Raw genomic sequence first — 60,948 nt, 5'->3', positions numbered from 1 at the left:
ATAGTATATAGAAGTTGTAACATTTTGTACAAATATTATATTTGTTATGCTGAAATTATATATTTTCTTAACGAACCATCACTACTTATTCTTTCATTTATGATGTTTCCTATACATGGTTGTTTCAACTAATTTTTGTTGTGTTGGATTTCTTACTTTCGAAATTTCAATTTAGACACTTGTAACATGCCATTTAGAGTTTAAAGCTACTTTCAATAAATCAACACCTCCTCCAGAGACTTGTCACTTTCTTGTATATAGGAGTTGTAACATTTGTAACATTTTTAACATTTTTAAAAAATATTATATTTATTCTGTTGAAATTATATATTTTCTTACCCTAACCTGTACTTATTTCTTTGATATATAATTTTTTTTATATATGGTTGTTTCAGCTAATTTTTATTGTGTTGGATTCCTTACTTTCGAAACTTCAATTTAAACACTTGTAACATGACATTTGGAGTTTAGTGCTAGTTTGAATATATCAAAAAAAGTTTTAACAAAAAACTAGTTTTGTAGTTAAGATTGCTTCTTAATTTAGGCCTATTATTTTTTTCTTAAGAATATTATAAATATAGTTAAACTGAATAGACAAGTCTACAAGAGGTAGTCATGTTATAGTTAGAAATGTTTTCAATATTATACTTTTGATTTTTACAGTTTTCTATTTTTGGCTTTTGAAATTCTTTACACTTTTCTCTTAATCGATTTGTTTCTCCTCCTTATTCTTCTGTGCTTTTTTTTTTTTGTTTTCAATTCTTGGTAAAAAAACAATCGAGTAGAATTCTAACAAATATGATTGAATTCTTAAAGTGAAAAACATAAAGTAAAAAAGTGTGTTAACTAATTGGTTTATCCAACTTTGTGTTCCCATCTTGATTTTTTAAGATTTCAGTTTTTAATTAAGAATTGATATATATATATATATATATATATATATATATATATATATATTTATCAACAATAGTCTACGTGTATATAATTCAATTGAATTTTTTTTATCAGCAACATAAAATAAAATAAATAAATAAGAATTATTTAAAGAATAATCAAATTCTCGTACAAAATCGCACAGAAATGAACAACACTTTTTTCTCTATAGACTTGTCACTAAATTTCTATTAGGACAAAAATTAGAATAAAAGTAGAGACCTTCATAAATCAAAAATAACATCTCATCCTAACCTTCAAAAAGTTCGATTGAAATGTGTTTTCATAGTTAATCAATAAATTCAAAATGATTATTTGTATTTTTTTATTAAAGATCTAAGGAAACTTTATCACAAATATTCTATGATGTTTAAATATTTCTAGAGTGATATTGTTTTTCTCAATACTATTTCCATTCATGCATAGTTCAATTCAATTTCAATTTACATTCATTTCAATTTAGTTTATGGAGTTTTGTACTCTATCTTCAGTGTATAAGGTTAATCTAGTTAATACTATTAATTCTGTTTTTCAATTCTTGAGTTTTGATTTAGTGTATTGTTTTTACTGTTTTCAATTTCTGTGTATGTTAACTTTTTTAATTCAATCTCGTTATACTCCATTTCAATACTAATTTACAATTTCAGTTTTGTGGTTAATTAAGTTTTACCATTTTCAGTTTTTTCTAGTTAAAATTATTTACGGGTTTAATCCATTTCTGATTTGCATGGTTCTACCTTATTCAATTTTAATCAATTGTTCATGTTCATTACAAGTAGTTAATTTTGTTTTTTTTTTTACCGTTAAACTGTTACTGTTGCTTTGAGTTAATTCTATTTTTATGGTTACTGTATTTCTGATTTGATAGAATGTTCAACAATTTAATTCTACAAATTCTTGTTGCTTTAAAATTCAATTTTCTATATTGAATTTCGGTTCATGGATTCATTTATCATTGATGGAATGGTGCATGAAGCAACTGGTAGGACTCCGGTCACATCGCACCACCTTCCTCTTGCGGTGTTGGTGGTTTATAAAAATAATAAAATTTTTAAAAATATGCATTAAAATTTTAGAAAAAAAAAGTGATTTTCTTGTCATTTAAGATTTTATTTTATATTAATTTTAAATTAAATATATTGATGGTATGTAACAGTTAAGTATTTATTTATACCTACATGTATGTCACTTTTTCTTTCAATCCATATTTTAAATTATGCTGATATAACCCTAATTAACTATAAAGTATTTGAAAATGTTAAAAAGGATAGAGAGAGCGGCTTTCACACTCTAAAAAGTAATTATACATGCTTAACAACTCAATAAATTAATATTTGAATTATATTTATTTAATATTTTAATTTAAAATATTAATATATATTATTAGGGTTAATGTTTTGAATGTGAAAATATATTTTTTGGAAGATAAAGGAGAAAAAGAGTTTAAGAAAAGGACGAGACTGAACCTCTCGGCGTGAAAAGTGTTGGAAGGGTTTACGGAACTCTTTTGCGATGAATCAATGTTGTCATTTTCTACTGTAACCATAAATCCCATTTTCAAAATAAGAAGGGTTAGTTAAAATCAAGAACCACACCAGGCCGATAAATTAGACCATCAATTATACAATCATATAATAAACAGTGATAATTTTGAAAAATTATTTTAATTTGAATATCAAATTGAAGGCTTATTATTGGTGGTCAATTATTATACCATCCTATCCCGTAAACTCCAAAGTCATGCATTGGTATTCCGTGACATCCAATTGTGCCCTAATTGGTGCAATGAAATGGGAAGAAAAAGAGATATTTTTGTTTTTAACCGACGCAGAAAAATGCGGTGGTCGCAACTGTAAGTTTCCTACACACGTAATTGTGTTGTATTGTGTGTGGCGTGGGACAAAGCCAGCGGGGAGGCAGAAACGTACAGAACAAGAATGTGGGCTCTGTGGGCCTTCCCTTACGAACCCAACTCCATTACTACCACACAATAAAAGAAACCCACTTTTCTTCCCACCACCAAATTTTCCCATTTTACCCTAAAAAAAGCCCACATATATTGACCCTAGCTGTCAAATTTTAATTTGCCTCCCTGCTGCAAAGGTCAAACTTACACAAGTGGGAAATTTTGTAATGACGCTTCAACCAATGCCACGCCGCCATGTATGTACCTCTACCGCCATGGAATCTATGTCATCATATCATCCCATCCCATTTCACTTCTTTTTAAATTTTAAACCTTTTTTTTATTGTTTTTCATCTTTCATAATGCTCGCCCTTTTTAAACTTGTAAATAACAACAATGCTATAGTAGCCCTTCAAATTTCAAATACATCAAAACAAACACTCAACACAACTCCAGTTATTACAGTACCTTCATTTTTTTTCCCCAACAAGCTTTCACCAAGGTTGTTTTTTTTTCTCTTGCCCCCACCCTCAACTGTTTCCCACCTGTAACTTCTCTCAAACCGATGCTGCAAATCTCTACTTCACCGGAAACCCCTCTTGCGAATCCGGAGGGAGACGCCGCGCCGGTCTCCGAGGGCCTGAAACCGGAGCACGGCGAAGACGGTGACCGGAATTCCGCCGCGAGCCGGTGGCCTAAAGAGGAGACAATGGCTTTGCTCAATATAAGGTCTGACATGGACGTTGCTTTCAGAGACACAAACCCCAAAGCCCCTCTCTGGGAACAAGTCTCAAGGTAAGTTCCTCTTTCCGTTTTCCCTCCAATTCCCATTATTCTCAAGCTTGTTCCTTAATTAGTAATACTAATGTTACACATAAATGTACGATGTAGTATACATTCTTGGTAGACATAGTTAAGTTGAACAATTTGTTTTTGTCTTAGCTATAAGAATGTGGTGAATGAATAATTAGAAGGTTTTGTATATTCAGGAAATTAGCTGAGCTAGGATATATCAGGAGTGCGAAGAAGTGCAGGGAGAAATTCGAGAACATTTACAAGTACCATAGGAGAATCAAGGAAGGTCGTAGTGGCAAATCCAACGGTAGCAAGACTTATAGATTTTTCGGGCAATTGGAAGCTTTAGAAGGACACCACTCACTTCTCCCTCCTTCTGTAAGCGACCCAGAAACCACTACGACAACAACAACCCACGTGCCCCACAACAAAATCAACCCCAGCAACAACTTTGATGTTATTTTAGATGCGGTTCCGTGTTCCGTAAGTGCTTACGCGGGGGAGCATTCTAGTTCGACGACTTCGTGTTCGGGGAAGGAGTTTAGGAAGAAGAAGCTGACGCGGTTTCTGGAGGGGTTGATGAGGGAAGTGATAGAGAAGCAAGAGACGCTGCAGAGGAAGTTCATGGAGGTGTTGGAGAAGTGCGAGAAGGATCGAGTGGCGAGGGAGGAGGCTTGGAAGAAGGAGGAGCTGGCCCTGATTAAGAAAGAGCGGGAGCTTCTGGCTCAGGAACGCTCAATCGCGGCGGCTAAAGATGAAGTCGTCCTTGCTTTTCTAAGAAAGTTCGCCCAAGCTGAAGGCACGGTGCAGTTGCTGGAGAAAATTCAGGTTCAAAACGACAAGCACAGGAACATGCAACAAAGTGGGAATATTAATTTTAGTGCTAATGGAGGTGGTGATGTGAGTGATGTGGATAAGCGAGAGTGTGGAAATAATTTGAGTGTTAGGAATTTCGTGCATATGAGTAGTTCGCGGTGGCCGAAGGATGAAGTGGAGGCTTTGATAAGGCTGAGGACTCAACTTGATGTGCAGTCCCAAGGGAACAGTAACAGTAGTAACGGTGTGTCAAAGGGGCCTCTTTGGGAGGAAATATCTTTGGCCATGAAGGGCCTTGGCTACAATCGCAGTGCGAAGAGGTGCAAAGAGAAATGGGAGAACATAAACAAGTATTTCAAGAGGATGAAGGAGAAGAACAAGAGGAAGCCCGAGGATTCCAAAACATGTCCCTATTATCACCACCTGGAGGTTTTGTACAGCAAGAAGCCCAAGAGGGTGGATGTAAATGATTTTGGGAAGCAGTTGAAGCCCGAGGAGCTCTTGATGCATATCATGGAAAGTCAAAGTCAAGAAGAGAGACAAGCGCAGGAACAACAACAGCTACAGAGTCAGTCATCATCTGAACATGACGAGAGAGAGAATAGGGATAAGCATGAGGAAGATGATGAAGATCAAAATGGGTTTCAGGATGTGATGGTTGAAGATAGTCCTTCCATAACAATTATGAGTTAAAAGATTAGTAATATCCAGAGATTCTTTATTGCTAAAATTAAACTTCTCTGACAACCAACGTGGGTTCCTTTGACTTTCCAATCATTTATCGAACCTGGATCGAAGACTGTAATGAGGGGTCGGAGTCATGAACAAGGAGTCATGAACAAGGAGTAGGTTGGATAGTAATAGTAAATACAAATCAATCTCAAGGTGTTGTTGTTTTTGTATGTATTACACTGTCTCTTTTCTATTTTTCATCATATTTTTTTAGGGAACATGACAGAAGGAACACGCGCACAGAGAAAGAAAAAAAAAGAAAAGAGAAAGAGATTAGTGTGGCTGTAAAAAATAAAGTGACTGGACGTGTATTCTAATATTATAGTGATTTTTTCCCTAGAAGTTTGTAAACCCATGTGTGATCAGGTGGAAGATGGTTGGATTTGTTTGGTAGTGACAATAAAATGGCAAAGTAGACTGTGTACTTTCCCATCACAGCCTTAGTTAGTGGTGAACTGCAACGATAATGAAAGTACATTTTTGTTTTAGTTATAATATTTTTACGATAAAATTTTATTTCACTGTTGTGTACACATATTTGATCCCTTTTAATGGTGAGATAAATAGTAGGAAGTATATTTCCATTTTGGTTTGAAGTAGGGGAAGGGATGATTCCATGAGGTGGGGCAAAGGTAACTGGCAATGATTGGAAGGATATGCATCTTACTTCATACCAAAGTTGGGCTTAATTCGTAGCATTTTTGGGTAAATATAATTAGGCAAGCATTATTGGTTTTGGTAGGGTATAGGAATAGTTGGGGATTTATAGATAAGACTATCTACGTAATCATCTTGTTCACTCCAATCAATACTAGCTCTAATAAAGGTCAATCATCTACTCCAACTCACATTAAGGATCACAAAATTGTAGTTTAAATAAGTTAATTTACTATTTTACTTTGTTTAAAATTGAGGACAAGTACTCTGTTTATGTGATAACATCATTATCATGTATTTTAATAATTACTAATTTTGTGCATCCATAAAATATTTGATTTTATGTTTATGTTATATAAATAATTACTAAGACTAGATATTATCTCATGAAACAATTTTTTTATAGATATTATATTATATCAAATATAATATAAGAGTGTAACATTATGACAAATTGATTTTCGATACATATATCATAATTAATGTTATTTATAACAATTCCTCCTTAATAATTATTTCATTGGAATTCAATTTACGATTTTGGCTTTAGTACCGATGGTTGGATTAAACATTTATTACTAGACCAAAAATTATATTTGATAGTTAAAGTGTAACTCTTTCTACTTCAGAATGTATCAATTCAAACTTCACAATTTAAACGTGATTTGACCTATCTAGCTTACATCATGAGACAATTAATGCCAATTGCAGCATGACTTATTTTATAAAGTGTTTAACATACTAAAAATCAACAAAACTCTACATTGGATTATAATTACTATATTCTAAAAATTACTATCAGCAATCAAGTTCGACAAACAATGCATGACTTTTTTTTTCTAGGAATGACTTTAGGAAGACATTCACTAGGTTCACCTTAGTTTCAATCTTCTTGACTTCAATCCTCTCATCAATGCGAAGAAAATGATATCTTACATTGATATGTTTTATGCTACCATGTTGCATATGATTGTTACAGAAATTTTGTACTAAAAATATCATAGAAGATTATTGTCTTTTCCTGAACAAAACTTAGATTACCTATCAAACCCTTCAACCATATTCTCTCATTAGTTGTCTTTACTTACATTATATATTCTGCTTCAGTGGTCAACAATGTTATTGTTGGTTGGATGAATGTGTAGCTTGTTGTGGATTTTATAAAGTTGAAGTTCACAGTAAAGTTAGAATTAGATAATCCTAGTACAATATAGTATGAGTCACCTTTAAGATAATTTTGATATTCTCAAACCCCTTTAGGTATCTTAGAATTTATTTCATAACATGTTAGTGTTCCTTTTTTGGTCCATACACTCATCACTTATCTCCATCTTCTTGGTAGTGTAGTCTAGAAAAGCGGTGCATATTGGCCTTACTACTTAAACAAAACTCTTATCTTGATTCTTGTCAATAAAATTAATGATCGAAGTGATACTCATTTTCTTTTAAGAACTTATCATTATTGAAATTGAATATTAACTCTCGTACTAATTTAGTATCAATAAAAAAGCCATAAACAATGAAATAACTTAAATCAAAACACACCAATTGAAATAAAAAAAAAATCAGAACTAAAAAAGAAAAAATCTTCTCATTCTCATATATTAAGCAATAAACATTATTATATAGTCTGTACATGTGTCTTCGTTTTACTGATTGTATTACACAAATGTGTACACAATACACTTAAAAAACGTGTAGGTAATATATTATAAAGTTTGTTATACATTCTCATCATTTTAATCACTTAAAACTAGTTTGATTTTATTATATTTCTTAATCGGTTTTATAAATAGTCTTAATATGTGGTTATTACTTTGGTGCCTTTACACTAGTGTGAATAAATTTACCTGATAATTATGACATTGATTGATTTATGAGAAATTGATATAAAATTACACATGCTACCAATTCTGTAAATATTGGGGTCGCATTTTGTATTAATTGTCTTTATAATTGATATACAAATAGATACTATAACAACTATATAACAAATAGTAATGCAGTATATATTTTCTACATAGATTTTCTACATCAATATGTAAAATTTCTTTTATTAGACATAAATCACTACTCTCGTTTTTTAAATATTATGTAGCCAACTTTTCTTACTTCTCCCTTTAACTCACTCATCTCTTCCCTACAAGCTTTGTTGGACATTGCTTCTTTTGTTCCCTTTTAAGTCTCCCTCCTTTACCTTTTACATTATTTAATTCTTAAAAATTGATTTGAAACAATTGGTTTCACTCCATTTTATTTGTGATTTATTTGACTGAGCTTTTATTAAATTTTGTTATCAACTACTATTTCAAAATAACATTCGTCATTTAAAATATATAAAACTATAATCATCTCTTATGCTACTTTGTTTTCTCTTGCATTTTTTACCGATTTGAAATTTATACGACACTGAAAGAAATTATTTTGATCCATTTAAGAAACGTAAAAGATAAACCATCAAAAATTTCAATAACGGTATTTGTTAATTTTAAATAAAAAGCGATCATAAATTTAAATGTGGCGAGTTAACAAATAAGAAGGATTTTGTGTAAGTTTTAAAAGTAAGAGATATTTCATATAAAAAGTGTAACATATAAATAACTTCTAGTAATTTATAATACTCCCTTTTCTCTATCCTTTTTATTAGTGTACTTGGATGAAGTGATTGAATTGTAGCACCTTTAAAAGCACAAAACAATTTCTCATATATTTTTTGTCTCATAATCGTGTTCTATAGTTTTTTTCTCTAACCTTTGGGCTTATTGTCTCTATGTAAATTATGAAACAAAAAGTAAAAGAACTATGGTGTCGATATCATTATTGGCACAATCATTTAAAGAAGACAACAATTATTTGGATTTTAAATTATTAAAATTCAAATATATTTGGTCCATCATTTATTTATGCCTGGTAAAAGCCAGTTGGGCAGATAGACAGATTAAATAAAAATATTTAAAATAAAAAAATCATAAATATAATGACTTGTCTTGTTTGGCATGGTAGACCCATTCCCATCATTCATAGTCATTGACCCAAATTCTCATTACAACTTTGACTGTCCTCCATATTTTGTTTTAGAATAATAATTTTCATTTTGATATTCGTAATAAAATGAATTTACAATTTTCATACTTATAAAAATTTAGTTGTGTAATTATTTTTCAATTCAATAATTTTGATTCACTGTCGATACTTATTTGTCGTTAGTATTTTAAGAAAAACTACTGAGATATTTGTAAGTAAAAACAATGTTTGTTTCCTATTTATCTGATATATTAATAGAAATATCTATAATAAATTCAACATTTGATATAATTTTTAAGTGATAACAATCTTCGTCACTTGTTCATCTAATACATTAATAATTTTTTTTAATAATAACTCATTTATAATACTAAAATCACATTAGTAGTTTTTGTTAGAAATTAAATGTTGTACTAATATTAGATTAAAATTGTTTAGTTTTAGAATATTTGGATAAATAAATATGTTATTAGATTTTTTTAATAAATGGGTAATTGATGACACATTTTTTTACATTTTATAATTTTATTGTGTATTAAAAGCATATTTTATATGTTTTATGTTCAATTGTTAACATATTTTCTTTTAGTAGTAGTTCTACATATTTATTTTGATTTTGTATTTTTAGTTAATTTAACTTTTATTTATTATTTTGGTCATAATTTTATAATATATATATATATATATATATATATATATTTTGACTGATTCTAATTACATTAGATTCTACATTTTCTTATTTTAAAATGCACATACAATTTGTTAGATTTGAAGTTCTTTGTTTTTTTTTCTATGACTTTTAGAAGTTGAAGTAGATTTTATGAAATTTTGTAAACAAACTTGTATGATTTTGTTTTTCTTTATACTTTTGTAATTGTAGTTCTAATTAAAATCCATATTTAGTTCATGTTTACTTCATATGTTAGAATATATATAGGCTAAATGTGCTATAAACAAATAAACATATTTTTTTTTTAGTTTTCAATTTCAAAAATTCTCTCCTCATTTTTTTTTCAATTTTCAAAATTGATTATTCCTCTTCTTTCATGTGTGTTTTCTTTTCTTCATCAATGTATAATTAATTCTCCAGTATCAATACATATAATCAAGATAAAACAAACTGAATTGAGTTTTACACCAGTAGTATGATGCTCTGAGTTTGTTCTTCTTGTCTCTAATTTTTGTTTGACACATTATTATGATTGTAATTCATATTTCTAATTTTAAAAATCAAATTAGAAATCAATTAAATATTGATTTCATAATTAAATACAAATTGGATTAAATGATACTTTGATTTGATTTATATAACTAATTTAATTCATTAATTGTTCAAACCTAGATTTAAATTTTTAGAGAATCGTGGTAATAGAAATTGTTTGACTCTTAAATTTTTGAACTGACCTTTCAACTTCTTATATTTTTTTTCTTTGCTTTGTTTCATTTTTCAATTCCTACTCCCCAAATTTAATTTGTATCAAACGAATATTGAATATAACCAACGTGTCATATGATAATCAAACTAGGTTATGTTTTATATCTCAAATTTTAGAAAAAATTTAAAATTCTTTATTTCAAGAATGACATTGGAAATCTATAATGTATTTGATGAGTCGTTTGAGCAATTTTTACCTTGTTTCATGAGTATTATAATCCTACAATTTTAATTGAGTGAATTGAATTTGGTAGTTATTAAAATTGTGGTATTTTTTTAATTTCTTATGTTCTCTTAGTTCACAATTTTTGTGATTTTATTTATCAAACATATCATGTCACTGTAATTCACTTGATAAAAGGACTAAAATTATATTATTGTGTTATCTCATAATGCAATTAAAATTTGAGAGAAATAAAGTTACATGTTTTACCATATATGAAAAACTCAATTGACACAAATGTAATATTAAAGTGGCATGATTGTACTAAGGGGTGTGTATTAATAAGGTTTAAAGTAACATTAAAAAAAAAAACATACAACCCAAGTGAGATTCACAAAGACACATTAATCTATTGTTGGGCCCAATTCCTATTGGGTTGCACTTTCATCTCTTCATATTTGTGGGCCTTTATCCATTTTGTCTGGGTCCCCCTCTTGTGGACCCTTCGTCTTCTTCTTTCATTATCGACTTAATTAATGCCAATGGAATGTTGAAGATCAACAATATATTTGGAAAAACAAAACCATGAAAAAGTTACAGTGTTTAATAAGAGAAAATGAAGATATGTCTGCCATAATTATAATAAAGTATTTAAAATCTCCGACATAAAATATATTTTTTAAACAGAGTATATTAAGTCAATAAAACAGTCGTGTATTATTAATTATGAATTTATGGTACAACAATAATTTATTCATCATGCACTGTACAAATAACTCTGTCTGAAGTTTCCATGTCTTTTCCACCAAGAATATATACCAATCATTATTGCGTAATAATTCATGAATAATTTAACATTTTAATAACATTTTTTATTTATTTTTTTACTTGTTAGATAAAGAAAACATTTTGTATTTAATACTAAAAAAGTATAAAAATAAAAGACGACATGGAATTGTTTTAGCTAAAATTAATTTCTTAAATCAAATTTATTACATGTTAATCTATTCATTATAATTAATGTATGGTTTCAGTCTTTCTATAACTTTATGAGCAAATTAACTTTTCTATTATTTAGTTCTCACGATTAAGTCCACATATTACTTGTTTTACTTAAAAATTTGCATTATCGTTTTTAACTCCATTTTTTTAAGAATTGAGTCAATTAAATGCTTTTAAATCTTTTTTTTTTCAAGAATAAAAAGCAAAACCATTAATTTCTTTCTTCACTCAGAACTATAAAGTTTTAAAAATTATTAGTTTAATTTTGAAACTATCAAACTAATATATTTTAGAAAACGGCAAAGACGAAATTTAGTCAAGCTAAGATGAAAATATTGTCCATTAATTCTTAAAACTAAAAAATATCAACAAGTTCTTAAATTTATTTTTATTTCATTTTCTAAATATAGGTTGATACTATCATTAAAAATACAAATATTTTAGTTTTAAAATAATATAATTTTTTAGAATATGACATCACTGTCTAATTTTAAAGAAAAAGTCACTTATTTCTCTTAAAAAAGAACTTGAAGAAGGTAAACTGACAGAGACAATTAGGATTTTTATGAAACCAAATTCTGATAAATTTGATGTTTTCATCATTTGAAAATGTGACAATTTCTGACAGATATGAAGTTTTTAAGAGAGAAATGAAGACCATGGAAACAATTCTTTAAGAAGTAAAGTAGGTGATTGATTAAAAAACTAAGCTTTATTAGTTATGGTAAAAAAAGAAGTTAGTGTAGCTATGGCAACACGGATATTCAGCCATTACCATCTTTATCTAAGTTCCTGCCATGCCAAATGTGCCACAACTCTCATTCACACCTACCCACCTACCCTCTTCTCTTCTCTTCTCCCATTGCTAAAGTGCTTTCATCTTCAAAAACACTGTCATCATCACTGTTCATTCCTCACTCCTCTCACTGTTCTAATTCCAACCCTCGAGATCTCCAACACTCACATGACATGCCTTTACACTTACACTATTCCCACCATAACCAAATCAAATCTCTCATGTAATAAACTGCTCACAAACCCCTAAATAATACTATAAAAATTGAATGACATAAAAAAATACTACTAACATGGTATTAGCATTTAGTATACTATGATGGTGGAAGATTTTAAATCTAGTTAAAAAAATCTTTATAATTGCAGTGGAAGTTGTGATAATAAGTAAAAGAGTTACCAAGAGCAGTGGTAGTTACTGTGACAGTGAGAATGAGAAGGACTAGGTTTTTTAACCTTTGGGTTTGGATTGGAAGCAATAATAACCTCTCCCAACAAAAGATGTCCCAACGTTCTTGTCGGGACAAACACAAAAAGACCCACCTTTTCTTCCTCCGCTTGCATCCATGGCAGACTACGAGACCAGCCACAACCACAACCACAACCACAACCACCACCAACAACAACCGGTGTCTAAAGAAACAGCGTTTCAGGCGCTGAACACCATAATCCAGCTCCACTTCGAGAAGACCCTGGAGAAGAAACGGGCCATAGACCTTCAGAAGAAGGAGCTTCACAAGCTCTTCCAGATTTTCTTCATCTTCCTCGCTCTCCTCTTCCTCGCCCAGTCCCAGTCCTCGCGCCTCCAATGCCGCCACTGCTGGATCCCCATCACGCTGCTCTCCATCGCCCATCTCATCTTCTACGTCTCCGTCGCGCAGACCCTCCGCTGCATCAACGGCTTCAAGTACCAGCGCCGCTGCCACAAGCTCACTCTCGGCCTCGCCACCGAGAAGCTCCGGGAGATCAAGATCAGGCTCAGCGCCGCCAACGGTGACTACGAGGGTGTTGCCGATGAGGAGTTCGAGATTCACTACCAGGAACCCCCCGAGAGCTACTTCGGAAAGTTTAAGAGGAATTGGGCACTTCATTTTGGGTTCTTGATCTTGATCTACGCTTTTATGATCTCTTCCTCCGTTGTTCTTTTGTGTTTTTAATCAAGCGTACTCTTTTATTAGTTTAGTGAGATTGATAGAGAGGTGCCAAATTATGATAATGGGTATAGATTTTGTTTGATTTGAATGATGGAATTGGTTTGTTTCCTCTTAAGTGTTAGTTCTGAAATCAAATCCATTCTCATTTCAATCTCTTGTCATTCCCTACGCATGTGTAATTCTTCTTCTTCTTCTTTTATTTGGACTAACAGTCATTTATATCTTTATAGTAGCCTATGAGTACATTCTATTCTCTATGTATCTAGTGTTTGAAAAACGAAATGAATGCATCTTTGAAAGTGTCAACCAAGATGGTGTTTGTCAAAAAAGAGGGGGCGAAGATATTGAATCATCTTGTATGGCAGAGATTCTTGCCGCTTTGCCCTGAGAGGGTGAGTGCATAAGTCCACACAATGTAAATTCGTGTTTGAATTGAATTCAAACATGATCTACTTATGGATAGATCACATCATGAAAGCATGTATGGATGACAGCTCGAAGTATCTGTGTAAATGTAAACTGGTTGCTTGCTGGGGCCTCAAGTTTGAATATTACTTGCTCCATCATCCATCTTACAATAACTAAAGGAATGGACTTTGCTCAATAAATATTAAGGCACCAATTAAAAATGGCTTTTTCACCCAACAAGTGAAGAATTAGCTTTTGTGGAACACGCAATGATGGAGTTGTAGCAGATAGCAAAAAGGGACCCCCCCTTTGTCCCGATCCACTTTCTCAAGACCATCTTGCCCTCTCTCTTTTGTTGCCTTGAAATATCATAGAAAATATCTTTTCTGTGCTTGTCGTTTGGCAAACTACTGCAACATAACCAGCAATGGATGAGGCCATTTTTCTGTTTCCTTTTTGCTGATTCTTCTATTTGAGATTTGATTTATTGTAAATAATGGTGAAGACTTTAACACTATCAATCACTTCATTTTCCATTGTGATACAATTAAGATAACGTTTAGTCAATCTGTTGCGACTTCATTTATACATTCTGTTCTATATTAAAAACAAAATCTAATTTTAAGATACAATCTAGGTAATTTTTTATATTATCAATAGTTATAAAATTATTGTAAAAGTCAAAGTTTGATAAACCTTACTGTTGAATAAGCCTTAAACTGGCCACATACATAAAAGTTCCCTATTAATTGAATGGTAATAGCCTTTAGACTCCCTTTTTCTTTTCATTTATCATTTAAGATTATTTTGCTCAAACTTAGAAATACAGTAATTTTCCTTGATTTCAATAAAATAGTTCTGCAATTTCTTATTTTACCCTTTCCTCTCTACATCTAACAACAAATATAAAAATTATTTAAAAACTAGAAAACACATAAGGGTATAATAAAAAACATATTCTTAAAACTCTAGAAAGACAGGTGAAAAAGATCATTCTATTCCAAAATTGAGACAAATATTGAGCAAAAGAGGAGGTAAGATTTACAAAATAAAACAAATAGCCATGAAATTGTATGCCTGATGAAAGAAGAAAAAAAAATAGAATGATTCCATTGCATTGCATTCTGTTAACAGGCCCGTCTGAGATGACTGATATTTGGTTTGTTGTAAAAAATAGTAATGTCCAAAGATTATCACATAAAAAAAAATCACATCACAATATATAACTCAGTATTTCAAAATCCACCCTGTAGGAGCGAAAAATTAATTTCCCTGACTGAACAATCTTCCACTTCTTTCGTAAGAGTGTGCAGTTATGTAACATTCAAAATTGCAAACAAAAAAATAAATTTAATCGAACAACATTGATCAATTATGGTGGATTTCTTTACTGACTTGAAGCTGTAACAAGCCATATGGCCATCTAAGATGGGGAGAGAGCATTGCATAATGTTTTGTATGCATTTACACATAGTTTGAATTTTTCTTCAGCCATTGCCTGCCATCACATAAAGGGAAAGTGCAAGTATGAGACCAGATAGCACATATAATATAATAACCAAAAAGATAAAAAATGAAAGGTTTGCTTTTATGGAGCACCTCCAAAATACTTGATAAATAAGTTTTTACAATTCAGAGTAAAACCTATATTCTATTTGTCCTTCATCCTAAATATATGGAAATAAATTTTCATTTGTCCATTTGCAAACATTGAAAACCAATGACCATCAGATCTGCGCAAAATTGATGGAAAACCAGTAAACATGAACTACTGCATTTTCATGTCTGATGCAGGATTCCAACGAGAGCATGAGAAGTTGGTTGATGGACCAAAAACACTATTCTCAACCTTTTTCTGCAACTGGGCACAATCTCTGATTAGAGAATCCTAAACCACATGATATCCCGTACCACATCACCAGAAAAATGTTACCTGTAGTTGCACCAGCCCTCAACCACAATCTAAACAGAGATGCACAGGACCTATTTGCTCAGACAGACATTTGTTCCTTTCCATTTTTCCTTTATTTTGAAGAGATGGTAAACAATTTCCAATTTTTAGGGAGACTTTTTATAAATACCAATTTAAAAAAAAAATATGTTTAACAAATTATAAGTGGTGAACTGAGTATTAACCTTAGATGCAAGAGTCATTTTTCATCAAGGCAAATACTAGTAGAACTAGTGGTGCATTCTTCGTGGGAAGGTACACCATAAAAGCCACTAGAGATACAGATGGCTGTTTATTCATTTGTTCATAAATGTTGTAGATGGTATACATGATACCAATTTCACAGTACTTGGCACCTACTTTTGTGCTTAAAGTATAGTCATCAGATGGCGCATATAAAAGTGGTAGTTCGGGATGGATCATGTTTGAAGCTAATGCAGAATTTTGAGTCATGTTATACAATGCCCCCCACCCGCCCTCAATAGTCAATTCCATGATTCTAACATGTATTTATAATACAACTTGTTCAAAAGAATATTTCAAGCTCACCTGGGAAGTGCCTTGATGCTTATCAGGATGCCATTTTAAAGCTGATAACCGAAAACTACAAGGGAAATAAACAGATATTAGCAGTTTATATTGTGTACATCATCTTTTATGCCCGGTATAAGATCTTGCACTGAGCAGAAGCCCTGAAGCACTTACGCATTTTTAACATCTTCAATCTTTAATGGACCTGTTGGAGGCAGACCAAGAATAGTTCTGTCAGAACTTGATCCTACAGAACATGAGTCATCATCGTCATGCTCAACGTCACTTTCATTTTTCCACTTGTTTGTCCTATTTGAATGTTCCCTCCATTCAAACCCAGATGTGGAATGCTCAGAAGAAGAACCGCTCCAATTGCTAAAAGACCACGTATAAGATTTGTTACCATATGTTGCTTGGAATATTTGCTCGGGATGGCTATCAAAGTCCTCGGAGAAACTTTCTCTTCTGATTTTTCCTGAACATACAGTGGAGATCGTTGGAAAGGAAAGTAAACAAATGTTAATTTAAAGACAGTCGCACAAAGAAGTCCCAGATGGCATAGCAAAACATCTTCAATGTCTGCTCAGATTGTTTACAAGTCTGCAATGATAAAATAATAAATTGTAATGACTAAGTGTGCCAATTTTAAACTATAACAACTTCACTTCAAAGGAACATATATTGCTGGAAAAGTGTACTTTCCTACAAAAATCCATTAAAAGGATACTTAAGTAAAATACATATATTTCCTGTGATTTGAAATATTACAAATATACCTGAAAATGGGGTATATTATAGGAATACAATCGTTGACTAGGAAAGTAGGGGTGGGCTTTCCATATCAAAATTTATAATAGGAGGTTTTAGTAATTTATACCTTTGCCACACGTGTATATAACATTTCAAAATTTCACAGGGTTCTATGTATTTCCCCAATAATAATTTACTACTAGACTGTCAACTAATCACTAGAACAAGAAACTCTAACAAGCATAGACATGCAATTGAGGGTGGGTTGGGGAAGAAGTGATGAGAAAATTTAAAAAATGAAGGAATAAACTCACGTTTAGTTTTCTTTGGTGGTTTTCCACCAGATCGCTGACCAGACTTTTGTTGTTGACCTTTAGTGGAATGCCTACCTTGGCCTTCATACTTGTACCGGCAGAATGTAAGCCATAAAACATTGTCATCATAAATTGTTGACAGTTAGCAATTGTAATACAAACAAATAGAACACAATGAATCGTATTAAGTACAAGCAAAAACATCTTGGAAATGCATGAAAAAGATTGAGTGGCATTTTTTGATAAATGTGATTTCATTCCTTACATCACTATGATGTTAACTGAAGAGGGAGGGAGTAATTCTGAAAAGAGATCTTAATCTATTTCTGAAGTGGACTGAAATCGATTGACAGACCAACATGTAGGTTTCAATTAGTTTTAACTGCGACTGGAGCAATGGGCCTTGTTTAGCGTCCAAAAAAATCATAGAACATCATCAACATAAAACCATCAAATAACCAAAACTCAATTTGAAAGGTAATCAGATCAGATCACAAAATGTTGACATTTGGCACCTTTCTGGATAGTATGTTAGTTTTATCTTATTAAGTTTGGACAGGGAACTTTATAATTTGGTTGGATAAGGGTATTCAAATTTATTGAATTTTAATTTTCTTGTTGGAGTATTTTAATTACCACCAAATAACACTAGTGGCATTCATAAAAAAAAATCCTATAGATATCAACCAAAAGATAACCATTACAAAATCCAGTCGACATATACCAAAAAATACTCTGCACCAACATTAATTGAAAAAACCTTGACAAACGTCAATCAAGCCTGCCTACATCAACAAATAAATAATCCCAAAAATGTCAGCTAGAAACTAACTCCTGCGAACATTGGTAAAAATCCATAATTTACATTAACCGAAACATAGTTTCATCAGTGTTGATAAAAACCATGGTGGCATCAGTCGAAAAATATTTCTCCCAATGTTTGTCAAGAAAACCCTTATTAATGTTAGTGAAAAAAAAATAACTCTAACCAACATTCTAATTAACGTTGGTCGAAAAACAATCCTAACTAACATCAACTGAAGATAATTTCAATTGACATCAACAAAAGAAAATTGTATTTGACATCAATCAAAGACACCGTTGATGTTAACAAAGAAAAGACTAACTATCTAACTAGAGTCAGTTGAGAAATAAAACTAACGTATATAAGAAAAACTTAGTGATGGTAACAGAAAAAAACACAATAGACTTCAACTTAATAAACTCCCGCCAACATCAATTGGAAAAACGATAGTCAATCAACAACACCCCAACCTAGACCTAATTGAGGGTGTTTAGACCGGCCAGACAATGACCCAACCAAGGCTGAGCTGAAGAAAGAATATGAAGAGAAGAAACATAGATTTGACACCCCAACCTAGACCTAATTGATGGTTTTCGACCAGCCAGACAATGACCCAACCAAGGCTGAGATGAAGAAAAGAAACATAGATTTGAAAGAGAAGAGAATATGATGAATTTCAAATTCTTAATTTTTAGGCAGAATTTGAATTTTTTTAGTTTTAAATAATCAAATTACTCTCATAAATTCTATAACAATTTCTTTTATAGTTCCCTATCCAACGAACATATTTTGTCATTAAACATTTCTATAAAAATGAATTGGCCTCTAAGAATATAATCAAATTTTTCTTATATTTCAAAGGTATATATTACTCTTAGAAAATATATTTAAGCCTAACTCTATAAAAAACAAGTTGTTAGGTGAAATTTGTAATAACTTATATACTATAATTTGATCATATCTTTAGTTAATATGATATTTTCATTAATGACATTGGTTTTGATGAATATCAATGAAAAATTTGAAACCAACAATGAAGTTTGCTATAAAATCATGTAAAAGTGAGTTTTACTTAGACCAGTGTAAATGAATCCCTCCATCCTCTTTCTCTTTACTCAGACACACAGACGAGATTCGTTAATATTTTCTCACTTGTCTTTGAGGAGGGGTCTCTACTATCAGGATACACACATACTCTTCCTTTTTATAATTTCCATCCAACACTTACAGGGCATTATTTTTCAGAAGTCCCATCTAAAGAGTGCAAAAGTTTTAATCCAAAAAACCAGCTTGTTCATGCACTTGCAGCTCTTCTCTCTTTCTAATCCAGACATTCCCAGACAAATCCTCACCCAGAATATTTTAAGGAAACACAGGGACAGTAAGCAAAATAAAAGGAATTAGTAATATAATAACAACAAAAAAGAACAAAGTTTCTCAACATGATCAAAGATATTGGAAAGCATACCTCAAATGAAAATTTAGAGGATCCACTATTGTAAAGAAGACTATTCAGAGCTTTCTTTGCATCAGCACGCTTTTGCCGAGTAATGAATTTTATTTGACTCTGAAATTCACATTTCCATCATGAGTAAAGCAACTCTATTAATAATTATATTGATGTCAGAGAAGCAGGGTTTTCACCATTATAACAGTATAAAGCAACACGGGGAGAAAAAACTATGTCAGTGCTAAACTACATGCTTAACCAATTTCTATCTAAATTTCTTATGATTTGCATGTCACTAGAAAATTCCACTGCATCTCATAGTTAAAAATCCCTTGAGCTTCAGAAATGAGAAATCGATAAATTCTGAGTAGGAGTGCAACACTCTAATACACAGATTAAATATTTTCCCAGCAATAAAAGCAAGCTTGCACTTAAGTATCATTAACCATAACATTAGAGCAATTGCATTTGAAAGTCATAGGGGTTTATTTATAGAACAGAATGTCATATCGTAACCACGCACACTGCTGTAGTAAAAGAAAACAGTAAAAAAAATGACAAATGTACAATTTGTAATATGAGCATATATCTTTCCTTCTCTCAACCCTTATCTGGTTGTCTTTCTAATTAGGGCTTGAATCGATTATCTATAGAGGTTATATGATAATAGCAGTTTCACCGCATGCCTAATTTAAGGTGTAGAAAATCCTCACCTTAACAGGTTCCAGTTAACTTAGGTATTGTCATGTGTGAATGTGTACAAGTGACATTCAAATAGAAGGCTGCTCTATTCATCATAAATTGTTGCCCTCCATTTGTTTAGGAAATTCAGTAAAAACTTAGATCTAGAACTCTCACAAGTTATCTGTCATTGTCCTAAATAGATGACGATTGAAAATGATTCCAGTGCTGTTCACAAGTGGATTCAGCAAATAATTCACCACAGGCAGCTGGAAGCCAGTATCAATTGAATCTTTGCATTGCAGTTAAACTTTTTTTCTCCAACTCAGAATGCATGAGGCTTCATCGTCATCATCATATTAACATGATAAAGCTTTTGACTTGTATAAACTTCCTATTAAATAAACTTCCTACAATTACCAAAAAAAATTGCAGAAATATATGGGCTAAAGTTATATGCTCCAAAGTATATATACCTTTGATGGTGGTTGACCCTTTTTTATATCCTGCAAGGGAAAACATAAAGCGTTGTATTAATTTCCAAACTTTCTCATAGCTAGTAAAGTGCTAATAAGTGGCCAAAAAGAAGAAACGAGAACAGAAACAACCCAAACTCAATATAATATCGGGAGGAAGAACGATAGAGCTCAACACGAAGAGAAAATCGCCTTTTGAGATCAGCAAAAAAAGAAACTCACGGAGTTGAATTTGTTCTTCCAATTTTGACAGGTGCAAGGAGTGGAATGAAACTCGGAGAAATGCGTGAGAGAGGGAATAACGCGAGTCTTCAAAGACGACAAGTTTCGCCATCGTGATAATTGCATATTGGGAATCAGAGTGAGACCAAAGTTGAAGGAATCTACAGTAACGACGTCGTTTAAAGACAACAGTTTTCGGCGGTTTGAGGTTAGGCCACAACCGCGCCGAGGTTGTCTCGCTAGCCTCCTCTTTCTGGCTCTCCTGTATCGCAGGAATCATCGAATGCCCACACAACATGGGCCCAACTTTTTTACGAAAGATTCAGTTAGGCCCAAAAATACATATTTTAAAGAGCTATGGTCCCTACTATTAGAACCCCGTCATTGTTATTTAAACTTCCCAAACCAATAAAAAAAACCCAAATTCTCTTAAATTATTTTTGTTTTGGCAGATACGAGAGAAACTCGTTTCCTATCGCAACTAAGCCCTGTTTCTCTCTAGATTTGATTTTAAAAAATGTATTTTCATGTATGATTTACAATTATGCCTAGTACACATTAATTTATTCTTTACTTTTAACACAGTTAGCATCACTAATCGAAAAATAAATTTCATATAATATAAAATTTATGGTAATTTTCATATATTCATATACTCAAACTTTCATAGATAATATGTATAATTCGGAAATTAATATTTGGTATATTAGGAATGAAAGTTTGATAATTTACAAACACAAAAAAAAATGTTTAAAAAGTAAAAAAAAATATTGTTAATTTCACATTCACGATAAACACTATTAATATTAGAGTTATGATATTTTGACAATCAATCTATTACATACACTCATTATAAAATTTATTTAAATTGTAAAAAAAAATTATTTTCATTTATTATTTATTAGTTAACTTAAATATAATATTTTATTATTAAAGTGAAGTTGCTTATATAAAGTTAGATAAAGTTGGTGACCAAAAGTTAATGCGTATTTTATGTGTGTAAATGATGCTTGGATCACATCCTTGATCCTCTTAAATTAAAATACACATGAATATAAAACTCCCATATTTTTTCCCCAATTTAAACAAACGCCTTAAAGCACTAGTCACTGCATTGTCTCTTCCGAATGATATTTTGCAAATTCTACATCTTTTAATGTCATCAACTACTAAGTAAAGTTGGAAATTTTATTATTGATTTTATTATTTTAGAAGAGGAAAAGGAAATGTAAATACCCCTATCATTAGTTTTTTTTTAAATCATTGGTTTCTAAAAAAAAACATTAGAAGTTTAAATAACATGAAGTCAAGTGTAAATATTGAAGAAAAAAAAACTAATGGTCACCAATGTTCTTTAAAATATTAAAATTTTAATTAGTAAAAGATTGAATTGCATTTTTTATTAACAAAAAATTATTTTAAATACAAATATTTGGAATACTCCAATTTCTATACATAAAAAATAAATATAAAAGATCATATGAAAAAATTACTAACCAAGAATATGTCTGGATCAATTTATAATAGTAACTAACTTAAACCACTTCAGTGACCATTCACCTTGCTATACCATCCAGTATATAAAAAAAAAATATCATACAAAAGTCAATATTTATGATATATGTTTTGAATGTAGGTGTTGGTGTAGTCTAATTGTTAATATGGATATGATGATTATATTGTTGAAAAACATCTTTTATAAGAATGCGACGATTGTAGTTAATCGTAGTGTATTGCTGGTGATGGTCATGTTATTGGTATAGTTGACCCATTGTAGAGATTATTCTTTGTTTAGAGTTTGTCTCCATTCATAATGGTTGTATCTTGATACAATTACACTAAACTCTTTTTGGATAAAGCGTGTTCTTGATCACTCTTTCCTCGATAATCACATTACATGTGCTCTACGCATTTGATCTTTCTAAAGGTGTGTTTGGATTGCTTACCTATCAAAAAACTCTACATATGTGTCCAACATAACATCAACAATATTATAGACCTTACTAGTTAACCCTTCGGTCCTATGCCTTTGAAGTTATTTACATAATTGAGTTCAATACCAAGTTCTTGTGTTATCAAAACAACTATCTACTTAACTTATCCCCTCATACCTCAAACTTCATCCTATACTATATGTTTGCAACACTACCCCGACATACTTCATATATCCTTTGACAAGGCATTTCCATATGTAATATTTATAATCCTTACCCAGCACTAGTGCAAAAATGGTGTTTAACGATAATTGTACAATGTCGATTGAGAGCCAAACATCGTCCATCAAACACACGGTGACCTTTTTGTGATTACTGCAAAAGTATAGGTATTGGTCCCCTATAATCGTTGCCTATACTCAGTGTGAGCTAATAGACACCAATTATAAAGAGAATTGTCGCCTATTTGAGGTGGAATAGGCGTCAGTTCCTTTTATAAATGATGCCTATTTGAAGGGGTACTACAATAGGCATCAATTTTAGTGAACAACCATCGCCTATGGTCTTTTTAATAAACCCCCCAAAACCTTTTTCCCTACACGCTCATTTGTTTTCGTATTCTGAAAGTTTTGCCCTCGTTGTGGTTCGTCAATGTTGATTTTTTTTTATTAGGTTGTTGTATTTTTGTTACATTTTTCTTAATGGGTTGTTGTGTCTGGTGTAGATATTTTGTGCTTGGTTTTGGTATTTGTTTTTTGTATGTTGTCGTTGTCACCACCTCCACTGCTGATAGCAAAGGTCCCAACTCAAAACCCATTACTAGAACTATGGCAAGGAGGATACAAGAAGATTGGAACTTACTGATGGCAAAGACACCCTTTTATATATGTTCAAAAATGCCATAACCTAGTGTAAATTTTTCTATAATAGAATTTATTTTCGTTCTTAAAGTAGAGAAGGAAATTTACTTGTAATTTTTCTTTAAGTAAATTATGGTTAGGGTTAGGCATCTAAACCCTACATAGGCCAATCATTTAGACCTAATTAGGTCACATGGAGCACACTTGATCATGTTTTCCATGTGACTTTAATAGCGCCTAATTCAAATGCTAATTAGTTTTGCTAAACACTTCCTTGTCTAAAAGTGATATGGCCGAACCAATCAGTCTCTCTACCCTTCATGCACCTACAAGGAAACTATAACTTTATTGGAGCTCTCCTTTATACATCTCTTCCACAAAGCTTCCGCAAATTTCACTCAAAAAATCAAGAAAATATGAAACCGGTTGAAGGCACCTATGAATTGTCGTCATCTTTTCCGCACCCACCAAGTTGGTTTTTTTTTTTTTAAATTATGTTTTATTTATAATGTATGAATTTTAGTATTGCATGTATTTTAGATTTATAATTAGTATTGTTTTAGTTAATTATATTTTAGTTATAGAATTAATATTAATAAAATGTTGTAATTAATATTAGATTTTATAGTTAGAGTAATAAAAATCAATAAGTAACTTTAGGATTTATAATTAATATTATTTTAGTTATACAATTAAGATTATTAAAATTTAATAATTAATATTATAGTTTATAATTACAATAATACAAATTTATAAATAATTTTAGGATGAATAATTAAAATTGTTAATTTTTTTGAATTGCATGTATATTTATAATTCTTTAATATGTGTTGGTATTGAGTTCGGATGTGTTCGACCCTCGACAAATTGTTAGATTTTGGATTGAGAGACAATTACAGAACATACATATGGATCGAAATTGAATTATGTTATCCTGCATAAGTGATGAGTCCAAAAGAGGAGTAGAAGAATATATACAATTTGCACAACATAATGTCAATCGTTGTGGTGATGGAATAAAGTTTTGGTGTCCATGCGTTAATTGTTTAAACAGGAGGAAATTGGGTGTTAACAAAATTAGGCTTAAGACCTTGTATGTGATGGGTTTCTACGATCTTATACAACTAGTAATGGAACCCTGAGAGATAGAACCACCGCTGAGCTAGCTCAACCTTACAGAAGGATGGCCAGGAGCATGACACAGGACCCAGGGCTAGGTCAAGATCAGTCCATAGCCAGTGCATCAAAGCCTATCATTCCTCATGGGATTACCAGGAGCAGAGCCCATATGATTGGAGTTGAGCACCATCTAATTTATTTATTTTTAATTTAAGTTGATTATGATGTACTTAGCGTAAATTGGGCTTGAGTCAAGCTCAACTCTCCCTAGCTTCTAAAAGGATCTTGGACCGCCCCCTATAGTCACATTTTACCTTAGCTTGGGCGACACACTAGACTTAACCTTGTTTTTAGAGGGTCTAACCTTGGCCTCCCCTCCCCCTCTCTCTTTCCCTCCAAGACACTCTCTCCTATAAATAGGGTCCTTGTCTCTTGTATTTTCACATTGAATTTGAATATAGAAAAGAAACTTTGTTTGAGTGTTTAGTGAGCTATGTTCTTTTAAAAGTTCTTGGGTCTTATCTTGTGAGAGCCACTTACCATTCATCCTTTCAAGTGGCGTGACCACCATTCATAAGCTTCTTTTATCCTTCTCTTTTTCTTTCTTCCATTTCACCATTTCCATTACTCTTTTGCTTTGTGTTCTTTATTGCTATTCTGTATTCGGTCTCTATATTGAGTTCTTGTTATCCTACTTTGTTTTCCAATTATGCAATCAACATCATGTTTACATTATATTGTGTTTTCTCTTTTGTTCTCTAGAAAAGAACCTTCACACTTACTTAACCACTTGGTTAAGTTCGTGTCCGGTAACAATTTTTTTTGAGCTTCTCACCATATTATGCTAATTCAAAATTCATAAAAAAAAGTGCAACCTCTAAAATGAACAAATCTAAAAATCAACTCATATCATGTGGTAATCAAAGCATGATTTTAATTGTGCTTATCTTTTATGAGTTGGTTTTATGCTTTACTATTTCATCACATTTCAATTATGTCTTTATCTTCCAACAATTTAATTCCGCTTTCCAATTCAACATCTTTCAATTTAGTCTTTAAATTCCTTGTCATTTACAATTTCATTTTTAATTCATTAAGCAATTTAAGTTCTGCTTTTGAATTATTTATGTTAATTTTCTTTTCTTACCTATTTTTCTTGACTCTTTTGTTCTTAGTGTTTTAGGAGTCTTTCACCCAGTATGCTTATTTTGATTTAGTGATAGTTGATTTAGTTCCAAACAAAGAATTCAAGTGATCATATGAATTGAATCCCAACCATTTGCAAAAATTGAAAGGGAATTAAAAAAATATATGCATGCCAAAAATGTGGACATTTAGAATCCATAAGGACAAAACAATTTAAGTGCAATTCACATTTCAAGTTAAAAGTGCTAAAGAGGATTTTTTTTTTTGTGTGGCAAATTCTTTTCATATTTGTGGAATTTAATCCTTCTTTCTTTTACAATTTCCTAAAAAAATTAAACTTCATAGTTAAAAATTTATGTAAGTATCTTTGAGTTTTAAAAAATGATTTTCTTGTTTGTATTGTTTAAGTTTTGTCCTCATCTTTATTCCATGTTGGTTTAGCTTTCTTTCTTTCAACTTTTCTTGCCTGTCTTAAAAAAATTTCTTTAAAGTTTTGTTGGAGTCCTTGTATGAGCTAGTTTTTGATGAAAATCATCTAACCTCAAAACTTCTTACTAAAAGGATAAAAGAAGATTGAGACCTACTGAAGAGATTGTAAAGTCTTCTTCTTCTTAGCCTTGTAAAACTGTATAAAATAGTTAGAAAGTTTTGGGCCTTGTATTTTGGGCCAAAGTAGAAAATGATGTAAATAGAAAAGAAGTAAAACATAAAATAATAAAAGAGAGCTTTTTTTAAACTTTCATTTTCTATCACTACTTTTTCTCTTGTGTCTTTCTCCTCTCTATCTTTCCTTTCTTTTTCCTCTCTTTATAGAGTAAATCTCTTGACTGCTTTTGATTTTCATTTTTGAGTTCATAAATTACTAGTAGATCCTTAGCAGTTTTCTTTAAAGTTAGGTTTCCATTATCTTCTTTTTCAAAACTTATTTTCGAAAATTCTCGAAAATTTTCCGAAAATTGTTTGTGGTTCAAAAAGAAATTTTGCAGGTGTGAACAGTATTTTGAATCTGTTTGTGAAATCTGATTAGATCTGTGGTGCGAATAGCAGTTATGAATCTGTTTCTGTTTTCAAAATTTCACGAAGTCTGTTGCGCCTTTGTTCACGTTCATATGCGTTTTCAATCCGATCATCTTCTTGGAGTGATTTTGAAAACGTGTGAGTTGAGTTTGGTGCGAAACCGAAAAACGGAAGACGAAAAACGAGTTTGATCGAAGAACGGTGAGGGTGCAAATCGGTTGTGAAATTCTTGTGCGTTTCTTATTTCCGTGATCATCTTGTGTTCTTTGCTGGTGCGATTTGTGAAAACTAAATCACACAAGAATCAAATCGTTGCACGGTAAGGAGACTGAAATTCAATTTGCGATTTTGCATTTCTCTTCCATTCTCGTTTCTGATACTGGTTCTGCGTTTTTCGGCAACCTAAATCGGTGAAGAAAAGCAGTGTTTTCTGGTGAACAAAATTGGTGAACGGTTTGCGTTTTTCTTCATCTTAAAAAAGTGTGCGAGTTTGATTGGAGAATTGTTGAACGGTGCATTTCCTGTTTTGTGAGTTTTCGGTGACCTAAAACCGATGAACGGAGGATTGTTTCGAATTCTGGCGAATAGAAAACACTGAACGGTGAATATAATTTGCTTGAAAATACTGATCGAATATTGATGTTGAAAATTGTTTCTGGAGAAATGGAGATTGAACGAACATGAACCAAAGATGAATTCGTATGAATTGATTCTCGTTCTGCGTTTGGTGTTTTACCGTGCTTCGCAAGTTTTGACAAATTCTGAATCGCTATGTCAATGCTTCATGTATTCTGCCTTGACATTAGTGTGTATAACTGAATTGGTGGATTTCTTTTTTGTTGTTGAATTGCGGTGACTGAGTTTTTTGTGTTGCAGCAGAGAATTAAAAAAAAAGTGAAATCTAGTGGATTTTTCTTTTCGGTGCAAAATGGTGACATAATTGTCCAAACGGTGCAAACAATAGCTTGAAGTATCTTGTTGTCATTGAATTTGGTTTGAAGCACATAACGTGTTTGATAAATTGATTCAGTGAAAAAATATCTGAACTGCTATGACAATTATTTGATTCAAGTGGTGCTGTTTTTTTTTTCTGGTTCGGAAATTGCTGGTTGGCACTTTTGGTAATCTCTGGTGCGCTGGAATTGGTGGAAGTTGAGTTCGTTAGCAGCCTAAAGATTTCTTTTGAATTGGTGTGCTGCTTGTCCTAGAAGCGTTGGTGCACTCAAACTATTAGTCCAAGTGTTGTCTTGGTGCAGATTTTCCCAAACGGTGTTGAACAATTTTCTTAAAAAAAAAATCTTCACATAATTGGTTGATGCACTGGTTCAGTGATCCAATTGAACTGCCCATTGATTTGGAAATCTGAAATTTGCGTGAGAATAACTATGCAAGAGTCCACTATTTTGTTTTAAAAAAACGCTGAGACTTGCAATAATCGGAGGTAAATTGGTTTAACTGTGCAGACTTGTGTTGGTGAAGTTTCCAATTTCAATTTGGAGTTGTCACGTTGCAGGACCAATTTGATGAAAACGTGACTTGGCTTGAATATGCATTTGATTGTGGGACGCTTCCGAGGATCGAATAATTGGTATAATTGGATGAAGTTGTGGCACGTAACAGCATGAATTGGTAACGTGCGTGATTTGTTTCAAATTTTAAAGCATATTCTGGTGGGTTGCAATTTGAAAATTTTTGGTGTGGGGTCGACGAGAATTGATTTGGAAACATTAATAAATTTCTGCACGTGAAGTTGCAATTCAGTGGGTTCAATTTGTACCACATCTTGTTGCATTCAAGCCATATTGGACCAATTACATTCAGGCTCTATTGTCTCATTGAGAAATTTGATCATTCTTTATTTTAATATGATTGTCCGATTGATTTTTGTGTTTTTGTTTTTTTTTTTTCGGTTCAAATTTGTTCTTATTTGTTTTGTCTAGAGTCATATTTAGTCAAAAGTTATCATAAACTCATTTAATTTTTTTTTGATTTTTTTTTTCAAATTTCTTTATAGATTAAAGCTTTTGAGTGCTTTGATTTTCATTTTTGAGTTCATAAATTTTCTTTAAAGTTAGGTTTCCATTATCATCTTCTCCAAAATTCATTATTGAAAAATTTGTGAAAATTGTTCGTGGTTTAAAAAGAATTTTCCAGGTGTGAACAGTAATGAGGATCTGTTTATGAAATCTCATTGGATCTGTGGTGCGAATAGCAGTTCTGAATCTGTTTCTGTTTTCAAAATTTCTCGAAAATCTGTTGTGCCTTTGTTCACGTTCATATGCGTTTTCAATTCGTCATCTTCTTGAAGTGATTTTGAAAACGTGAGGTGAATTTGGTGCGAAACTGAAAAACGGAAGACGGAAAAACGAGTTTCTTATTTCCGTGTTTATCTTGTGTTATTTTCTGGTGCAATTTGTGAAAACTAAATTACACAAGAATCGAATCGTTACACAGTAAGGAGACTGAAATTTGATTTTCGATTCTGTATTTCTCTTCCACTCTCGTTTCCGATTCCGGTTCTGCGTTTTCCGGCGACCTAAATCGGTGAACGGAGATCTGCGATTTCCGGCAACCTAAATCAGTGAACGGAATGTGTTTTGTTTTAATTCGGTGAATGAATTTTCTGGTACATTTCTTACTTATCTGGTAGCTGATTCTTTATTGTTTTGAATCTATAATTTGAGGTATTCAGTAGAAGGATTGAATTGTCTTGTGAATCATTTGAACTTGAATTGAAGCAGATAACATGTTTGTGTAATTGCTTCTGAAAACAGTGTTGCTGTTGTAGGTTTCTGACTAAATTCTTTGAGCTAAGTTGCAGTAAAATTTGCTGGTGCAAATTTATTGAGAGATAACATGCAGAAAATTTGAGCAAATTGGAACAGTGCAGTGGTAAAGTTGGTGCAAGTTTGCGAATCCAGTGTTGTGACATTCGATTTCAGTACAAATTGAAAGCAGAATAATGTATTTGTTATTTTACAGCAATTAAATTTTGCTGCAGTGAAGCTATTTGGGCCAAACGTTGAACAGGAGTTGCTGGAAGGAAATTTTAGTTAGCATTTGGTAATAGTGAAATTGGATAGCGTAGGGAACTTGTTGTAATTTGTTCCATGGAATTTGCCTGGGCTGTGTCAGATTGTGAGAATTGGAGTGCAGAGAAGTCATTGAAATCTACTAAATTTAATTCCTAGAAATTCTACTAGCGGGACCCATGTCATTTACATTTCTTTGATTTAATTTGTTGGAGCTGCCACGGTGCTTTGCAAATGATTGCAAATTACCGTTAATTTCTAAAGCTATTGTTGAATTGAATTTCTTTTTACCAAATCACGAAAGTTACCAACAATTGCTTTACTATATGAAGTTGTTGAATTTGGCAGGAAATTGGCATTCACATGGGGTCCATGGTTTGCTGAATAGTGCTTTTGAAGAATTGAATCTTGGCACACAAAAGCAAAAAGTGCAGGATTGAAGCGTGATTTTGGTGAAAGAATTCAGTAATTGAAGACTTTCTGTGGGGGCCCGCGAGATTGGTATTAGAGATTTCGGTGGGGACCACGTTTGACTTTATATTTTGCTGAATTGAATGTGCCATTGCTATTGAAGCATTTTGGGCCAAAACGTGTTGCATTATTACTTGGGCTCCACAATTCTAATTGAAGAATTTTGGTGCAGTATTTTTGGAGGCGCTAAAAGCATAATAGAGTTTGTTTTGGCCAAGTGACATTGGGTGACCATCTTTTTCGATCTTCTGCACCATTGAAAAAAATTTGATATTCTTTATTTTTTTCTTTTTGTAATCCAATTCTAGTGCTAATCCTTAGGTGCTTTCTTTGAGTGCCTAATTTCTTGATAGTCTTTAATTTCTTGATTGTCATAATTTTTGGATAATCTTTGTGTCTTGTTACAATTCTAAATCTCTTAGAGTTTAGTTTTCTTAATTTTGAGCTTTTATTGATTTTGAGTATTATTGATCTCTTGAGATGAAAATTATTTTAGTATGATCTTTGGAAAAGGTTAACTAATATTGTGAGGTAGCATTTTGGAGAAGAAAAACATCAGCTAAGGATGACTACTCTTGAGAGAATCAACATGTAGAAGTTCAAAGGGAAGAACTAAACACTAGAGTGAAAAAAAAAGAGTGCAAACACCAGGTCCACAGGTGCCAATGAGCCTCACCTAGGGTTCATCTAGTTTTTAATTTCATCTTAATACGCTTAGACACTGAGTGTGTCTTAAGAAGTCCACAAGTCTTCTAAGCCTCACTTAGGATTAGTGTCTTAGAGTCTTTTCAAAGTTTAACTTTCTTTTTAAGAAAAGTTAATTGGAGATTCCATTAAGGAAGAGTGGTGAAAGCTAACTGAGAGAACTCCGTCTAGGAAGACTTGGTACTTAAGTAGTCATAGTGACTCACCTTTCTTCTCTGGGAGTAAACTTGGAAACACTTTGACCTTTCAACCTTCTTGTAAACAGTTGATTTTCAAAAATCAGATAAAAATGAAATGAGTGCTAAAGAAACATCATGGAAGAGTTCAAAACCATGTTTTCTCAGTACATGCAAAATGAAAAAAAATGTAGGAGCAAGCATCATGAAAAGTATAATCATAGAATAAAAATTTATAATCCTCATTATCAAAGAAAGAAAGGGGTGTGTTTTGAGCCTATAAAGTTTATATTATTCTATAGAGACTGAAGTATACATTCTCTATTTTGATGGAAACAAAAATGTTGAAGCATATTTAGAATGGGAGACAAAGCTTGATCAAAATTTTAAAAAGTACAAAGTGAATGAATGTATTGGATTTTCCATGGCTACCCAATGCTTTCAAGAATATGTCAGGTCTTGGTGGCAACAAAGGAAACTTGATGTTAGAATTGTTACAAAATCAAAAGTAGAGTATTGGAGTGATTTAAAGGCATCTATGAGAAGGAAATTTTTTTCGCCTTCATATGATAGAAAAAGGAAGCTTAGAGAAGAAATGAAAGAGCTTGTTAAAATAGGAAGAAAATTTGTAGATGGAGAAAAAGAATATGCTATAAGAGGAAAAAAATTTTAAAGAAAAATTGCTAGCTCTTGTTAGAAAGAAAGAAGAGAAAGAAAAAAGAGAAAGAGAGGAGAAATAAAGGAAAGATAGAGAGGAGAAAGAACACAGTGAAAAAGTGATAATAGAAAAGGAAAGTACAAAAAACTCTCTCTTTTACTATTTTTACACTTTACTTTCTTTTTTATTTACATCCTTCTCTACTTTGGCCCAAAATACAAGGCCCCAAAATTTCCTAACTACTCGATCTTCGTTTATCTTCTTATCCGAAAGTTTCGAGGCCAAATGATTTTCATCACACCATCTCTCATACAAAGCCCTACAAATTGCAATGGTTTCATGTAGAGGGAGAGTTTGTTGTTAATAAACAAGTCCCCATAGCTTTCTCCATGGGAAAATATAAGGATGATGTTTTGTGTCATGTTGTGGCAATGGAAGCAACTCATATTCTATTAGGAAGATCATGACAATATGATAGAAAAGTTTTCATGATGACCTTACTAATAAAATCTCTTTTAACTTCCAAGGGCTCAAGGTCATATTAAAATATCTCTCTCCAAAAGAGGTGAATGAAGACCAATTAAAAAGGAAAGAGAAGAGAGAAAATGAAAAACAAAAACAAAAAATAAAAGTGTTAAAACGAGTCTTCTCATCTCCCCAAAGAGATAAAAAAAGGTAATGATAGCTCGCAAGACAATTTTTATAGCTTATCCTAGAAAAAGCCTAAAAATAGAGTTGGCTTTAGATAGTTCTAAGTGCTTGGAATCTTTGTTAAAGGAATCTCAAGATGTGTTTCAAGAGCCTCCCAAAGGATTACCTCCTTTAAGAGGCATTGAACATCAAATTGACTTCATTCCTGGAGCTTCTTTACCAAATAGACTTGCATATAAAACCAATTCAGACAAGACCAAGGAAATTAACAAACAAGTCGAGGAATTATTAGACAAGGGTTGGGACCAAGACAACATGAGTTCGTGTGTTATGCTTGTCATCTTGTCCCTAAAAAGGATGGTAGTTGGAGAATATGTACATATTGTCGCGTCACTAATAACATCACCATCAAGTATAGGCACCCCATCCTTAAATTAGATGACTTGTTAGATGAGTTACATGGGTTTCAAGTCTTCACCAAAATTGATCTTAAAAGAAGGTATAATCAAATCCAAATTAAACCGGGAGATGAATGAAAAATCGCTTTCAAGACCAAGTTTGGGCTGTATGAGTGGTTACCCATGCCTTTTGGCTTAACCAATGCTCCGAGCACCTTCATGCGACTTATGCATCATGTCTTAAGATCTTTTATAGACAAGATTGTAGTAGTCTGCTTTGATGACATCCTCATCTACAACTTGAACATAGAAGACCACAAAGTGCATGTTAAGAAAGTACTAGAAACCTTTAGGAAAGACGTGTTGTATGCTAATCCGGAAAAATGTGTCTTTGCTATAGACCATATAGAATTCCTAGGGTTTATAGTTATCTCCCAAGGGGTGCATGTGGATGAACAAAAGGTTGAAACAATTAGAAATTGGCTTACACCCACCAATATTAGTGAAGTACAAAACTTTCATGGATTATCTAGTTTTTATAGAAGATTCGTGAAAGAATTTAGTACTATTGTTGCACCTTTCAATGAAATAGTAAAGAAAGATGTAGTGTTTAAATGGGGTAAAGAACAAGCAAATGTTTTTGAAACTTTGAAAGATAAATTAACCAAGGCACCCATGTTAACACTCCCCAACTTTACTAAGTCATTTGAGATTGAGTGTGATGCCTCTAATATAGGCATTGGGGCTTTCCTCCTTCAAAAGGGCCACCCAATAACTTTTTTAAGTGAGAAACTTAAAGGGAGTCATCTTAATGCTCTTGTTAGGACTTTGCAAAATTGGCAACACTACTTTTTTCCAAAAGAGTTTGTGATACATAGTGACCATGAATCTCTTAAATATTTGAAAAACCAAAGCAAACTTAATAAGAGACATGAAAAATAGGTAAAGTTTATTGAGCAATTTCCATATGTGATCAAGCATAAGCAATGCAAGTCAAATAATATGGTGGTAGATGCTCTTTCTAGAAGAGATACCTTTCTTAATATTTTAAACACTCAATATTTGGGATTTGATCACATAAAGGAAATTTACAAAGATGACCTTGATTTTTTTTCTCATCTTTCAAGAGTGCTCAAAAGGAGGTCACAAAGACTTTTTCATACATGATGACTTTCTCTTAAAGGGAAAAGACTTTGTGTGTCCCAAGGGTCTTTGAGACAATCTATTGTAAAAGAGGCACGTGAAGGAGGTTTAATGGGACATTTTGGGGTAGCAAAAACCTTAGACACCTTGCATGAACATTTCATTTGGCCTAACATGCGAATCTGTACACAACTTTTGTGATAAACGCATAACATTTAGGAAAGTTAAGTCTAAGGTTCAACCCCATGGATTATATACCCATTTTCCCATCCCGGACATGCCTTGGGTATACATTTCTATGGATTTCATTTTAGGTCTTCCTAAAACATCTAAGGGTATGAACTCTATCTTTGTATTAGTGGATCCATTTTCAAAGAAGACCTATTTTATTCCATGCCACAAAGTAGATGATGCTTGTAACATTGCAAATCTCTTCTTTAAGGAAGTTGTTAGATTGCATGGGCTTCCTTGAAGTAGAGTATTTGACATAGACTCTAAGTTCTTGAGTCACTTCTGGAGGAGATTATGGGCCAAACTTGACACTAAACTCATGTTTTCTACTACTTGTCATCCCCAAACTGACGGTCAAACAGAAGTGGTGAATAAAACTTTGTCCCAAATGTTAAGATGCCTTATTTCCAGGAATCCTAAAGTGTGGAGGGATTTACTTCCTCATATTAAGTTTGCTTATAATCGAGTAGTTAGTTCTAGTACTTCTCACACTCCTTTTGAGGTTGTGTACGAGTTTAATCCCCTTACACCTTTTGATACACCCATGGATCTCAATGTCAAACTTCTACCCCATCAGGGGGAGCCTCTTTCAAATCAGGAGAAGTATAGAAGATTAGTTGGAGCATTGAACTATCTCACTATTACTCATACTGATATTTCATTTGCAGTCAGTGTGGTGAGGCAATTTCTTAATTCTCCATGTGAAGACCATTAGAATGCAATCATTCGTATACTGAAGTACATTAAAGGCTCTCCTAAAAAAAGTTTGTTATGTGATCACAATAACCATACTAAAAGTCGTTTTTTATTCAGATGTTGATTGAATAAGATCTCCATCTGATAGAAGATCAACTTCCAGTTATTGTGTCTCCATTAGTGATAACTTGATCTCTTAGAAGAGAAAGAAACAAAATGTTGTGGTGAGATCTAGTGCAGAAGCAAAATATAGAGTTATGGCCTTGGCTACTTGTGAGCTTATTTGCCTTAAATAGTTACTTAAAGAATTGCAATTTGGAGAGGTCACTCAAATGACAATTATATGTGATAATGAGATTGCTCTTCGTATTAGCTCAAATCCATTTTTTCATGAGAGGACCAAATATATTGAGATTGTTTGTCATTTCATTTGAGAAAGGATTATATCGGGAGATATTGATAAGTGTCTAATTTCAGTAATATTTCATATTAAAATATAGGCCCTTATGAGGATTTATTGTTAATTTATATATAAAATAATCCTTAATTTATGAATTTATACCTTTTTACATTTTTTATGATCTTTATTTGAATAAGAGTATTTTATTCCCAAATTTGGTGTTAATTGCAGATTTCTAAGGAAGATTGGAGATTTGGATTAAAGATGAATGATTTGAGCTAAAAAGATAAAGATAGAAGGTCCCAGAATGGAAAAAGATGCAAAGAAAGATTGGGCCTTTTTTTATGTTTTATCATTTAGCCCATTAGCGCGACATAATAAACAACCTAACCCTAGAAAACTAGGATAAATAGAGGGCTAGAGACTCAACCTTAGTGTGCCAGATTGAGAGGAAAACACCATAGAGTGAATTGTAACCCAATTGGGAGAATGGAAGGTGCTAGAAGTATGCGTGGCTAATTCTACCCTTTGGGATTGGGAGTAATATGCTCAAACTCTTATGTATTGAGGTGATATCTTATATATTAATATTCAGTTCTTGATTGATTATTGGTATTGTTGTTTTACTTTTAACTTTCCGTGACAAATTGAGAATCTTAAATCTGACCGAGAGGTATTTTTAGGGTTTGGACCTAAACATCAATACTTAGCATATTTGAGTGTTGGGGATAGACTAGAAATGTTAATTGCCATTAACGTCTGAGTGTGATTCTAAGTTGTTTTTATAAATATGCGAGGGATCGATATTTAGGAAACATTCTTAAAGATTTTATATGCGAGAGATCGATATAAATGAATTTTCTATGAGCATCAATTTCAATCAAAGAACTTAATATTAACATGCTAATCAAAATACATGAGAGTGGAAGAGATGAAACCTAATCCTATTTTTCCAATTGAAGCAACTAATTCTTTGTTTGTTTTCTTATTGATCAGTGCCAACATCATCACTTCAAACTCTTTTTATTGTTATATTTAGCGAATATTGTACTCGATAATTCACTGTTCCTTGTGGGATCGATATCCGTTCTTAGGGACAATTATTACTTCTGACAAACGCGATGCACTTGCCGTAAAAAGTCATCAGATATCAAGACTGAGTTTTGTTAACTCAAATGATCAATTAACAAATATTTTTACTAAAACTTTACGAGGGCCTAAGATTGATTACATTTGTAACAAGCTAGGTACATATTATTTATATGCACGAGAGTGTTAGATATTATTAGATACAATTAAATATTATGAGATATTTCTATTTATGTAATGGGCTTAGTCCATATGCTTCTTTTTCTATATAAACATAACCCTATGTATTCAATATACACAAGGGATATTCTTTCTTTTCTTTTAATGATAGACAACAAAGTGCTTGCATATTGTAGTCCTCATCAACACAAACACTAGGTCAAGCACCATCACCAGAATTTGCAATTCCACTTGGTCCAGCAGAAGTACCAACAAAATCTTCCTTTTGGATGACCCAAGAGTTATTTACCTTTACAAACCCCATTTTGACCAAGGAACCATTCATCAAGGTTAACATCAAAATATTGCAAATTTTTGAAACAAGAATGACATAAGGAAATTGATAGTCACTTAACCTTACATTTTTTAGCATATACTCCTTGAAGACACAAATCTAGTTCACCTTGATATTCTTTATTATGTAGTAGACTAGTACCAGATCTTCCTCAGTTAACATGGTATGGTTGTTCCCCCTTGGTGTCAGCATCCATGTCGTGATGAAGGAAATGACCCACTTATCTAGTTTGAGGGCACCAACATGAAATCCTTTTACTTTTGTAAGTGGATTCCGAGGTAGCTGATGTAGTATTGCATTTTGTTGAAGTCCTCTAAAGCCCTGGTATTTCCCTTGCCCACTTTTGCTGTTGAATACTTCAATCCTATAACAATAGTCCATACGGCTGGAGTGATCTACATGTCAACTCTTTTGACATGAGAAGATATCTTCTCCCCTTCAAATGTTAAGTTAGTGTAGAACACATTCACCAAGTCAAGAAAGATGTCCCCATTCATCTACAATAAACGTTGCAGTTTTTGGTTTATCAGTGCTTTTCTCACATATTTGAGAATATGTTCTTTCAACCATTTGAAAGACATAAACTTTTCTGCTCATCTCATGCAGTAAAACTTCCATTTTGCTCATTATCACCAGAGAACCACGTCTCTAAGTGACCAGCCCTGGTTGAGCCTTTAGTTGTGCGGGATTTCTTTCTTCGATGTGAGTGAAATGATGAAACCATGATACAAATATTTTTATGAATGCAGAGAAGAGAGAAATGTAATTATGTTCGTGATATGTGATGCGTATTCACAAGCAATATATGCACATAAGAAAAATGCAATTAAGATGGTTATGTGAGTTTATTTTTCAGAAAAAAAAGAAAATGACACGATTTTGGAAACTGCAATTTGACCGTTTTCAAAATAAACTGGTTTGACTCTCCTTTATTGTAATTAAAGGCAATCCATCATAGTTTTGAGAAAAAACATGTAAATATTATTATGAAGCACACCACAAATGCATGTTTGACTGGTTGATTTTAAGTTCAAAATAAAAACTGACACAAAACACATGTAAGTAATTTACGACATTCTATAAGAAAGTGTCAGAGATACAAACAACCAGTTGAAATGAATTTATAACATTAAAAAAATGTTTGAACAGATGCTTTGATTTCAATCAGTCGAACAAAAAATTTAACTAGTTCTTTTTCTACACAGTATCAAACATCACCTTTTAAAAATGTGGAACACAATATGTAATTGTTCCTCATCCAAACAATGATTACTTCAGCTATTTTAATCAAGAATCCTTTTTTATTGTTGCTGACCATATGTAACATCATCATTGAGTTTGCGGTGCAAAATTATAAGATCCTTCTTGTTTACAAATGTTTTTCCTTTAACCAGCCACTGTCCAAGTATCATTGGTGTTTTTTTGGACTATCAAGGATTCCTACCAAAACAAATCCCGGAACAAGATTTGATTCCCTTATAAATTTGGGTCCAAAGATATTAATTGAATCTTTAGGTACCCACTTTACAAGACCTTTAGGTAAATCAAATTTTCTCAGCCTACAGAACCTGACAATGTGACCCTTGTTCAAACAATAAAAGCAAGTTATGATAGGTTTAAATACTAGTTTTCTATTTTCAAAGAAACTTGTTAAAGGTCTGTTCTTGGTGCTTGGGTTGTAACTCAAACCATCTCTTCCAAAAAAAAAGTTTTGAAATGCAAGAACAATTTCAAAATTTGACTTCCCTTTTGAGAATTTGCCCACGGTTTTTAGAAGACAATGAACCTTCTTTTGGAGGGAGTCACAATTCTTTAAGTCAGCACACTTACAAAAGGAGTTTTTATAAATGATTTTCAAAATCATTTTTTGAATTATTTAACTCTTCTTCTAAGGTTTTGACTTTATTTTTTCAAGCGGTTGTTTAAAACATTCAACCAATTGTTTATTTATTCTGGTAGGTGTTCTTAGTTAGGATAATGTTAAAGTGTTTTTTTTTTCTTTCTCTCTGTATAAGGGTTGAACCACCCCTGAAGTGGTTCTCATTTATTTATTTATTATTGATAAAAAAAAAGGTCAGTATATTAGCTTCTTCATGGGTCTCTTTGAAAGCATCAAGCAATTGACTATAGTTCTCAAAATTAACAGAGGAGTTGGAACTTACACTGCTTGTGTTTGAATCTTCTTTGGCCATCAAGCACAAATTTTGCCTCCTCCTCATCCCTTGATGTTGAGCTTGATGAAGAGTCATCATTGTTTTGCCATGCAATATATGCTCTTTTGGTTTTTCCTCTTTTCTCATATTTCCTGTCAAGAACTTTGTCTTTGCTTACAGTATTTGGACATTTAACTTTGATATGTCTCTGTCTGCCACAACCAAAACAAGTATAATTTGAGAAATTAAAATCAGTTGTTTTCTTAAAATTATACCTGTTTATGGACTGTGATTTGTCCTTGTTGTTCTTTCTTAAGAACTTACCAAACTTCCTTAACAAATTGAGAGTGTTTGTATCACTGCAATCACTAGATTCTTGATCAGTCTTTTGAACTACAGATCTCAAAGCAATTCCTTTGACTTGCTTTTCCTCACTTTCTTGCTCATTCAACCTATTCATCTCAAGCTCGTGCTCCCTAAGTTTCCCAAACAGATATGCAGTAGTCAAGGTTGTCAAGTCCTTTGATTCTAAGTTGACAGTGACCTAAGGCTGCCATGATCTGTGCAATCATTTGAGTATTTTGATGTTCAACTCCTCTCTTTCAAAGATCTTATCGAGACCAATGAGATGATTTACTATACGAGTAAACTTCTTATGCACATCTACAATTGTTTCTCCTTTCAACATTCTAAACAACTCATACTCTTGAATCAAGGTATGCTTCCTTGCTTTTTTCACATCTTTTGTTCCTTCACGAGCCATCTCTAGGATCTCCTACATTTCCTTTGGTGAGGCACATTGAGAAACTACGAAAAAATCATCAGAACTTAAAGCAGAAGTTATAATGTTCTTAGCAATACAATCATACTAAGCTTTCTTTCCCTCAGTCTCAGTCCACTGAGACCAAGGTTTTTCAACAAAAAAATTATTTGTTTCATGCTTTGGAATGAAAGGACCATTTACAATAACATCACATATTCCTCTATCAATTGGTTCAACAAAGATTTTCATTATAACTTTCAAGGATAATTCACTCCACAAAATAGTGGTGGTTTGTTTATGGAAGCCCCTTTTCCAAAAAAGATTTTAGGATCAAAACTTGAATAACATACAAAAACTTAACTCCTGATGTCAGGTGGCTTGAAACAAGAGGGGGGTGAATTGTTTTCGTAAGATTTTTGCAGATACTGGTGTTAAATTGAAACAAAAATTAAATAAACTAATTGATTAACCTGTTCAACTGATTATAAAAATCTTAATAGTTATATAACCAAAATATAAACCAATTGTTTTGAAAAATCAATTGATTGTTATACACGCAGAACACTTAAAACATTTTATATGACAAATACCAGAGTAAGTAAGAGAGAGATAACACAAGAGAATTATACTGGTTCACTCATAACCAAGAGTTACATTCATTCCTCAACACACCATTGAGAATTCACTAAAACAATCAAACAAGATTACAAAACAACCAAGAGTTTTGATCTTGAATCTTTTCATAATACACAACCCCTCTTAACCACACACAGATTTCAGAAACTCTATCTGAATATGTTTACATCAAAAAATAGTAAAGAAGAATGAAATTCGAATACACCTAGGTTTGGTTCAACAAAGATTTTCATTCTAACTTTCCAGGATAATTCACTCCACAAAATAGTGGTGGTTTGTTTATGGAAGCCCTTTTTCCAAAAAAGATTTTAGGATCAAAACTTAAATTCCCTGAGGTTTTTTTAAACCTCAGGAAAAGTCAATCAGAACCCCTGTTAAATACCATGGATTTAAGAATCTCCATAAAATACTATAGGTTAAAAACCTCCATTAAATGTCATAGGTTTAAAAACCTCCGTAAAATACCATGGGTTTAAGAACCTCCGTAAGATACCATGAGTTTCAAAATTTCTGTAAAATGACTTGTCGTTTGAAATAACCTTCAACTTCATTTTCCACCATCTCTAACGATCCTCTTGACTTCTCTCTTCCACCATAGACACACTACTCTCTGGCACATGCTCAATGGTCGTTGATGACAATTCTAGCAATGAATCACAATTCAACCACACTTATGTCTATTATAACTAAGGAGAAGAAACAATAACTAAGGCACTATCTTCTTACTCCAATTGCTTCTTCCGTCACATTACTTCCCCAACTTGAGTCACAAGCCACTTTTACCTAGCTCGACAACAACTGGTGTTTATCGCTGCTTTATATATCCTAAATAATTGTATTATTCATTAGATGTGGGCTTCAAAGCAATATGTGTTATTGGCTAAAGATTGCAAGAACATATTGCGAGGATAAATTAACTTTATTACTTCTCACTTTCTCAGTGAATTAATCATTAGATGAATTTTAAAATAAAGGTCTTAATTTAAAATATTTCAAAATTATGAAAATTAAATATTAACAATTATAACTAAAACTAAAACTGCACGTAAAATATACGTACATCAAAAGCTATAACAAAATAAGTCAGGTTTTATGAAGTATGAGCTCGTAACAAAAAAACTAGGAATTATATAAACCAACTACCATCAATCATAAGAAATATGCAAATATTGTTGAAATACTTATTATCAAAGATTAGTTGTTGAAATACTTATTATCCAAGGTTATTTTGCTGAATTTTAAAAATAAATTTTTGAAACTTTAGAAAACTTATTTGTAATGTAAAGTTACACTTTCAAAATTTTAGAGAATTTAGTTATAAAATATATTAAAACTATATAGTTTTTAATTATTTATTTATAAATATTTTTAATTATATTTATTTATTGAAGTTTGAAAAATCTTGAGTGTTTTATTAAGATTCTACAATAAATCTTTGGAATTTAAGGAAGGTTAAAAACCGTCCGTTATTTTGTTGAGATTTTAGAATAAATCTTTGAAACTTACACTACAAGAAAATATGGAATTACATACCGATTATTACATACAGATAAAAATTTGTAGGTAAAGTGAACATTACATAGAGATATTTACATACGGATTCTATTCAGTATGTAAATATACATTACATACGAATTTTTCTGTATGTAAACCAAAGATGTATTAAAAATTTAATTAAAAAATAACAAATAATAATATTAATAATAAGTATAATAAAAATCATAAAAAAATTTGTCTTGTGTAGTGGTTAAAATTTATTTGGTCACTTAAGGGACTTGGCTTTATGTCCCACCTAATGCAATTTGTTTCCAACACTTACCTTTCTAAAAATAGTTTTTATTTAATAATTTTATTATATACTTAATTATTATATATAGAGATGTTCATATCTTATATTTTTTAGATTATATTCTATGTCAGTATGCATGGTACATATTATAAAACAGACGCACATATATAACGCACATAACTATTATTAACTCTTAATTATCAATGTCAATCATTACCTTGTTTTTGAACGAAACACCAGAAAATATGAAGGTGAAAGATTTTTACGAGATTGCCAGGGAAAGTTGCAACTTGTTCCTTTAAATTATTACCTTAGGTAGACAAAAAGAGATGCTATAATAAAGATTTATATAAAAAATATTATATTTCTTACAGAATAGATACACCACTGAGATTTCAAATCAAACTCTAAGTTCATCAAAGCCTACTCCCACATTTCTCATGCACCCTTTTCATTTTGGCGAAATTATTGAGCAATCAATCTCAGATTACTGCGTTTATGAACTTCATTAATGGGAAAAGAGATGCAAAAATTCATATATTTGAAGTGGCAGATAGTGAATTAAAATCATTACCTACACCCTTAAAGTGGTCTTATTTAATTTCATTGCTATTTGCTGATAAAAATAAAAAAATACAATCAAGATTTTATTCATTATAAACTTATAAAAGTTAGATTCCAATGGCTTGAAAAGAAAATATTGAAGACCATATTGCCTTGGATGATCATATAATTTCTTAACTATAACTTGTTTTTATTAATAATTTATCTTTTCTAAAATTTATCACTATATATAATAATTTTTGTAATAAAAGGAATATTATCACATGGATACATCTATTTTAAAAGTAAAAAGAATATTAGTCTACAAACTCAAAGGGCATAAATGAATCTTAATGTGCACAAGGTTTTCCACCTGATCCTGTTTATGGCTTCGAACAAAGAATGTTTTTTTTATGGGATTCAACTACTAAAAATATTTCTGATTAATTGAAACACTTTAGTCTAATTTGAGACCATTAATTTGCAGATCAGTTACAGAAAAAAAAAAGTAATATTGCATTTTTTAATAATTTTTTAACACGTAATAAAAAAGAGAGTTTATTTTTTACATTAACAACTAATTATTACAATATTCTAAATGCAACTTTTACAATAATTTAAAAACATTGAATAATCATATTATTAAATACAAGATAATATATGTATAACAAACAAGTGGGGACAAGTATAAGTGGAATTGGTTGGGACCTTTTGAATAAAATATTGCCTTTTGAGTTTTGTAGATAAAATATATGATTGAAAAAAAATATTCCACTAAAAATTAATGTAATTTTCCAACAAAACTAATTATTGGTAAAGATATTAATACTTCTTTCTAAAAACATAAATTAATCAAAATGAGAATGTAAAGTTCATTTATACTAGTTTTTGTAAAAGAAAAATTAAAACATCAAAAAGTAGTAAAAAGATAATTAATATGGTAGAAGAATATAAAACTATTCAAAATAATAATAATAAAAAACATTACAACCTAATGAAAAGATAATTGACCCTTGTTTTCTTGCCAAAAGGGTCAGTAAACATTTACACATAAATTTGCTATATACTACAAATCCACAGGCTTAAAGCACTGTGATGTTATGATCGATGGTATATTATAGTTGTTGCCAAAATTCTGAAGCATGCATCTTCATCTTCACATATCATGGCAAGTTGCAAGCTTATTTACCAGATCCCTGTTGCTCCATGTCTTGTGTGCCTTTTGGCATATGTTCCCTTCTCTTTCCCCACAATACGCAGTACAGTCCAAGAATCAACACGAATCCTCCAAGAACACTGATCAAACCAAATTATTCCATTAATCAACATGGCAAAGTGTTTTGTGCATGTGCATGAAATATATTAGAATACACAATTCTCTAGATCTAGCTAGGGTAAAACTTAAGGTATCAATAAAACTTTGGAAAATTTAACAGTGGAACTAAGTTATACCTTCCCAAACTGATCATCTCACCAAAGACAGTTGCAGAGGCCAAAATTGTAATGACAAGAGCCAGTGGGGTTGACATGGCTAGAAACACAGGTCCTTTTTTCTCTATGACCCATGTTTGTAAGTAATATGTGACACCCGTGACCATAATTCCCTGTCATCACAAAGTCATTGCGATGAGTTATAGAATATAAAATATTTATATGTGTAGAGATAAAAGTGCATTAATTAACCAAATCAATCAGGAAGATTAAGAGAATTACACAGTATATTACTGCGAGGAGTCTGATATTCCAACCCAACTTCCATTGCTCAAAATCCCTTTCTACGGCCAAGGCAATGACCAAAGACTGAATTGAGCTCAAGAAACACTGAGTAGTTGTGAAGAGTAGCTTTGAAGGGTACCCTTTTATAATAAAAGCCTGTGCATGAATAAAATATTAAGTAAATTAAGAATATGTAACTTAGATGAGTTGTTGATCACTAAATTGAAGGGTAAAGTTATTAAGATTACCTGCAGTACAAGCCATAGCCCGAAAAAAGTGTTGGAAAGGAGCATGATGAAACAACCCTTTATCCATGCACCCGATTGAGCATGGCCTTGATGTTGTAGGCCTTTGTGATAATCCAAAAGGTGAAAATGACTTAAGAGTTTTAAAGAAGGACCTTTATAAAAGGCAAGAGTTGCTGCACCAGCCAAACATGCCACAATGCCTATCAACTTAGCAATCCCTGAGGTGGTCTTTATCTTCAAACTCTCAATCCTGAAATGCAAAATTCAGTGGTAGATCAATACCATGTATTCAGAAAGACCAAAGAATTTATGAACACTGTGTATGGCATGATCTTTTATTATTGCATGAAAGACCTAAATTCCTGTGATCATAAGTGGAAATGAAAAATAAAAAATTATACTATACTCTGTGTAGTAGACCATGTTTTTCTTTCATATACCAACTTCTTTTTTTTCCTTGTAAAGCAAATCTCTCAATTAATTAATCTAAATATAACAATGTAAATTTGGACACGGAAACCTATAATTCTAACCACTGGTGGAAACCAAAAGATACCAAACAAATTCCAAAAGTTGAAGAACAATGGTGTCTAGATTAAACAGTGATGTATTTGGAACAGTTCACTTCAAGTCAAAAATCACACGGACTAAAAAGACAATAAAAATAAAAATGGAAAATCAAATTGAACATGTGAACAGCAGTTATTGAGAAAAAGAAAAAATATGGGTTGACGTATTACAGTGTTCAACTTTTCGGTCTTTTATATGTGTAAGTTTTGTCTCATTAAGAAATATTAATAAATAACTTCTAATTATAAATTAAATTAAATAGAAAGAAAAATTAATAAATTAGTTTGATCGTAAATATAATTATATGTAGCTTTTAAAGTAATAATTAATAGCAAATTATAAAAAATATATTAATTGTATTCAAATATTTTTCTAATAATAAATTATTTTATCCACAATAAAAAATTATAAGAAATATTTTATCAAAATTAAAAAAAACAAATAACCTATAAATGAAAAAAAAAGAAAAAAATTCAAGGGTCCAGTCATAAAAATGGCTCCGTCTTTTTAAGCATTTTTTTCATATTGAGTTAAAGTTGTTAATATAGAAGAGTGAGAAAAGTATTATATAAAAAAAGAGAACTATTTATGCAAGCAATTGTTGTATTTATATTAAAAAATAGAACAGTTATACCTATTGAAGTGAGAAAAACTTATGAACCTCTTCCTCAATTACAGGATATAAAAGATGCTTTAATCCATCTTTTGGTTTGATGAAAATTAAAAATGGAATGCACTTTTCACTGGCATTTTAAAATGTTACTTTATTGAAATATATTAGTTTACAGTTTAATTAACGTAATTTTAAAATTGTTTAATTTAAAAAAAAAATATATTTTTTATCCCGTTATAATTTCATACAGAATTATCAACATATCAATATTCTAAAAACATTTCACCAATTTCCTCTTAAATATAGCTTCCATTAGTGATGGAAGGATGATTCTCCAAGTCAAACTTGGCCATTAATTATGAGTAAACTCTCTACAGTTATTTTTAAAAGTTTCAGAATAACTATTTGAGGTTCCTAACCTAATACATGCATGTAGGGTTTAGTATGGTTAGGATCTTAGCAACTATGTAGGTTTCTTTTAGAAGTAAGTTAGGCTAAGCCCTATAACTTGTGATACCTAGGCACAAACCATAGAAAACATAATTAATGCCAAAAAAAAGAAATAAAAAAGTGGTGAGGGGAATGACTCTAGAGATTTACAGGTTAAAATAAAAATATGGATGGAATCTGAAATCTGATATGCTTCTTTTTCAGTGCTTTATCTTTATCTTTTCTGCTTTTGACGTCAATCGTCAAGAAGTACCTTCATAGATGTATTTAATCAATTTACGCCTTCACCACAGAAGAGGAATATGAGTAATCATTTAAAATATTAGGTGCACTCCAATGTAATTCATCATGCAGATGCAATAATAGCTCAGAACCAGAATCTTGATCACCTTACTAGTGCTCCAACAAGGCATCATTTTGATTAAGTTTTGTTTTCCAAGAGATATATACCACGATTTCTTTGAATTGTTTGAGACCAAGATGGGCTCAAAGTTAGATTTGACTTAAAAGGTGGAAATAGTTAACTATAAGTGAACAAAATGCAAAGCAATCATGGGTCCAGCATGATCTGATGTACAACTTTACCTTAGTAGCAGTGCTAAGAAGAAGGTGATAACAGGAAGACAGTTTGTGGTAGCAGCAGCTAAAGTTGCTGAGGTGTAAATAAGACCGATACCATATACATCCAAGCTTAAAGTAATCCTGAAATTTAGAATCACCAACACAACTTTAATGAAAGGAAAAATAAAACCAACAATTATGTACTTCCATATACAGTTTGAATCGAATATATATAATTAAGGTCATGGGAACTTATAAAGTACAAGCTTCAAAAGGTTCAAACCCATGTTCCAATAATACTCTTCAACTTTAATGTATTAAGTCAAATTCAAGAATTGGACATACCCAAAGAAAGAAAGGAAGAAAATCTTGCAGAAGGTCCAAAAGGACATAGGAGGTGCAGTTTTCCTACAGCAAAAATGGGTTGAGTTAAAAACTGGGATTAATGTCAAAGAAGTTGAGTTAAGACTGATAGATATAAATTCGTGAAGGAGATGATGAGTATATAAATACATAAGACATTTGTACATACCATTCGAAGAAGAAAGTGAAAGGGGTCAAAAAGATGGTTGCTATTGCCTGTCTATAAAAGACGAAGATGAAATTGTTCATGCCATGATCGAATGCAGCTTTTGAGAGAAGAAACATAGCAGCATAGATGGCTTGTATGACAATCACAACCAAATAGGGTTTGTTTTCTTTCATTTTGTTTTTTCTTTTTGTGTATGCGTTTGAGTGAGAGTGAGATAATGAAGTGGTGGTGAGTGTTTCAAACCAACAGAAACGTGTATATATATACACACGGAATAACAAAGCTTTGCCTCTTGAGCACAAATGAAAGGCTTTGCTTGAACGAATGAAAAGGATATCACCTCTTCTACGCGGACGTGTGTAAGGAAGATGATATATGCTGCTTTACCTTTGTAACCACCTTTTTCTTTTCCACTATTATACTAAGATTGCACTACACTTCTTTGTTGCAATGACAACAAGTCCTTAGTCAAATAAAACTTAAATCAATTTTAAATTTAAATTTTGCTAATAAGAAAATCATGAAATATAAATTAATTTTAGAAAAAAAAATAATTAGTTACTATAGTGACTAAATTAGAGAATATTTTAAAAACTAAAAAAAAAAATAGTTTCTAAATTATTTTTTATTATTGTTAAATGGTTTCTAAATTGTTATCTAATTAGGTATCAAAGTTTTAACTATCAATTATTTAGATTCTAAATTTGGTAGCAAAAACCTTGGTTGCTAATTGGATATCAATTTAGAAATTATATAAAAACTAATTTAGAAACCAATTTTTTTTTTTAGTCTTTAAACTAGTCTTTAATTTAGTCACTATAACAATTAATTATTTTTTTCTAAATTTAGTTTCTATTTCATAATTTTTTTTAGTGCTATATGATTATTTTTAAAATAATTAGTTTTGAGAAAAGATTACCTGGCCTTATATTCTCCATATATATATATATATATATATATATATATATATAACTAATTATTAATAAATAAATTGATTCTAGTTAATCTTAAAAATCGATTTATAAAATAAAATTTGTATTTTTTTTATATATAATGAAATGTCTCTTTATAAGTTCAACGGACTCTTTTTAGTATAAATATTAAATAATTCTTATATTAAATTAAAAAGTAAATTTTAAGTTTAACTCAATCTCTCGTAAAATAGAATTTGAACCTAGTTATATATTATTATAAAATGTTTTAATATATAGTGAATGGAAACACTAATTTTCTTTATAATATTTTCCATGTATTCATTGGAACCTTCACGCTTGTTGCCTTTATAGTTAATTGCTCGAATATGTTAACGAGGACCTTCTTTGTTTTCCTCATGTGCCTTTTTAAAATTTTGAAGTGAAAAACCTATTTATTGTGCTTGTGTTAAGGTTAAGGAAAGGAAAAGGGTGAAAGCAACAAAGTTATACCTTTTTTGCACCACATTTATATCCTTATCTCTTCACAAAAAGGGGACAGGTGGGGAACTTACATTTGAATATTTGTTCGTTTAAATACAAAATCACTCTGTTGGAAGAGTAAACAAGAAATGTAACACTCTCAATATGTATCATATAAAGTTCTTTTCAAATAATATTAAGTATTCGTGAATCTTATAAAAGTTAAATTGTCACGTTTTAGTTGATTATCATTTATATAAAAAATTTATTTTATGAGAATCTGAAAAGTTTTTAGAATTTAATCAGAATATATACTAACAACATAAAGATATTTTAATCTTTTTTTTCCAATCATGAAGGACGTATATAATTAAAAGTAATAATGAGTTTTATAATAATATTTTAAAATAATAGACTTACTCTTCTCTAATTTTTTTAATACGTTAAATTTAATGATCCAACTATTGAATATATTTACATTCTGTCAATAATTATGGAAACCAAAATTTTAGACAAGTCAAATATTTATAGTGACACGGTCTTATAGTTCAAATTTAATTTAAATTTATATATAATAATCTAGGAATAAATTATATATATATATATATATAATTAATCTCGTTCTACCAATAAATTTCACTATATCATCAATAATTTTATTAACTAAACTATTCAAATATAATTTTATATTATCTATTGTCATTTAAAAAAAAAGTAATAATAAAAATTTAAAATTTTATATATTTTAAATGTATATACTACATTAGTTTTTTATGTATATGACAACTATATTAAATTATTTTATATTAATATTTTTCCATACTACTTGTTTATTTTAAAAGTTAACAACTTTTATTTATTACAGCTGAAAGAAATGCATTCTTAATTATAAAAAATATATAAAGTCAATAAACTTATAAAAAAACGTGTTTTTAATATATACTTGAATTACATTTTCTGAACTCTTACTATTAGTCATTGACTGGAAAAAGAATAAATAAAATTTGATGGTTCATTGAATTACTATTTCATTTAATATATATAGTTCACTTTTTTCATAAAAGTAAGACATGTTATTTTGTTTTAATGTTATTATTTTGAAATATTTCGACAAAAATACAAAAAATATTCTACGTTTTAACAAGAAAAATTTTAAAATAAAAAAGGGAATAAAATTAACTATTATTTTATAGTCACGTATGAAAATAAAAATATTTCCTCAAATAAAAAAATATTTTTATTGAATCACTTTGTCTTTTTTTTTTTTAATAAATATATACTGGCACTCTTTATATGATAATAATATTCCAAGTACATTTCTTTTTCTAAACAATTGTTTGATCGTCATTCCAATTCTTAACACTTGGTTTGATTTGAAACTGGAAATAAAAAATATACTTCCAAAATTCAAAGTTGTTTATATAGGAGCAACAGGAAAGGAAATAAGGGGAATTATTTAAAAAAAACTACAATTGTTAAAGAGAGAGGCTATTAAATAAGAATGAAAGAGAAATATTGTAAAAAAAAATACATTGTTTAGATCAATGAAATTAAACAAAGTTAATAAATTTATTTACGATTTGGATGAATGAAAGAGAAAGTAAAAAATATACATAAAAAGGTATCTTGTGCTATTTATAAGATAAAATTAGTCTCCTATTATTTACTGATATAATAGTATAAATATAGGATTTTTTGACAAATATTTTTTAAAAGGTTTATTAACTTAAAATCATATCAATTTTCTCGTATCAAAGTTGCTCGAGTGAAGAAATGCCAACAACAGAAAAAAGAAATAAAAAGTATTTTGAATTTGCATTCAAAATTTATAATATGAGCAATAACTTTTAGTTTCAGTGGGAATTTAATTTAAGCAATCATTTTTAGTTTGAGCGCAAATTTAATTTAAGCAATAATTTCTAGTTCGAGTGAGAATTCATCACTATGTAAAAATACTATGAGTTAAAATTTATGTAGCATAGATACTGACACGGACATTAATACGACACGGACACAAAGAAAGATATGTAAAATCTCTAAAATGTAGGACACAAATCTATATGTAATAATTATGAATTATATAAATTGACAATAAAGATTTATGTACACAAGTATGTTCCAGATTATTTTTTGAGTAGAAAAATGTTTTTCATGACTGGTTCTCAAGGATTTGTTTCTTATTTTTATAATCATAATAACAATCTATACAATAAAGTTTGATTTTTTAGAAAATTAATGAATTTTTCCTTTTTTAAAATTGTACTAGAATTGTGAGAAATCAAAAATATTTTTTGAATTGGACACTTCATGGATACGTGTCCTGTCCTACAAGTGTTATACGAGTGTCAGTGTCCGATACAAGTATCGAACACTTACACGCAATTTTAGAGAAGTGTCTGAGCTTCATAGGTTAGAATTATAAGAAAATGATAAAAAATGGTAAGAAGAAGATATGTTTCTTATTCTCTTATGTGTATATTACATCACTTCAGGTATAGGAAATATATAAGGAGTTTCTCTCCCCAAATTACAATCTAATTAGGTAGGATACTAATCATGAGATTCTATAATTATTAAATTAATTGCATATAATTGGTACAATATCGTCAAATATTGCATACAATAATTGCATATAATTTGATAATTATTATTTCCTTAATACTCCCCTCAAGTTGGTAGGTGAAGATCAAGAACCTCCAACTTGTGTCGTAGCGTCAAAAATCGTTCCTTGCCCAATGCCTTCGTAAAAATATCTGCGAACTGATACTGTGTCGGTACATATGAAGGACTGATTATCCCATCTTGTAATTTTTCTCGCACAATGTGGCATTCTATCTCAATGTGTTTTGTGCGTTCATGAAATACTGGGTTTGCTGTTATATGTAATGCCGCTTGATTGTCACAGAAAAGTTGAGCTGGCAAGTTACATGGCACCTTTAAATCCTGCAACAAATATCGCAACCAAACTATCTCCAAACAAGTATTGGCCATTGCGCGGTATTCTGCTTCCACTGATGATCTTGATACGTTTGTCTGTTTTTTTGACTTCCATGAGATAATAGAGGAACCAAGAAAAATGCAATATCCAGATACTGATCTCCGAGTTGTTTGACAACCTCCCCAGTCTGAGTCGCAATGAGATGTCGTCAATTTCAGATTGTTTTCGGATGGCAATAGCAATCCTTGTCCTGGTGATCCTTTGATGTACTTTAGGACTCGAATTGCGGCATCCCAATGAGGTTTCCGTGGATCCTGTATATATTGACTTAAGGTCCGAACCGAAAATGCTATGTCAGGCCGAGTAACCGTGAGGTATATCAGTCGTCCCACGAGTCGCCTGTATTTGACTGGATCCTTTAATAACTCTCCATCGTCTGGTGTGAGTTTTAGGTATTGTTCCATTGAAAATTTGTCTGGACGAGCACCTGTGTGTCCCGTATCCTGCAAAATATCAAGCGCATATTTTCTTTGGGACATGTAAATACCAGCTTTGGAACGGGAAAATTCAATCCCTAGAAAATATTTTAGGTCTCCAAGATCTTTAATGCGAAATTGTTGAGTCGACATACAATGTTCTCCCCCTGTCGATGATGCCGGGTGACAAGTCCATGTAAATCATTTCATGCAATGTGCCATGTAAGAAGGCATTTTGCACATCTAGCTGGTGAGTAAACCAATTTATGGCTGCTGCAATGGTGAGGAGACACCTCAAAGTTGTTAATTTTGTTGTTGGTGAAAAAGTTTCAGAATAGTCGACACCTTCAATCTGAGTGTACCCCTTTGAGACAAGGCGCTACCATATAAGTTGTACTTTATTTTATAGACCCATTTGCATCTGATGGGTTTCTGCCCAGTGGGTAACGGTGTCAAGGTCCACGTTTGATTTACCTGCAAGGCAGAAAGCTCTTCGTCCATTGCTTTTTGCCAATTTGGATCAAGGATAGCTTGAGCATAAGTGTGAGGTTCTTTGGTGGCTGTGATGTTAGCAAGATATGCACTATGTGTAAAAGAAAATCGTGAATTAGAAAGAAAATGATGCATAGGATACCTGGTTCCATTTGGTCGGTCTTGGGCAGTGGTCGAATGATTGGCTTGGGATCCCGTTACGTAGTCTTGAAGCCAAGAAGGTTGGGTTGATGTGCGACTGGATCGTCGAACAGGAAGGTCAGTTGGAGAAGGTTTGATAATGGGTGCTAAACTTCTTGGCATGGGAGAAGAAGGTTGGTCTACTGGAGGTTCAGGTGTATTAAGACGAGTAGGAGAAGAAGGTTGGTTTGATAGAGGTTCAGGTGCATTGTGACGAGTAGGAAAAGAGGGTTGGTTTGATGGAGGTTCAGGTGTATTGTGACGAGTAGGAGAAGAAGGTTGGTTTGATGGAGGTTCAGGTGCATTGTGATTAGTAAGAGAAGAAGGTTGATCGAGTGAATGTTGGACAGGAGTGGGTAAATCAATGTCAATAGTGGGCAAAATACCTTGTAATGGAGGTGAGGATTGTGTCTGTGACTGTTGGCAGAATAGGAAAACACTTTCATGGAAGATGACATCCCGACTTGTAAAAAAAGGGCCTACATTTATATCAAATAATTTGTATGCTTTTTTACTGTGAGGATAACCAATGAAGATGCATTGTCGGGCGCGCAGATCAAATTTTTGCTTAGATGAAACAACAGTTGCGTAACAGAGGCAACCAAAAGTTTTTTGGTGAGAAAGTGAAGGTGGTTGATTATATAGTAGCTCAAAAGGTGATTTATTTTTTCGTAAAGGTGATGGCAAGCGATTAATGATATATGTGGTGGTTAAAACGCATTCTTCCCAAAATTCTAATGGTAAATTGGACTGAGATAGGAGGGCTCGTGCTGTGTTTAAAACATGTCTATGTTTGCGTTCTACTACTCCATTTTGTTGAGGAGTGTAAACGCAAGTGCGTTGACATTCAATACCTTTTTTGAGAAAAAAAATCATACATTGAAATAAATTCCAGTCCGTTGTCAACGCCGATGGTTTTAATAGATGCCTGAAATTGATTTTGTGCAAATGTAATGAATGACTCTAAGAGATGTTGGGTTTCAGATTTGTGATTCATAAGAAATAGCCAAGTACATCTAGTATAGTCATCGACTATAGTGAGAAAAAAAAACGTTTTCCAAAATGAGTTGGGGTTTTATGAGGACCCCAAATGTCACAATGCAATAGATTAAATGGAGAATGAGATTTTATTGTGCTTAAAGGAAAGGGTAGCCTTGTCTGTTTAGCTTTGGGACAAATACTACAATGATTATGAATGGGAATGAGATTTTTACTGATAGGGATAGGTAGTAAGGAAGATACAAGTTGTAGACACGCCGGAGAAGGATGTCCAAGGCGCTTGTGCCATAAATAAGGATCGGTCGATATTTGGGATGCGTGGGCTTGGTTTGGAAGAGGGGACATGTAGTATAAGCCTGCGTGTTGTTTACCCGAGCCAATCATCCTCCCCGTAGCCAAGTCCTGTAAAACGCAACCATGTGGAGTAAAAACGACACAACAATTTAGTGAGCTGGTTATCTTACTAATGGACATGAGATTTAAATTAAAAGAAGGAACACAAATAACATCTTTGAGAGTGATTTTGTCATTGAATTTAATTGTGTGTGAAAAATTGTGAATCAGATGCAACGTGATGGGTTGCTCCGCTATCCAAAACCCATGGTTTCGTAAAAGCAGAATTAGAAGAGGAGTTATGGGTAAGCAGACCTGCAGAGCTAACAAACGTGTCATTTTTATCGTTATTGTCGAGCGAGTAAATAGCCCTTGCCAATTGCTGAATTTGCTCGGCACTGAAGCGTTGTAAGAGGTTTCTATCGCACTCGTTACTGATGCCTTCTTTGCCAGACATGATTTTTTATTTAGGGGATAAAAATGGAGAGGCTGTCAAGACACCAAGATCGGTGCTCTGATACCATGGGGAGTATTAAGGAAATAATAATTATCAAATTATATGCAATTATTGTATGCAATATTTGACGATATTGTACCCAATTATATGCAATTAATTTAATAATTATAGAATATCATGATTAGTATCCTACCTAATTAGATTGTAATTTGGGGAGAGAAACTCCCTATATATTTCCTATACATGAAGTGATGTAATATACACATAAGAGGATAAGAAACATATCTTCTTCTTACCATTTTTTATCATTTTCTTATATGGTATCAGAGCCATTTCGAGCCTATCCTAGCGAGTATTTGTTAGGTTTATCAGGCCACCCGCTATCGGACCGTTATCGAACCACCCATAACATATATCTCTCGCACGAGTTAGTAGCCTCGACGCGAGGGGTGTGTTGGAAATCCCACATCATCTAGAGATTAGGACATTTCATTATATATAAGTGGATGCAAACCTCACCTCATGAGTTGGTTTTATGAGGTTGAGTTAGGCTTAAAACCCACTTCTTAACAAGAATTAAGAAGATTTGGTTTCCTTAAATCTCTTGCTTAAACAAAGATTTTTCTAATTCGAGTAAAAAATGTTAAATTTAATTAAAAATAGTCATTCAAGAAAAGAAATTCTAAAAAGCAAACTTTGTGTTTATGGTTTACTTTGCTTAATAAAAGGTTTGCAAAATTGTTTAAATCTATCCAAAAGTATTTTAATCGAGAAACAAACATTATTAATTACCTTTTTATAATTCATAACCACTTTCCAAATTCAAAATAAACACACCAAAATTAATCATTCTGAACCTAATCAACAATAGCCAATTATATACTAAATTCACACCTAAACTCATCATTCAAAACGAAGAAAAAACAATAGTACCAAATTATCATTATGCATTTCCAACCACCTCATTCAATACCAACTCCTACATTAAACCAAATGCTATTAAACCTAAAGTAAGTATATAAATTTAATTCCCTTACCTACAATTAAAATTAGCTCAAAATCTAAAGACAAAAAAAAAAACTAGAGCTTTAAGGAAACTAAAAGGGTGCGAGTTTTTAAATCCAAACAACCAAAACACAAATTACAAAATTATCTAAAGATTGATTGAGAAGAATCAAAGTTCTCAACTTTAAAACTTAAAGAAAACTTTGAAAATTTACAATGCAAAAATCAACTTACTTTATTTGAAATTTTAATCAGAAGGTGTTCCTTAACTTGCTACCTTTTACGGGGTACTGAAAAAGATAATAAATGGACTCAGATTTAGAAAGAGAAAAGATAGAAGAATGCATGCACTTGGTTTTTGTTTCGAAGAAAATGAAGGAAAAAGAAGATTTCTTTAAAATAAATATGTCTCACTTAGGTTTTATAACTATGCTTCCTTTTAATGTATCGTGGAGAGGGTTTTAAATATTTGAAGGCTTTGAAAAATGACTTCAGTAATTACCACTTGACCTTTTTTTTAATTGATTATTTGAACATAAGCTTTTACAATCTACACAATGTTATTGAAGAATTGTTAATATAGAAAGATTAAAATACATTTGCATATATATATATATATATATATATATATATTAAATTTTATTCACTTATCAAAGAACATGTATTTATTAACCTTTATCATTTCACCAAATTAACTAGGCTATAACAAGTTTGAGAATATCTTTATCTAAATCTTCTCATACTCCCATTCTATCTCCAACACATATTTCAACTTTATCATTTGTAGTAAACTTTCCTCCATGGTCCATGGTGTGATATTTTGAGTCTTTGTTTTGAAAGCTCAATGGATTTCCTTAGATTTCTACAACCGACCATTAAACATTTTTATTTAAATATTTAATATAATTAAATATATTCAAGATATATTATAAAATGTTAATAAAATAAAAATAATTTCATTTACTTAATTCACATGTTTGATGATGGTTGAAAATGATATATATTAATTAAATATAAAAATATTTCAAAATATATAAATGATTAAAAATCTGATTTCATGAGTGAATTTGGTAAGATTAGTCTTAAATTATATTTTTTTTATATGATTTTAGAGTTATTTAAAGTTTATTAAGATTTATTAATAAGTTAGATCACTCATAAAGTATAAATTGAGTTATATTTAAAATTCACTTCTTAATAATAATATTAATTTTGTATAATTATTTTATTAATCTTGGATTAATCTTTATATTTTTTAAAACAAATTAGTTATTTATAAAAGAATAACAAAAAGAAGGATCACTTAAATAGTTCTTTAGATGAAAACGCAGCCTTTTTGACACACCACATGCGACTGCCAAGACAAGTTTAAAATATGTTTCCAACTTGCCATCAAAGACGGCTTCTTCTTTTCCTTAATTAGTATCCATTATGCTTTACTCTTTTTCGTTGATTACGATTTATGACATATCTTTCCAACCAAAAGTAAAGCAAACATATTGAATAATAATTTTAGAAAAAAAAAAAGAGTTAATAGATGCTGATACGTCAAGAACAGCTAGCTATACATTCTGCATTCAAGCATTACCATTTATTACATCTTCTTCAATGAACAAAAACACTAATAAATAGTAACACAAAATCCATTTACATTTTAACCAAAAATATTGTAACTTTTAAACTATTTTTTTGCATATTTTTAGTAGAAAGGATACTCTATTGATTTCCCTTAATTATATATATGTAGGAGAATTATTCAAAAGTAATTTAAAACTAAAGATTATAATTAGAAAAAGTTAAAACTAAAAGCTAATGTTTTAGAATTGTTAAAGTAAACTCAAAAATAATTTTAGTGTGCACAATAGTTAAATATTTCTTTGGAGTAAAATATTCTATGTTGCGTACATCAAAGCATCTTTAGGGCGAAATCTCGATATGAGATATTCAGTGAAAGATATGTTCTTTTACAAAATATAGCACTAAAAGCAAAACAAAAATCTTTAGCATAAAGAATAAGTTTTTTAGATGAACTTGAAGATTTACACATACTTAAAAAAATAATTAAATTTCCTAACCTAAGTGATTGGAGGGAAGCACTAAAAAACACACACAAAAAACCAAAAGAGAGGCCGAATGAAACAAAGTAAAATAGCACCATGAAAAATGTGAAGGAATTAATAAAGGATATATTAGTGAAAAAAGAATTGTTAATGTCACCATTTTATATTGGTTAAAAAAAACCAACTTAATTTTTTTTCAATGCCATGATTGAAATGTAAATGAACTTTTTAAAGTACGTTGTATTTGAACGGTTAATGTTGGAAATACCACATCGACTAGAGATTAGAACCTTTCATAGTATATAAATGGGTGCAAATCTCATCTCATTGAGCTGGTTTTATGGGGTTGAGTTAGGCTTAAAGCCCACTTCTTAACAGTTAAAGAGTCTTTTTTTATGTTTGTTATTCAAAACAAACGGAAAACGTTGGAGATTCTATGTCAACTAGAGATAATGACACTTCATAGTATATAAGTGAAAACAAATATCACCTTATAAGTTGATTTTGTAAGGTAGAGTTAGACTTAAAATCCACTTTTCAATATGGTATCAGAGTCATTTAGAGCCTACTGAGAGTTCGTTGGGCTTATTAGGCCAATTGCTATCGTGTCACTATCGGATCATCTATAAATATATAGTCTCATGCACGAGTTGATAGTCTTGGCGTGAGAGGGTGTTGCATCGAATAGATATAATGATATTTCATAGTATATAAGTGAATGTAAACCTCACCTTATAAGTCAGTTTGGTAAGGTTGAATTAGACTTAAAGTCCACTTCTTAATATAAAAATAACTTTTTAAATCCTTCTGAAGTATTAATATTCACTTTCTCCTATTTGCCTATGCGTTTTCTTTACATTTTTTTTTTTTTGCATTGCAACATCATAATGTCGTTGTAGCCACCACATATAGTGCATCACACAAGTTTTTGTTCCTCACCATCCTTGTGTCCATGACATTAAGGGAGGACTTTATTGTTGTGATTGAGTCTGATAGAGTCTCACTCAGCCATTGTCTCACCTCGCTTGTGTATCCTTGAGAGCACGTTGTTGCTCAAATGCCTTGCAATGTTTACTCCGCGTTATTGATGGAAGACATTGTTGTCATGACTCTGCTATCACCAACCACCTCTTGGTTGAGCGTGAAATCTCTCTAATAATTAAACTATCATCTTTTGCCTAAGAACACTTAAAGTGATTTGAAAATATAGTGTTTATGTCAGTTCCTCCCTAAATCAACATAAAAATTCCATCTTTCTACACATGTTGTTGAGCCAATGTAAAAATGTATTTTTTTTACATCATTTTCATTTATGTTGAATATGGAAATAATGTAATTTGTCTCAAATAACTGGTGTAAAAAGTCATTTTAACTTAGAGGTGAAGGATAAGAGATAAGAAAAGGAGGTGTAAGGGAACAATTATCAAGTAGGTGAGAAGAAGGTAGGCGCCTAGTAGGAAAAAAAGGGGTCGAACAATGGTCGTGAAATACAAAAGGAGAAAAGGCACTAGAAGAAAAAGAAATGAATAGTACCATAGTTTAAAAAGAATATACTAAGCTCATGTTTGTTTCCAACAATAGAAACACAAAAAGCGTAAATTTAAAAGGAAAATACAAAAAAAGACACAATATTTTTTAGGGTTAAATATGTGTTTCTTCCATTTATTTTCACACATAATTGGTTTTAATCACTAGTTGAAACTTTAAACTAATTGGATCAGAAACTGTATCGGTTGGCACCGGATGAACCATGTCACTCGACCTCGGTGACCGATCGACCGAAGACACATTTAAAGTAGTTACAATCAATAGCAATTAAGGCAGTTGCAAAGACTCCTTGAGAATCAGGGACACATCCCACCAAATCCAGGTAACACCCCAAGAAATCAGGGAACCTCCCTAAAAATAAGTTAACACTGATATATGATAGATTCAACTCATTACAACAAATTTCCCATGACCAAACATATAAATAAACCCTCTATAGAGGAGTAAGGTACGCTTTGAATCGGTTCTTAATATATACTTTGAATACTGAGTACTTACTTGATCATCGAATTACCTTTTACAAGTCAATCCCGACCGAGCTTCAGCAAATTAAGGAAGGAGACTTAGAGTGAGGAGCAAGAAAGTGATAAGTGTCTAATTTTTGTAATATTTCATATTAAAATATAGACACTTATGAGGAATTATCGCTAAATTACATATAAAATAATCCCTAATTTATGAGTTTATACCTTTTTACATTTTTTATGAGCTTTATTTGAATAAGAACATTTTATTCACAAATTTGGTGTTAATTGCAGACTTTTAGGGAGGATTGAAGATTTGGAGTAAAGGAGAATAATTTGAGCTAAAAAGAGAAAGTTGGTCGCATAATGGATAAAGATGCAGAAAAGACCATTTCGCAATAGGAGTATCTTGCTTAAGCGAGAATGCGTCAGAAAGATTGAGTTTTTTTTTTATGTTTTATCACTTAGCCCATTAACGCGACATAGGAAGCGACCTAACCCTAGAAAATTTTAGGATAAATAGGGGCTAGAGGCTCAACCCTAGTGTGCCAGCCAGATTAAGAGGAAAACACCATAGAGTGAATTGTAACCCAATTGGGAGAATGAAAGGTGTTAGAAGTATGCGAGGCTAATTCTACCCTTTGGGATTGAGAGTAATCTGCTCAAACTCTTATGTATTGAGGTGTTATCTTATATATTAGTATTCAGTTCTTGATTGATTATTGGTATTGTTGTTTTACTTTTAACTTTCCGTGACAAATTGAGAATTTTAAATCTGACTTGGAGGTATT

The 60,948-nt window shown here is 31.5% G+C and overlaps 4 protein-coding genes and 1 long non-coding RNA gene across 11 annotated transcripts; 3 read left to right on the top strand and 2 right to left on the bottom strand.

The window, feature by feature from the left end:
* Window positions 1–3,019: 3,019 nt before the first annotated feature.
* Window positions 3,020–5,703, top strand: LOC137820572 (trihelix transcription factor DF1). The gene is made up of 2 exons (XM_068624717.2): window positions 3,020–3,634; window positions 3,829–5,703. The coding sequence occupies exons 1-2, from the start codon at window positions 3,405–3,407 to the stop codon at window positions 5,141–5,143; spliced, it is 1,545 nt and encodes a 514-aa protein (XP_068480818.2). The 5' UTR covers window positions 3,020–3,404; the 3' UTR covers window positions 5,144–5,703.
* Window positions 5,704–12,219: 6,516 nt separating this feature from the next.
* Window positions 12,220–13,636, top strand: LOC137822012 (uncharacterized). The gene has a single exon (XM_068626886.2). It carries the CDS (start codon window positions 12,822–12,824, stop codon window positions 13,410–13,412), a length of 591 nt encoding a protein of 196 aa, XP_068482987.1. The 5' UTR covers window positions 12,220–12,821; the 3' UTR covers window positions 13,413–13,636.
* Window positions 13,637–15,050: 1,414 nt separating this feature from the next.
* LOC137821419 (Chaperone DnaJ-domain superfamily protein) lies at window positions 15,051–21,362 on the bottom strand. The gene is made up of 7 exons (XM_068626006.1): window positions 20,998–21,362; window positions 20,776–20,805; window positions 19,637–19,735; window positions 17,364–17,451; window positions 16,474–16,774; window positions 16,318–16,372; window positions 15,051–15,315 (listed from the first exon to the last, which is right to left on the bottom strand). The coding sequence occupies exons 1-7, from the start codon at window positions 21,121–21,123 to the stop codon at window positions 15,241–15,243; spliced, it is 774 nt and encodes a 257-aa protein (XP_068482107.1). The 5' UTR covers window positions 21,124–21,362; the 3' UTR covers window positions 15,051–15,240.
* A 5,529-nt stretch (window positions 21,363–26,891) lies between these two features.
* Window positions 26,892–30,391, top strand: LOC137822555 (uncharacterized). Of its 7 annotated transcripts, none has more exons than XR_016515873.1 (3): window positions 26,892–27,392; window positions 28,537–28,702; window positions 29,862–30,391. It is a non-coding gene; the product is annotated as an uncharacterized LOC137822555 (long non-coding RNA). The 7 variants fall into 7 exon arrangements; XR_011082938.2 differs by having other exon boundaries at window positions 26,922–28,514; window positions 28,587–28,702; XR_016515872.1 differs by having other exon boundaries at window positions 26,923–27,392; window positions 27,498–28,702.
* Window positions 30,392–44,059: 13,668 nt separating this feature from the next.
* Window positions 44,060–48,155, bottom strand: LOC137822582 (WAT1-related protein At5g64700). The gene is made up of 7 exons (XM_068627491.2): window positions 47,812–48,155; window positions 47,625–47,687; window positions 47,304–47,420; window positions 45,086–45,335; window positions 44,835–44,993; window positions 44,574–44,725; window positions 44,060–44,417 (listed from the first exon to the last, which is right to left on the bottom strand). Exons 1-7 carry the CDS (start codon window positions 47,982–47,984, stop codon window positions 44,303–44,305), a joined length of 1,029 nt encoding a protein of 342 aa, XP_068483592.1. The 5' UTR covers window positions 47,985–48,155; the 3' UTR covers window positions 44,060–44,302.
* Window positions 48,156–60,948: the final 12,793 nt, after the last annotated feature.

Source organism: Phaseolus vulgaris, chromosome 9 (genome assembly GCF_051622355.1).
Source record: "Phaseolus vulgaris cultivar YP4 chromosome 9, ASM5162235v1, whole genome shotgun sequence".
In the NCBI taxonomy this organism is placed as follows: domain Eukaryota; kingdom Viridiplantae; phylum Streptophyta; class Magnoliopsida; order Fabales; family Fabaceae; genus Phaseolus; species Phaseolus vulgaris.
Note: the sequence above shows the minus strand (reverse complement) of the source record. Positions and strands in the feature narration are given on the sequence as shown.

Coding starts and splice junctions, on each gene's coding strand:
- LOC137820572 (XM_068624717.2), top strand. CDS start 3,405: ATGCTGCAAATCTCTACTTCACCGGAAACCCCTCTTGCGAATCCGGAG. Junction 3,635..3,828: donor CTCTGGGAACAAGTCTCAAG/GTAAGTTCCTCT, acceptor TTGTATATTCAG/GAAATTAGCTGAGCTAGGAT.
- LOC137822012 (XM_068626886.2), top strand. CDS start 12,822: ATGGCAGACTACGAGACCAGCCACAACCACAACCACAACCACAACCAC.
- LOC137821419 (XM_068626006.1), bottom strand. CDS start 21,123: ATGCAATTATCACGATGGCGAAACTTGTCGTCTTTGAAGACTCGCGTT. Junction 20,806..20,997: donor GGAAGAACAAATTCAACTCC/GTGAGTTTCTTT, acceptor TTTCCCTTGCAG/GATATAAAAAAGGGTCAACC. Junction 17,452..19,636: donor CCTCTAAATTTTCATTTGAG/GTATGCTTTCCA, acceptor TGCCGGTACAAG/TATGAAGGCCAAGGTAGGCA.
- LOC137822582 (XM_068627491.2), bottom strand. CDS start 47,984: ATGAAAGAAAACAAACCCTATTTGGTTGTGATTGTCATACAAGCCATC. Junction 47,421..47,624: donor TTCTTCCTTTCTTTCTTTGG/GTATGTCCAATT, acceptor TCTAAATTTCAG/GATTACTTTAAGCTTGGATG. Junction 44,418..44,573: donor GAGATGATCAGTTTGGGAAG/GTATAACTTAGT, acceptor TGGTTTGATCAG/TGTTCTTGGAGGATTCGTGT.